Below are 72,089 nucleotides of genomic sequence, written 5' to 3'. Positions count from 1 at the left end.
TTTCCTGTGCTGTACTGTTCTTTGTTCTTTGTTCTTAGAAGTCGGAGTTTTTCAAGTGGGTGCAAGTTGCTTTCTATGTGGTGACCTTTGGCACAGGTTCCCTCTCTGACAGCAATTTCAGGCTATTTTCTCTCCCTCTCATTCTCTGCTTCCAGCAAAGTATTTGTTATATTCAAGCAAAGAGTACATTTTGTCTGACAACTGCCATCTCCTTGGTTTCCTATATCTAGTATCTGAGGCACTCAATCATCAGGCCCTCATATAAAAGTGTTAAATAAACCACTTTCTTCATTGAACACATTCTCGTGCACAGCCTTTGAAGAATTGTAGGGCATACTTTGCATTCACACCTCTATCATTGCCTCCCATGCCTGCTAGATCTATTGATCAGTCTTCAATTGCCCTTCCTTCGACCATAAGCCATAAAATGTAGGAGCAGATTTAGGCCATTCGGCCCATCGAATCTGCTCCACCATTCAATCATGGCTGATAAGTTTCTCAACCCCATTCTTCTACCTTTTCCGCGTAATCTTTGATCCCCTTACCAATCTATCTTTTACACCCTTTGATTCTTGCTGCCAATCTGCAGAGTCTTGGATTGTCCATATTGAGCTTTGTTTCCTCCTGACTGGCCCATTTGCAAACTTTGTCATGTTTTCTTTGTAAGTTAACAATCTCCCCCTCCTTTCCAGGTGAGCTTAGCAATCTTATCTTGAGATTGATATGGTTTTTGTATGTATACTGGGAGGGGGAGGGGTTATGGTATCAATGGCTGAGGTGCACCATTCACCCCCTTTTCCCACTTCCATTTGGTTCCTCTTGTGACTATCTACTGTTTATATTTCTTGGTCAGTTGCTATCTATACTCATGGTTGTTCCTTGATATCTAATGACAATAGATAGTTAAACAGGCTATGGTATGGTACTTTATTAGACTAGCTTAGGGGTTTAAAGAAAAAGGGCAGCATGGACAAGTTGGGCCAAAGGGCCTGTTTCCATGCTGTAAACCTCTGTGACTCTATGACTCTATTAAAGGCCTTTTGAAATTCAAGGTACATTGCCTAAAATGGCTCTATGGCAATTTACCATCTCTTGTGAATTTGTCAAGCAAAGCCCATCCCTCTAAAGCACTATTGGCTGCCAGTAATTAGTTTATTTTGAAACAGGTACTTTTCCATTTTGATCCTAGTCATTGACTCTATTCATTCCATGCGATCTGTTTGTGTTTCTTTTTCAGGCCCAATAGACTTGCTCAGAAACAGCAATGGCAGGTGATTTGTCTTACGCATGGAAAGCTGCATAATCACAAATGTGTTCTTTGAAAAGATGTTTATGGTACAAACATCAAGTGCTGTTGAATATTGAGGTGATTGATGGTACCTTAACAATGTTTTTAGTGAGCCTGAGGAAGAAACATCAAACAATCTCAATGGCAGGGGATAGACCTGCAAAGATTCCACACCCAAAGATCTGATGGAAGGCCCCACTTATCTGTTTGCACCATTTCACCTTGTTGTCCAATTCTCTCAGACCATCCAATCTGAGGTAGGTATCAGGCCCAAGATCCACTCACTGCCTAAACTGTAACTGAGCAACCCAAGACACATAAAGAGGAATTTAAGGAAGGTCAGGAAGATTCTCTCTTATCCCCATGTCATTGTGCTTGAACCTCTTTCAAGTTGAGGAACTGTTCTGCCTGTGGTGGGAATCTTAGAAACCCCTTTTCTCTTGCCCTTCTCAGTCAGAAATGTCACATCAGTTGTTTGTTTACTGTTGGAACCTGCTGTCCTCAACATATTCATGTAAAAGGAGACTTGCTTTGCATCAGTTGAAACATAAAATGTATTTTTTCCACAAGAAAGAAATTACAATTGGACACTCTTTCAAATTATCCTTTGTGATCAGTGTAATGAGGTAATGTAATGTTAAGGGGCGTGTTAGATATCCTCCATCAATATGGAAAACACCAATCATATTCAGGCAAGGATGATACCAGAAATGTGTGGATAAATATTTCAGGAAAGGATAAACAGACTGGGCCTCTTTTCTCCTGAAAAAGAGGGCTGAGAGGTGACCTGACAGAGATCATGAAAATTATGAAAGCTTATGACAGAAAGGATAGAGAAAGAATGTTTCCTCTTGTGAGAAAAAGCAAAACCAGAGACCATCGATACAAGATAGTCATTGACAGGGGACTGTTTTATATATATATATACATTATATATATATATATATAATGGCTGATTTCTAAAACTTTAAAAGCTGGGCAAAGACTATAAAATGATGAAAGCCATGTCTGGCTATGACTCAAACAAAAGGAGCTTTCTGACATTCAGAGAAGATCATTATCTCTGAAGAGATGCCAATGACCCCTGTGACTTCAAAGAGAATCCTACAAAGATCAGCTACCTTTCAAAACCCACAGATGTCTACCAGTCTGCTAGGACAAAGGACCTTGCAACCTCTTTTGAAATTCTTAATAGTTTATCCTATCTTGAGTTTGCTGTGGATTTATTAATAGAAAATTAGATCACACCAAAACAGAGATTTTGGAAAAATGCCAGGGAGAAGCAAATCAAAACACCTTTCAGTTTACAGACAGGAGGGGAGAGGAGGAGTCAGGGCAATTTAAAATAAAACTTTCTCTTGTCTGTAACATCACCAAGAAATCCAATAGGGAATTCAGAAGAAATTTCCTTACCCACAGAGTGGCCCAGAAGGAATGGTTGAAGCAAATGGTACAGATGCATTTAAGGGAACCTCGACAAATATATTTCAGAGAAGGGAAAGATTACAATGGTAGACTTACATGAGGAAAGGTGCTGAAAAGAGCCTTGGGCAGAGCATAAACACAATCTGTTAGGCTGAATGGCCTGTTTCTGCATGTCCTATCAATTCTCATGTAACCATACTTATTGCCTTGTGATAAGTCACAATGAATTGCTATAGTTAAAACATTGCATTGTAAATCTGATTTTCACAAAATAAGATTAATTTTAAAAATGGACTTGTTATCTGTTAGTGTAATAGAAACTGGTTGAGTTGTGATGCATTCTATTGGTGGTATAAATGGTTCATATTATCTGAAAGTGGCAGACTAACTAAAGTTAATATGATCCACCTCTGTAATTGACTAAATTGGTATTTTTACTTCCCAGTGATAATCGTTTAGCACTATTTCTGATGTGTTGCTGAAGCAATTCTGTTAAGGTTAATGCTTAAAATGCAATTTGCAAATCGACAGAACTCCCTGGGTGAGAAAATAACTCAACATGACCCAATATCTCTATCATTCTTGTTTATCTCACTCGTACATGTCCTTTCTTATTTATCCTCTCTCTCATTACTACCTGTGTGCTTCAAATGGTTCTGTCTTTTCCATGCCATCATCCTGTTATTAATTCTTCCTACTCCATCTGTTTCTTACATGCTATCTCCCAGGCCCTGGCAGAGTGTTCTCTTAACTAGCAACCGGGGGCTGAATTGGAAAGCCCTCAAAAACAACAGCCACTGGACACATAGGTGGAGGTGAGTCCTGCATCTGCAGGTAGCCAAGAGAACCTCCAAAGAAATTGTTGAAAGGCAGTGGGAGCAGATGTTGGAGCAGATGTTGGAGCACTGATTTCCCTCAGGATCGAGGGCGATTTGCTTCCACTCCAGTTAAGTGGGTTTGGAGATGGCTGATGAATCCAATGTGAAATCTATAGATCTGCCACATGTGGGGCAGGTGATGTTTGAAGAATTGGCAAATGAGTTGCAGGGAGATTTTTTTCGCTCTCCCTAACCCCTCGATTTCACCTCTGCGAGTTCCCAACAAAGTTTCTCGACGTGTTCAGTACTATTGTGCGTCAGCCTTCTCTGTTTTTGTCAGTCACAAGCCTGGATCTCCCTGTTTGACCTCTTCAGGAATCCTTTGAGGACATCTCTAAATGTCTTCCTGGGAGTCTCCTGCCAGCACCAAGTTCTGAGTAGCACAGTTGCTTTGGGAGTCTGGTGTCACGTTCCACCCAGCGGTGCTGGTTTTGTGTGATTAGCATTTTGTTACAGTGGCTTGGGAGAGGATGCTGCTGTTGGAAAACCTTTCTTGCCATCAGATTTTTACCACGTGAATTGTGGCAAAGAGAACCATAGAGCCCTTACCGTGAGAAGGAGACCATTCAACCCATCACGTCTGCATCGACTCTCTGAAAGAGCATCTTACCTAAGCCCGCACCTATCATGGCCAATGCTAACCAGCACGTAATCTTACAATCTTACCAGCATGTCTTTTGGACTGTGGGAGGAAACCGGAGCACCCGGAGGAAACCCACGCAGACACGGGGAGAATGTACAGACTCCGCACAGTCAATGACCCAAGCTGGGAATCGAACCCGGGTCCCTGGCATTGTGAAGCAGCAGTGGTAACCACTGTGCCACCATCCCGTCCCAAAGAGGATGCTGTGATGGTCACTAGCAAAGGGATGACGGGACTGTTGCTGCATGGGGAATTGGCACCAGCCATGCTGTCAGCAGATAGTCACTGTTACCTGGAGCCATCCATTAGGTTCTTGTGGTTCAATAACAGCTTCCACAGCGGCCTGCAGCAGAATGGCTGCTGCCAGGATACCGGGCACTCCCCTGTAAGATTTCCTGCTTGAGGTCACACACCAGTTGGATATTGAAGGAGTGGAATCGATTGCAGTTCCAGTATACGAGTCAACATGCAACATCTGCAAAGTGACACGTGGGGTGGGATTTTATATCTTCACATGTCCTGAAACTGTAAAATCTCGTGCAAGGTCAACAGACCTTCCCATTGTCCACCTCTCGCCCGCTTCAATTCCCGTGGCGGGCGGGGCGGTAAAATTCCAGCCATGCAGTTAATCTGCTGCTATAGGGAAGCCTGCAATTCTAACAAAGTCGCATGCTTACTCCACCTGCCGGCCTCTGGCAAGAGTAAATGAAATGTGTTTTGCGCTCATTGAATAGGGACCTTCAGCAGTCTTGTGCACACTCTGGACAGTAAGGTGCAAGATGTTGCAAACAGTTCCAGCCTGGAAGGAGATAGACACATAAATGTTCATTGCCACAGTTCCCTTCACAGACACTGGCCATGCTGTCCATGTCCTGCTCTGAGATTACTGTTATAGCTGAAGCATGGGGCTGAGTTCAACATCTAGCACATCATTCCCAATAGACTTCTGCAACTTGAAACAACTTTAGGAAGTACCAAAAACATATAGTATTATAGGAAGCCAGTAACAAGTAAATTATGATGCTATTAGGACTGGTGGAGAGAAAATAAATGAATAAAAAATAAATGCTCAGCTGCACATGGTTAAGAGCTGGAATATTCCATAATGAAATTCCTGGTAACAAGTCAGTATTGGACACTGATATATTGGACACTTTGATTAGCCTCCTCTGCACACTGCTGGCAGGCATTCACTGCTAATGCCCTTATTAGAATGGTGTCTGGCATGATTTACCCCACAACTATACATGGGCACCATGGAGCAAATAAAATATTTAACAGTGCTCAAAGTGGTCCAAAGAACAGGGACTAAGAACCCAGGTTCTCACCTGTGATTTAAATGCTGAATTAGCCATGTGTTAACTTTGGCCAGAATTACTAATTGAGGTAAATCATTTAAATGGTGAAGTATTACAGGGGGAGGACGACCTCACTGAGCCTGGAGGTCTGGAGTGCTTATACTTCAATGCAAGGAGCGTAGCAGGTAAGACAGACGAACTTGGGGCCTTAATGCGCACGAGGAATTTGGATGTGGTTGCGGTGACAGAGACTTGGTTGAAAGAGGGACAGGACTGGCAGCTGAATATTCCAAGGTACAAGTGTTTTAGGCGAGACAGAGGAGGGGCCAAAAGAGGTGGGGGAGTAGCGGTATTAGTTGGAGAGCATATTACAGCGGTGCAGAGAGAGGACAATTCAGAGGGGTCGTGTAACGAGTCACTCTGGGTGGAGCTTAGAAACAGGAAAGGCGCAGTCACTATGTTGGGGGTGTACTACAGGCCCCCCAACAGCCCAAGGGAAGTGGAAGAATGGATATGTCAGGAGATACTGGATAGGTGCAGGAAAAATAGGGTTGTTGTAGTGGGAGACTTCAATTTCCCTGGTATAGACTGGAAATCGCTGAGGGCAGGGACTCTGGATGGGGAGGAATTTGTAAAATGTGTACAGGAGGGTTCGTTGGAACAATATGTAGACAGCCCGACGAGAGAGGGGGCTATACTGGACCTGGTACTGGGGAATGAGCCCGGTCAGGTCTTCAAAGTTTTGGTAGGGGAACATGTGGCAAATAGTGACCACAATTCTGTTAGCTTTAGGATAGTGATGGAAAAGGATGAGTGGTGTCCCAAGGGTAAGGTGTTGGATTAGGGGAAGGCTAACTTTATTGGGATCAGGCAGAAATTGGCAGCTCTTGATTGGGAGAGGCTGTTTGAGGGTAAATCCACATCTGGTATTTGGCAGTCTTTTAAGGAACGGTTGTTAGGGCTACAGGACAAGCATGTGCCTGTAAAAAAGAAGGATAGGAAGGGTAGGATTAGAGAACCGTGGATAACCAGGGAAATTGAGGGACTGGTCAAAAAGAAAAGAGAGGCGTATGTTAGGTCCAAGCAGCTAAAAACGGAGGGAGCTCTGGAGGAGTACAAAGAAAGTAGGAAAGTACTCAAACGGGGAATTAGAAGAGCAAAAAGGGGTCACGAAATGTTCTTGGCAGACAGGATTAAGGAGAATCCCAAGGCATTTTATTCATACGTTAGGAACAAAAGGGTTGTTAGGGAAAAAATCGGACCTCTCAGGGACAAAAGTGGGGACTTATGCTTGGAGCCCAAAGAAGTAGGGGAGATCCTAAATGAATACTTTGCGTCGGTATTCACAAAGGAGAGGGATGTGTTGACTGGGAGTGTCTCTGAGGGGAGTGTTGAACCGTTGGAGAAAATCTCCATTACAAAGGAGGAAGTGTTAGGTTTGTTAGAGAATATAAAGACTGACAAATCCCCAGGGCCTGATGGAATCTATCCAAGGCTGCTCAGGGAGACGAGAGGTGAAATCGTTGGGCCTCTGACGCAAATCTTTGTCTCGTCACTGGACGCAGGTGAGGTCCCAGAGGATTGGAGGATAGCCAATGTGGTCCCGTTATTTAAGAAGGGTAGGAAGGATAACCCGGGTAATTATAGGCCGGTGAGCTTGACGTCCGTGGAGGGGAAGTTGTTGGAGAAGATTCTTAGAGATAGGATGTATGCGCATTTAGAAAGGAATAAACTCATTAACGATAGTCAGCATGGTTTTGTGAGAGGGAGGTCATGCCTCACTAACCTGGTGGTGTTTTTTGAAGAAGTGACCAAAATGGTTGACGAAGGAAGGGCCGTGGATGTTGTCTATATGGACTTTAGTAAAGCGTTTGACAAAGTCCCTCATGGTAGGCTAGTGAAAAAGGTTGGATCTCATGGGATAAAGGGGGAGGTGGCTAGATGGGTGGAGAACTGGCTTGGTCATAGAAGACAGAGGGTGGTAGTGGAAGGGTCTTTTTCCGGCTGGAGGCCTGTGACTAGTGGTGTTCCGCAGGGCTCTGTATTGGGACCTCTGCTGTTTGTGATTTATATAAATGATCTGGAAGAAGGAGTAACTGGGGTGATCAGTAAGTTTGCGGACGACACAAAACTGGCAGGACTTGCAGATAGTGAGGAACATTGTCAGAGGCTACAGAAGGATATAGATAGTCTGGAAATTTGGGCAAGGAAATGGCAGATGGAGTTCAATCCTGATAAATGCGAAGTGATACATTTTGGTGGGAATAATGTAGGGAGGAGCTACACGATAAATGGCAGAACCATAAAGGGTGTAGAGACGCAGAGGGACCTGGGTGTGCAAGTCCACAGATCTTTGAAGGTGACGTCACAGGTGGAGAAGGTGGTGAAGAAGGCATATGGCATGCTTGCCCTTATAGGACGGGGCATAGAGTATAAAAGTTGGGGTCTGATGTTGCAGATGTATAGAACGTTGGTTCGGCCGCATTTGGAATACTGCGTCCAGTTCTGGTCGCCACACTACCAGAAGGACGTGGAGGCTTTGGAGAGAGTACAGAGGAGGTTTACCAGGATGTTGCCTGGTATGGAGGGGCTTGGTTATGAGGAGAGATTGGGGAAACTGGGGTTGTTCTCCTTGGAAAGACGGAGGATGAGGGGAGACTTAATAGAGGTGTATAAAATTATGAAAGGCATAGATAGGGTGAACGGTGGGAAGCTTTTCCCCGGGTCGGTGGTGACGTTCACGAGGGGTCATAGGTTCAAGGTGAAGGGGGGGAGGTTTAACACAGATATCAGAAGGACATATTTTACATAGAGGGTCGTGGGGGCCTGGAATGTGTTGCCGGGCAAGGTGGTGGAGGCGGACACACTGGGAACGTTTAAGACTTATCTAGACAGCTATATGAACGGAGTGGGAATGGAGGGATACAAAAGAGTGGTCTAGTTTGGACCAGGGAGCGGCGCGGGCTAATTGTTCTTTGTTTCTCGTTTCAAGGCTTCATTCTATGATCATCTTGCTGGTGCCAGTACAGAGCGAGACTGCGGATAGTTGGGAACCTGTCTCGGGGGCAGGGAATTCAGATGGTGTTCGTAAAGCAGAAGTGGAAATGAATAGGGTTGGGAAGCATTTTCCGATCAGGGCCAGTGTGATCTCCTGGACTCGTTTCGATCGCCTCAGGGGGTCGGAGAGGAATTTCCCAGATTTCTTTTCCCCATATTGGCCCTGGGGTTTTCACTCTGGGTTTTCGCCTCTCCCTGGAGATCACATGGTCTGGAATGGGGGGGTGGGGGTGAGTTAATAGGTTGTGATGAACAAAGCATCGTAGCTGTGAGGGACAGCTCGGTGGATAGGATATTAGGATGAAGATAGGCTGGAAAATTGGGCGGGGATCCTGGATTCAGGATTCAATCCTGGACCGGGGAGCGGCGCGGGCTTGGAGGGCCGAAGGGCCTGTTCCTGTGCTGTATTGTTCTTTGTTCTATTACCAGCAATAACTGGGAAAATCCGTTTCAGATTAGGAATTCTGCAAATTCCAAATAATTAAATGGCATATGCTGATAGAGTTAGCAACCTCATTCAATATGGGGTTTTATCAGTACCTGCAGACTAAAGTCAGCATGATTGAACATATTATAATGCATAACTTAAAATGAATACGTGGAGACATCATCCACTGATATAGTAAATTGCAGCCACACAGACGCACCCTGCAATATGTCCAGCGAGCTCTTTCTGCAACATATTACATTCAAGACTAATGCTTAATACACACAGGAGACCTGAAGGTTGCAACTGGCACTAGTCAGTACGGTTACATTAACAGCAAGGGAACCTTCAAGGTAAATAGCATCACGTGTGACTAAACATGGAAGAAGTCACGATAATGAAGCCAGCAGGGAGTATGAGCAGAGTACTACAGAATTCCAGTCTGCGTTTGAACAGATAGCAGATAAGGGAGGAACAAGTGAGAAAATTAGTGCATTTCACTTCTGCAGCTGGAATATCAGGAATTTCAATTATTCGCCTGGCTGGCATAATTAATCAGTGTAATGATCTGAGGTAATATTTCTAAAGCCAATGATATTTATTAAAGTACATTTAGTGACACCATGCAGTTATTTGCAATATGTACCAATTTCCTTCATTACTATAAACTAAATCAGATAATTTCCATCTCAGATATGAAAGATTAATTCCTATCAATATTTTAAAATCAATGGTTCTTCAAATTCCAACTGGAGACCAACAGAGCCTCCAGTGCATCAACCTGGAGAATCCCTGCCCGATGGGAATATTGTGGTACTGCCCTTAAAATCAGGAAGTAACCCCTCCCCAACATGGCTCTTATCTAACTCAGAGTCTCTAACAGGCGGTGCTCTGCTGGAGGTGTGGGCCAGGGGCTCTGCCGGGGGTGGGCCAGGGGCTCTGCTGGGGGTGGGCCAGGGGCTCTGCCGGGGGTGGGCCAGGGGCTCTGCCGGGGGTGGGCCAGGGGCTCTGCTGGGGGTGGGCCAGGGGCTCTGCCGGGGGTGGGCCAGGGGCTCTGCCGGGGGTGGGCCAGGGGCTCTGCCGGGGGTGGGCCAGGGGCTCTGCCAGGGGTGGGCCAGGGGCTCTGCCAGGGGTGGGCCAGGGGCTCTGACAGGGAGTGGCCCAGGGGCTCTGCCGGGGGTGGGCCAGGGGCTCTGACAGGGGTGGGCCAGGGGCTCTGCCGGGGGTGGGCCAGGGGCTCTGACAGGGATGGGACAGGGGCTCTGACAGGGGTGAGCCTGTGGCTCTGCCAGTGGTGGGCCAGGGTCTATGACCAGGGATGGGCAAGGGACTCTGCCAGGGGTGGGCCAGGGGCTCAGACAGGGAGTGGGCCAGGGATTATGACCAGGGGTGAGCCAGGGATTCTGCCAGGGGTGGGACAGGGGCTCTGACAGGGGTGGGCCTGTGGCTCTGCCAGTGGTGGGCCAGGGTATCTGCCAGTGGTGGGCCAGGGACTATGACCAGGGGTGAGCCACGGATTCTGCCAGTGGTGGGCCCGGGTATCTGCTAGGGGTGGGCCAGGGACTATGACCAGGGGTGGGCCAGCAGCTCTGACCACCAGTGGGACAGCTGCTTAACTATTCAATGACGAGAAATTGCCATCATTTAGCAAAATTCCAACTTTTGGATGATAAAATTCTGCCAAATGAACGGAAATTCTGACCTCCATATCGCCTTGGTCACACCCTCCTCCAAAGTAAACAAAGCCAGGAGGAGAAAATCCTCAGAAAGGGCTGGAAAACTGTGGGCCGTAACGAGGTTGGGAGCAGCCTCAGGTGGAGCTGTGGCTCTCTCTGCACCCTCCATCCACCCCCCCCTTCCCCCCACCATCCCGTTAGTGAGATAGATGCTGCACCATCCGATATGAATTGATTTGTCAAATCGAGAGACGGTGAGATAAACTTGTCCACTGGACACAAATGTGTGAATGTTGATGACTTGTGACCTCCATCAAAAAAACAGTTCAGAATTCTCTGCTGCAGTAGAAGTAACTCAAGGCACAAGCATCATTGCTTTATTCAGTGAGATATTGTATTCTAATTACGTTAAAATGCAAGACATTGCAAAGAAAGAAAAAGTTCACAAGAGGCAAAATATCTTTCTTGAACAATGCACCATCAGCAGATTGAGAATCAAACGTGCAGTTATTTGTAAAAGTGCTATTCATTAACTAAAGTACTTTCAGGAAATAAGCTCAGAACAGCTCGATTAATTAGCATTCTCAAATTAATTTGACACCTTGCCTCCGCTGCCAATTCAGACTGCTATGTTCTTTGTTCAGGAATTCTTCACTGATTCAAATCTAACCAAGAGTTCTTGTGAAATCAGGTAAAACTAACATGGTGAGGGATATATTCTGACACAGCACGGCTAACCACCCAGGGGGAGCAGCGGCTCTGAGTCTTGATTGATTGCAGTGAATTACTGCTGGTTTCCAGTCACCTTGTCATGAAGGGGCCTGTGGGACCCCAAGGTGGCTCCGTGCTATTATAAAGCTGTTGGAAAGGCCAGGCTGCTGAGTGACTGATTGGGGAAGGCAGGGGGAGGGGGAGCAGGGTGGCGGGGGGGAGTACGAGGTTGGGAAGAGTGAGTGGTGGGGGTGAGTGCGGTGAGGGGGCCGTGGGGGAGGCACAGTGTGGAGGGGGCTTTGGAAGAGGGATGTGTGTGTGAGTGTATGCTATGGAGAGAGTAGCTCACTGCAATGTGTGTGGAGACTGGGGGCTGGAGAGGGACTTCACTGAGTGCTCTGTCATCAGGGGATATGGAGAATTGGGCTGAAACCTACGCGAGTGCATACATTAATAACATTTTGACAACACACTTAAAAAATTCCGATGTACATATTTGAAATCATAGAAACCCTACAGTGCAGAAGGAGGCCATTCGGCCCATCGAGTCTGCACCGACCACAATCCCACCCAGGCCCTACCCCCACATATTTACCCGCTAATCTACGCATCCCAGGACTCTAAGGGGCAATTTTTAACCTGGCTAATCAACCTAACCCACACATCTTTGGACTGTGGGAGGAAACCGGAGCACCCGGAGGAAACCCACGCAGACACGAGGAGAATGTGCAAACTCCACACAGACAGTGACCCGAGCCAGGAATCGAACCCAGGACCCTGGAGCTGTGAAGCAGCAGTGCTAACCACTGTGCTACCGTGCCGCCGCAAGTAAGGCTTAATGTATGATACATTACATGTTGATCTATAATACATGAACTTTAATTATATACTGAATACTTCTATGCTACATTATTGCTGTTTCTGTTTTAGTTGACACCTGTGACCATGTTAGTTTTCAAGAGTTTTTCAGGTATTCCTTCGTGGGATGTGAGGATCGTTTGCTCAGCCAGTATTTATTGTTTATCCTTTAAGTGCCCTGGAGAAGATGGTGGTGAGTTCACATGGGGTCACTTTGGGAAATAGTTTGCAAAGCTCTCCCTCATTCTTTTGCTTCCCTTTGCAGGTAAGTAATCGAACAAGGCTGTATTCTGTCATTAGTATGGGCTTCTTCCTGGATAACATGCACAAACTGCATTGAATGCTGAAGTGATCAGGGCACTTCAGTGCATTGATACCAATGAAATGGTCCACAGTCTTGACTGTAATAGAAGGTCGACAAGTGGAAAACTAATGTTTCTACCCACTTGTAGTCTAATAATTCCACTTGCGGTCAGGTGACTCACGGCCTCCAGGGTTGTTGCAGAAGTATTGATATTTTTTCATCAGCATGGATAAAGAGTTGAAATGTGGAAGCTAAGTTTAAGCCTAGCTGGACTCGGCAAATTGTAAACTGCAGAGCTGGAACAAACAGTTTTCATACAGCCAGACCTTGGACAATAAACTTCCCATTGAAACCAGACAGGCCTGGAACTCCCTGGCCAGGTGATAAAGGCCACATTGTTTCAGAACAAAGTGTTGTTTCCACCTCCAGTGAACCTGCTTTGTTAGAAGAATGCCACCAGCTCAGTCGGAGGCCAGAGGCTTAGTGTGGCAATGATTGGGCACAGGCCTCAGAATCTTTGAGAAGGGCACGAAGAGGGGGATGAAAGAGCCAACCTGCAGCCCCACCTCTCACTGCTTTTACACCTTCTTCAATGGCGGCAAGGTGCATAGCGGTCAGCATTGCTGACTCACAGTGCCAGGGAGCTGGGCTCAATTCCTGGCTTGGATCACTGTCTGTGTGGAGTTTGAACGTTCTCCCCGAGTCTGCGTGGGTTTCCTTCGAGTGCTCTGGTTTCATCCCACAGTCTGGAAGACGTGCTGGTTAGGTGCATTTACCCGAACAGGCGCCGTGTGGCGACTAGGGGGGAATTTCATTGCAGTGTAATGTAAGCCTTACTTGTGACGCTAATAAATAAACTTTTAAACTTTAATGGGATCTCCAAAGAGTACTTCAACTGATAGCCGAGCAGCACAGCATCACCAGCTCCTTGTACCTCATGGCGAGCATCTTCAGACTGACCAGGTCCAGAAGACAACTCCAGTGAGACAACCTGAAGACCAGAACCAGCCATAAATTAGAATGGAATGTTCAACGGTTGGAAAAACAGGAGGTTTTCTCGCTCTTTTTTGGCGAGCTGAGTCTTGGTAATTTGCGGCACTCTGTGCAATACAGAGGCCGTCAGGTTGTTCATGCCAGTGGTGGGGGAGGGGGGATGGGGGGGTGGGATGGTGGGGCGGGGGGAACCCACCAGAGGAGGCCGACAGCAGAGTGTGCAGGACATGCACCCAATCTCCCAAATTACTGGGAAATCTGTTTACTTTCCCCCACCCGGCCCCAGCCACTGCACCCCCTGATTGCTGGCGCCAAATGCCCCCCCCACTACCCCCCCCCCGCCCCCCCATCCGCCCACTGATTGTCAGGCACGATTCTGACCCAGCCTCACTATTGTACTGTCCATCTGACCTGGCCTCGTTACTCAACTGCCTACCCGTAGGTGATCTTTCTCTTTGGCCTTCTATCCTTGGCTACACACCACCTTTCCTTACATGTCCTTTTTATTCTGTCCTCCTTCCTCGGTTGCCTTTTGAACCAAGAACTTAATAATCCTGCCACTGGGGTTTATTAGAGTCATCTGTAATTCAAACTGCACTGAATGTGAGTCTGCATGCTTCGCTGGATTTGGTTCCACTAGCAGAATATCATAGGATGTATGAGAGGGTCAAGAAAGCAATGATATCACCTGTCACGAGTGGAAACAAACTACAGGCCTTCCAACCCTCGCAGACAAGTTGATAATTGAACACCTTAAAGACTCCTCCAAGAGCCAAGCAGTCAATGGAAATGATAAGCTATAACCAGAAGCTGTATTGATTTTTCATTTCCCTAGCTTGGGACTGTAATAAGTCAAAGTGTAAATGGCTGCTGATAACATTGTTGTGTTCTTTTGCAGTGTGTTCATTTTTGTACATGCCTCAAACAATTACAGCTTAATTTCCCAGTATTTTACTACAACATAATTGGTCTTCAGTATGTGTAATTATGGACTGACTGGATCTATGATATAAGACTTTAATCTGTAGACGTACTGGAACGTTTCTGCTTCAGCCCTTCGTCTTGTTTAAAGAATTATTTCAAAGCTCAGAATGGTTCGTGCTGGGAAAGGGGGAGAGACTGTATGAGCATCCCAGCAGCTACAGAACCAAGTCGGATCCAGCAACGTTAGAGGCAGAATGTGTGTATTGTGCATAGCTCGAAACATTCATACAGCCAAATCACACATCTCCAATGCTGCTTTTCATGTTAAGAACCGTGATGCATTATGATTCAAGGACAGAAATATTGTACCAAGTCATGTATCTGGTGAAATTATGTCTCTTTAAGAAGATAAAACTGACTTGTTATTAAATAAACACTCAGTGAGATCATTTAGAGTTGAACTGCTCACTGGGCTGTAGGTGAGAACTCAGAAGGAATACCTGACTTTCTTTATCTTCTTTTCAGCCAGATGTAGTTTAAGTTTAAGCTTATTTATTAGTGTCACCAAGTAGGCTTATATTAACACTGCAATGAATTACTGTGAACATCCCCTAGTCACCACACTCCAGTGTTTGGATACACAGAGAGAGAATTTAGCATAGCCAATGCACCTAACCAACATGTCTTTCGGGCTGTGGGAGGAAACCGGAGCACCTGGAGGAAACCCACGCAGACACGGGGAGAATGTGCAGACTCCGCACAGACAGTGCCCCAAGCCAGGAATTGAACCCGGGTCCCTGGCACTGTGAGGCAGCAGTGCTAACCACTGAAAATGCTCCGTCCTGCCCGCCACAGGAATCGTAGCATGTGGGGGGGGGCAGGTGTACCACACAAAGCTCCATTGCCCACTAGCCTTCCTCCAACACTTGTGCCACTGGAGATGGATGAGGGAAAAATTTGGGATTTATCAAATAAGATGGGCAGGCTTCCAGTGCCTGCACCCAGCCCTGTAGGGGAGCGCACCTTGGCATTCTGGTGTTGCAATGTGGCACTGGCTGCTGTGCCAATAGGACAGGAGTGACAGCAATGGGGACAAGAAAAGTTTCAACACAATATCTGAAGATGTGTGAGTCCTGCTCACACCAATGTGCTCAATCCCTGGCTCCCCTCTGAACTGGTTTAACAAGCCAAGGTGATGTGCCAAATCTAACACAAAGAATAAAAGGATGCAGTGGTCCAAAACAGGAGGCCCAACATCACCATCTCAGTACAACTAGGGATAGGCAATTAGTCGACTGTATTCGTTGGTCTCAATGAGGTCTCCTCTACATTGGGGAAATTGAAAGCAGGCTGGGTCACCGCTTTGCAGAACATCTTCACTCCATCCACAAACCTAACCCCAACCTTCCTGTTGCTGCCATTTTAACTCAGCATCTTATTCTCATGCCCCCATGTCCGTCCTCTTCCTGCTGCAATGCTCCAGTGATGCCCAACACAAACTGGAGAAACAACAGGGAAAATGCTCCGTCCTGCCCGCCACAGGAATCGTAGCATGTGGGGGGGGGGGGGGGGGGGGGGTGTACCACACAAAGGTCCATTGTCCTCGGGCGGGATTCTCCGGTTTTGGGGTGAACAGGGCCGGGGAATCCCACCCAACATCTTCCGGTTAGGCACGTTACAGCCTTCTGGACACAAGATTGAGTTCAGCAGCTTTAGACTGAATTTTCCTCTTTCTGTTTTACAACCTGCCCTTGTTTTTCAGTTGTGCTTCCACTTTGTCCTCCTATTAACAACATTCTGCTATCTTACCTTTATGTCAGTAACAGCACTTCGTGAATCCTAAGTGCTCCCTTTGTCTTGTGTCCTTGACACTTTTCTCAACCTCTGCTTAGCTCTGACCTATCCCTGACCTTCTATTCTGTCCCAACTCTTCCAGTATCTGCAGTTGTGTGCTTTTATTGGAGAATAATTAGTGTCAGTCTTGCTCCCATCCAGAGAATGATTAGAAAGAAAGAATGAGCCTTTGATCTTGTGCCAATGCAAGGGAGTGATGGCAACAATCAAACTCTTTCCCTCCCTCAATGGCTCTGACATGTTTGGCATTATCTTCACTCTCTTGTGTTCTTCTGTGGGATTGGTAGTATTGTGGTTCGAAGAACAGAAGAACATTCGAAACAGGAGCAGCAGTTGGCCATTCACCCCTTTGAACCTACTCCAGCATTCAATGAGATCATGGCTGATCTACTTCAGCACCATTCTCTGCACTATCCCTGTACTCTTCGATCTTTTTAATTTTAGAAATCTAACAATCTCACTCTTGAACATACTCAACGACTGAACCTCCACTTCCCTTTGTGGCCTGTCCATTATTCTGAGGCTGTGTCACCTGGTTATAGGCACCCCACCCGTACCCCCAGCCCCCACTCCAAAAGCCGGGGGATACATCTTCCTGCATCTACCCTGTCGAGCCCTGTAAGAATTTTGTATTTTTGAATGGGATCATTTAATCTTTCCGCATAGAACAATCCCTCTAACCTGCGACACTCGGCCATGGTAAATTCACATTTAGCATCAGGGGGATTAGCAGGGTACATACGTGGAGTTACAGGGAGTGTTGTTGGTGCAAGCTTGGTGGGACAAATGGCCTCTTTCTGCCCTGGAGGGATTCTATGGAGTACAAGAGCACCAAAGGACTTGTGAGAAAGAGGGGTTGTAAGAAATTATTAATGTATCACTAAAAGAGCTTGTGGTGTATTTGGATTTTCAGAAGGTTTTCAATAAGGTCCCACACGTTGATTTGATTTGATTTATTATTATTGTCACATGTATTAGTATGCAGTGAAAAGTATTGTTTCTTGTGTGCTATACAGACAAAGCATACCGTTCATAGAGAAGGAAAGGAGCGCAGAATGTAGTGTTACAGTCATAGCTAGGGTGTAGAGAAAGATCAACTTAATGCAAGGTAAGTCCATTCAAAAGACTGATGGCAGTAGGGAAGAAGCTGTTCTTGAGTTTGTTGGTTCGTGTCCTCAGACTTTTGTATCTTTTTCCTGACAGAAGAAAGTGGAAGAGAGAATGTCCGCATTGCATGGGGTGCTTAATTATGCTGGCTGCTTTTCTGAGACAGCGGGAAGTGTAGACCGTATCAATGGGTGGGAGGCTGGTTTGAGTGATGGATTGGGCTTCATTCATGATCCTTTGTAGTTTCTTGCGGTCTTGGGTAGAGCAAGAGCCATACCAAGCTGTGATACAACCAAAAAGAATGCTTTCTATGGTGCATCTGTTAAAGTTGGTGAGAGTCGTAGCTGACATGCCCAATTTCCTTAGTTTTCTGAGAAAGTAGAGGTGTTGGTGGGCTTTCTTAACCATAGCGTCAGCATGGAGGGATCTGGACAGGTTATTGGCGATCTGGACACCTAAAAGCTTGAAGCTCTCGACCATTTCTACTTCATCCTCATTGATGTAGACAGGGACATGTCGTCCACTACAGTTCCTGAAGTCAATGACAATCTCCTTCATTTTGTTGACATTGAGAGAGAGATTATTGTCATTGCACCAGTTTACCAGATTCTCTATCTCTTTCCTGTCCTCCGTCTCATCATTGTTTGAGATCCGACCCACAACTGTGGTGTCATCAGCAAACTTGAAAATCAAGTTGGAGGGGAATTTGGTCACACAGTCATAGGTGTATAAGGAATATAATAGGGGGCTAAGGTCACAGCCTTGTGGGGCACCAGTGTTGAGGATGATTGTGGAGGGCGTGTTGTTGCCTATCCTTACTGATTGTGGTCTGTGGGTTAGGATGTTCAGGATCCAGTCACAGAGGGAGGATCCGAGCCCCAGGCCATGGCGTTTGGAGATGAGTTTTGTAGGAATAATGGTGTTGAAGGCTGAGCTGTAGTCGATAAATTGGAGTCTGACATAGGTGTCTTTGTTATCTAGGTGTTCCAGGGTTGAGTGCAGGGCCAGGGAAATAGCATCTGCTGTGGACCTGTTGCGGCAGTAGGCGAATTGTAGTGGATCCAGGCAATCTGGGAGGCTGGAATTGATTCGTGCCATGACTAATCTTTCGAAGCACTTCATAATGATGGATGTCAGAGCCAGCGGATGATAGTCATTAAGGCACACTGCCTGGCATTTCTTTGCTACTGGGATGATGGTCATCTTGAAGCAGATAGAGACCTCAGATTGTTGTAAAGAGAGGTTGAAGATGTTTGTGAATACACCTGTCAGCTGATCCACGCAGGACCTGAGTATTCGTCCGGGTATCCCATCCGAGCCAGTCGCTTTCCGTGGGTTGACCTTGTGGTAAGCCACATGAGGTTAATAGAAAAATTAGAGCACGTGGGATTGGGGCTAATAAACTGACATGGATTGAGAACTGGTTAATGGCTAGAAAACAGAGAGTAGGAATAATTGAGTCATTCTTAGAATGGCAAGCTGTTACTCGTGTGTTACTCAAAGAATCAGTGCTTGGTCCCCAGCTGTTCATAATCTATATCAATGAACAGTAAAAAGTCTCACAACACCAGGTTAAAGTCCAACAGGTTTATTTGGAATCATGAGCTTTCAGAGTGATGTTCCTACATCAGGTGAGTGATGAAGGAGCAGCGCTCCAAAAGCCCGTGATTCCAAATAAACCTGTTGTACTTTAACCTGGTGTTGTGAGATTTCTTACTGTGCTTACCCCAGTCCAACGCCAGCATCCCCACATCATATATCAATGGATGTGGGGACCAGATGTAATATTTCCAAGTTTGCTGATGACACAAAGCTAGGTGGAAATGTGAGCTGTGAGGAAAATGTAAAGAGGTTTCAGACAAACTTAATGAGTGAACAAGAAAGAAGCTGGAATGTAATGTGGAAAAATGTGAACTTATTCACCTTGGTAGGAAAAATAGAAATACAGAGTATTTTTTAAATGATGAAAGATTGGGAAGTGTTGATGTCCCAAGGGACCTGGGTGTCCCTGTTCATAAGTCACTGAAAACTAACATACAGATACAACAAGCAATTTGTAAGGAAAATGGCATGTTGGACTTTATTGCAAGAGGATTTGAATATAGGAGTAAAGGTGTCTTACTGCAATTGTATGGAGCCTTGGTGAGAACACACCTGGATTATTGTGTACAGTTTTGGTCTACTTACCTAAGGAGGATACTTACCATAGAGGGAGCGCAAATAAGATTAACTGGACTGATTTCTGTGATGGTAGGATTGTCCTATGAAGAGAGATAGAGGAGTCTGAGTCTGTATTCTCTAGGGTTTAGAACAGAGATGGTCTCATTGAAACAGATCAAATTCTTACAGCACTCGATAGAGTAGACAGGACAGATGTTTTCCCTGGTCATGGGTTTGAGAACCAGGGAAGGCAGTCTCGGAATAAGAAGCAGGCCATTTAGGACTGAGATAAGGAGGAATTTCTTCACCCAGAGGATGGTAAATCTCTGGAATTCTCTACCACAGAGACCTTTTGAAGCTCAGTATATGCAAGATGGAGATTGATAGATTTCTAGATGGGAAAGACATCAAGGGATACGGGCATATTGCGGGAAAATGGCATTGAAGTAGACGATCAGCGATTATATAATTAAATGGCAGAGCAAGCTCAAGGGGCCGAATGGCCTCCTCCTGCTCCTCTTTCCTGTGATCCTATGTCCTTGGGCCTCACTCTCCCACTGTTGGCAGTGTAATCAAGAGGCAGGCCGCATCGACTATTATTGGATTGGGGATGCGGTAAGAGAAACTTCCATCAGCATTTCTGGGTTGGGAATCTGGCAGTGAACTCCATTTTCACAGCACTACCTAATTTCTGACACTTTAGTGACAGGAGAACCAGGCCTTTGACTCCTGCACAATATTTAGAATTGCTGAGTGAGCCTCTGTCAAAAATTGTATCCATAAAGCTTTAATATAGCTGCTTCTAAGCAAAATTATCATGCATGGTCAAAATTATACATTACCAAACAAAATTTTGACTTTATATTCCTTCGTGGGATGTGTGTGTCACTGGCAAGGCTGGCATTTATTACCCATCTCCAAATGCCCTTGAGAAGGTGATGATGAGCTGCCTTCTTGAACCGTTGCAGTCCATGTGATGTAGGTACAACCACAGTGCTGTTAGGAAGCGAGTTCCAGGATTTTGGCCCAGCGATAGTGAAGGAACTACAAGGCAGCAGAGCTTTGGATGAATTCAAGTTCAAGGTGGATAGAAGTTGGGAGGCCAGCTATGATGACGTGACAAAGGTACGGATGAGAATTTGAACAGCAGATGAGTTGAGGCAGGGGAGGATCCAGGTGATATTATGGAGGTAGACATAGGCGGTCTTGTGTTGGAGATGATATGGGGTGAGACGTTCAGATCAGGTCAAACAGGATGATGTGTTTGGCTCCCCCTTTACCTTAAGGAGAATTTACAAAGTCATTTCCTGTCAGGTCTGAGACAGATGGAATCAATCACAAATCTGGCTGGATTACAAGGAGGGGCCTCATCTCTTTATCTTCAGTGAGCTGCTGGTGCATTTTCAGCAGTTGTTGCTTGGAAAGGTACAAAAATCGAGTGGCTTTTGTGCAGCCCTAACAAGTCAGTTAGGTAAGTTCAAGGGGAAGGTGGTGTCAGAGATCCTGGGTACCAGCAACCTTAGGCACACTTAGTCGACTCTTGTACAAACAGTGCCAGGCACTATGTATCCAATGCAAGGCCTTTAATTACTTGTGCACAAGGAGAACTCCCCTCCTCCATCAAAATGGCAGGAGTGGTTCTCACATTACAGAAAAACAACTTAGCAGTTATAATCAATTGCAGCAAATCAGGAACAAGCAATTTGTTCACATCTTTCATTGACATACATATTTGCCAATTAGATCCTGGTTTTTCGCCCTTTCTCATTCAATGAAAAATTGACTTCTGCTCATCCTTCATTTACATAGCACATCCCCATATCTCGCCTTTGGTATTTGTTATGGAAAAATCCGGTCTTGCTCACCCTCCGGTGAAGGTCAAAAAGCAGAATGTTAAGAGGCCTATGCAAGTGAAGATTATCCTGAAAGCAGACAAACTTCCTTGAATGTCTGCAACTGATAACATTCTCATAAACCGTTACAGGGAAGGCATGATTTTTTTTTAAAATCTGAGCATTTTAGCTTCCACAGTGAGCCTACAGGAATAGGATGGATGTGGACCATTAGGAATTATGGGGTGGATTTTTTGAGGGTCAGGATGAGGATTATGTTCCTCCTGATTCATTACTTTAAGGGTATGAGGAAGAATACCATTTAACACAAATTCCAATGGGCAGAGAGAGAATACAGCACACTCCTCATTTATTGGTACCTGAATGTTGCATTGGGGGCCTATTAACATCACTTACATTGGCCAGTGAGGCGCCTGCCTACTTTTGGTGTGTACTTAACATTATGTTTGCCCTGTGGACTAACGGTGCATAAAGATTAAGGTAGGTTGGAATACTTCAATACTGGGAGCTGTTTATTGAAGATGTGCAGTCATTCACAGTCAGGTCTAAGACTGCCCAACAGGGTCCCACATTGGGCCGAGCTAATAGTCCAGGGGTCACCTGATCCATACTCTTAAAGGAGCAGTCTGCACCCCAAACCTCAACATATAATATATATAAAGCAAAACCGTGATATGATTAAGGATCCTTTCTGCAAATTACAACATGCACTTACAAACACTTTCAGGCAAGCATTGCTCCTTCAAAAGTGCATTTAGTCCTGCCAAACATTCTGGTCCACAAGAACAATCTCTGCCCATATGTTTGAAGTAATTATCAACTGCAAAGCTTCTTAAACAGTTTTAAAAGGATCAGCTGATTCTGATACCTACAATAATGGATTCAGGATAAAAGACCATCACACACAAGGATCTTTCACAAAAGCTCATTCTTTGTTGCCAAGGTTGAAGATTTAGAGTAAATGACTTTCTAACTGCTTTGATTTGTAATGTATAAACAATCCTGAGCGAGATCTGGAATATTTGCTGTATTACAGTGAAACAAATTTGTTCTCTGGCAGATTGAGTGCTGCAGCAATCAGCCAGGAATTGTATCAGGAAGTAGAGGAGATTTTACTCGGATTCTGCTGTCTCTGCCTACTCTGCCTACCAAGATTGGTGGCAGAGTGGACAGTGAAGAAAGTTATCTCCAGTTGCAGCGGGATCTTGATCAATTGGGCCAGTGGGCTGACGAATAGCAGATGGAGTTTAATTTAGACAAATGCGAGGTGATGCATTTTGGTAGATTGGACCAGGGCAGGACTTACTCAGTTAATGGTAGGTCATTGGGGAGAGTTACAGAACAAAGAGATCTAGGGGTACATGTTCATAGCTCCTTGAAAGTGGAGTCACAGGTGGACAGAGTGGTGAAGAAGGCATTCGGCAAGCTTGGTTTCATCGGTCGGAACATTGAATACAGGAGTTGGAACGTCTTGTTGAAGTTGTACAAGACATTGGTAAGGCCACACTTGGAATACTGTGTACAATTTGGGTCACCCTATTATAGAAAGGATATTATTAAACTAGAAATTGTGCAGAAAAGATTTACGAGGATGCTACTGGGACTTGATGGATTGCGTTATAAGGAGAGGCTGAATAGACTGGGACTTTTTTCTCTGGAGCGTAGGAGGCTGAGGGGTGACCTTATAGAGGTCTATAAAATAATGAGGGGCATTGACAAGGTAGATAGTCAATATCTTTTCCCAAAGGTAGGGGAGTCTAAAACTAGAGGGCATAGGTTTAAGACATGAGGGGAGAGATACAAAAGTGTCCAGAGGGGCAATTTTTCACACGGAGGGTGGTGAGTGTCTGGAACAAGCTGCCAGAGGTAGTAGTAGAGGCGGGTACAATTTTATCTTTTAAAAAGCATTTAAACAGTTACATGGGTACGATGGGTATAGAGGGATATGGGCCAAATGCGAGCAATCGGGATTAGCTTAGGGGTTTTAAAAAAAAGGTCGGCATGGACTAGTTGGGCCGAAGGGCCTGTTTCCATGCTGTAGACCTCTATGACTCAATGACTCTATGACTCTAACCAAGTAATAATAGAACACCAATAATTACCGGAAACAGGCTGGGAATTTACTCAATACATTAAGACAGAAAATGTTGGCAGTTTACACTCTATCCACCAGTTAACCATAATAGGAAAGGAACCTGACATTTATTTCCATCATTCTCAAAATACTGTTTCAGATTTCCAGCATTTGTAGATTTCCTTTTCACCCCCACTGGCAAGTTAATGTAGCAAATTTGAAAATCATCGAATCCCGACAGTGCAGAAGGAGGCCGTTTGGCCCATCAAGCCTGAACTGACAACAATCCCATCCAGGCCCTATCCCCGTAACCCCACATATTTACCCTGCTAATCCCCCTGACACTGAGGGACAATTTAGTATGGCCAATCATCCTGCCCAGCACAATTTTGGAGTGTGGGAGGAAACCAGAGCACCCGGAAGAAACCCCCATAGACAGTGAGAATGTACAAACTCCATGTGGTGAACCATAGATGGTTACCACTATGGGTACTGAACCATAGATGGTTAGCACTATGGGTACTTGTACATATGTTACTGTTGTCACTGTTGGGGTTAGGGTTGGGGTGTTCTACCTGTTGGTTTTGTTCCGTGGTACACTCCGGTTGGCTCCGCCTACCTGTAGGAGTATAAAGGTCACTGCACTGCCGAGTGACCCTTAGTCTGGGATTGTATTGTTAAGCAGTATGCTCCATTCTTGTTACTAATAAAAGCCTTTATTTCCCGGGTACGATCCAGCCTCCCGAGTGATTTAATCGCGCATCACTCCACACGGTCAAACTGAGGCTGGAATTGAACACAGGTCCCTGGCGCTGTGAGGCAGCAGTGCTAGCCAGTGCTGCCCAAAATGTAAGGAATTAGTCGCATGATGATTCAGTGTCAAACATCAAACAACAGGAACACATTTTCTCAGGTACTGAAGCTGGCCTTGTCAATGTGTCAGCGAGTGCATACTTTGGAAATTACATTGTTAAGTGAAATCACTTTATTGAAGACAGGTGATAACGATTGGCTTAACCTCCAAAAGGGTATAAACAGACATAGTTGGGGGGTGGTGGGGGGTTGTGGGGACCATAAAGAGTTTGCATCTCACCTGAGCTGTGTCTAGAATAAACTTGCTGGAGGTAAAAGACAAGCTGCTGTGTTATTCTCCAATCAATGGAATTTACGTGGCAGTGACTCTCTCCATCAAGTGCTCGTATCCTGCAGGCATGGCTGGCAGCGAATTGGCCATGTGCTCGAGTAATATGTTTAAAAATGCATAAATAAAGCAAAAAAAGGGAGTACAGCATTATTGAACTGTTTTATAGCCTTACATTACCTTGACTGGGAGAATGATGAGGAAATTGCATTCCAGATATCAACGGTGCTTCACAAATGATTACAGCCCTGTCAAGTTAGAAAAGTAACGCTGCATGGAAAATGAAGAGGTTTCCTGATGGAATGAATGTTTTATTTATTGCAAGTTCAAAGTGTTGCAGTTCGATGGATCCCTTGGTAATTTTATTCCAAGTGGGGACAGCAAGGAGCTTTCACGTACAATTGGGATTCTAGTCAGGAGGCATGGAATTTGGCCCAGCTCCAAAGCAAAATAGGGGTGAGGCTGGGGACATTGTATTGAGGAACAAAGCCATACCATTAAACACATTTCTTTCACTGACATGTTCTCACCCTGTTCCAGTAGATGACAAAAAGGAAAGAAAGACTGGCATTTATATTTGATTTGATTTATTATTGTCACATGTATTAACATACAGTGAAAAGTATTGTTTCTCGCGCGATACAGACAAAGCACAGCGTTCATAGAGTATATAGGGGAAAAGAGAAGGAGAGGCATGTAGTGTTACAGTCATAGAGCACACTTTCAAAAGCACAGAACAAGAGTAAAAGATAGAATTAGAGGGTATGCTGGGGACAGCTTACAAGAAGTCGCCTCATTCCGGTACCATCGTGAACCATTATCTATAGCATCTTTAACCACCACTGTCTGAATCAACTTGCTTTATAGCACTTTGTAGTCAGTTGTACTGTCGGAAACACAGCAATTTGTACATAGCAAACTTGTACAAACACCAATGCAATAATGGCCAAATTCAGATCATTTGTTTTTGTGATGTCGATTGAGGGATAAATATTGACCAGGGTGACAAGAATAACTAAAAGAGAAAATGCTGGAAATTCCCAGCAGGTCTGGCTGCATCTGTAAGGAGAGAAAAGGCATGAATTGCTTCGACAAAGGGTCATCTGGACTCGAAACGTCAGCTCTTTTCTCTCCTTACAGATGCTGCCAGACCTGCTGAGATTTTCCAGCATTTTTTCTTTTGATTTCAGATTCCAGCATCCGCAGTAATTTAGTAAAAGCAAATCCGCAGTAATTTGCTTTTGTCAAGAATAGCTCCCCTGTTTTTCTTCAAAAGAATGGCAGGGGATCTTTGTGGTCCACCTGGGAGGGCAGACAGGGCTCAGATTTAATACTGAATCCTCAAGACAGCACCTCTGACACTCTGTCAGTACTGCACTGCATGTCACCCTTGATTTCTTTGCTCAAGTCATGAGGTGAACTTGAACCCATGACCTTCCAACTCTGAGTGCTGCCAATTGAAGCTCAGTTGACACATAAAAGACAAGGAGCTGACTCGGACACATTTGCTGCCATCGCACTCCTTAACCTCTCGAGTGGATATGCCCTTCACAAGAAATTGAACTGAATGCATTCCTCTGAGGAACCAAGATGGAACGCTGATATTCTCCCACTTCAAGTGCAATTAGGCACCAGAGAATGAGTTCAAAATGTTCAAACATCTTCCTTCACAAAAGCTCTGGGGAGCTCATCAACATGGGCCTGTTTATTATTCAGACAGAAGGTTCAGCCTGCAGCTTCTCACCACCGAGGCAACAAAGGAACTTGTCAGCTGGGCAGCCCACCTTCACCTGGTTCAGATGCTATTTGAAGGCAAGTTTATTCAGATGCTCTGTAACTCTTTAATAGCCATGCTGCTCATTCCTAATGTTCTCCTTTTTTATTGCCCTTTCCTGAAGTTGTGTTGCCTCTCACTGGGACATAATTCTATCCCCATTGGCAGTATTTTGATGCCATGTTCAGGGGTCATTCTTTCTGAGTGAGTCTGTACAATGAGCGAGGCCATGAATTTGCCCACCCAAAACATCATCGCCCCACATAACGTCGTGACTGAGATTAGCACACAGGCTGGAAGTGTAATGTATCTTAGTACAAGTCAGCACCATGCCAACCAATGCATTTATCTTGTGGGCAATATACAAATGATTGCTCAATTCTTGTTCACCGATTATCACTACAAAACTTTGGCAAGATATCAGTCACTGAAATTCAGGTCTAATTCATTGAGTGAAGCTCTATGAGATGTATCGATATATGAAGGGGTATGTAAAATGAAAGCATTATTATAACAAGCTTGTTACACCAAGACAAAGACAAAATCCTCATGCCTGATGTTCATCTATTTTTGCTTCATATCGATTATTCTACTTGCCCCTAGAAAACCACAATTAAAATTGTGCAAAATATGTTTGTGCACAAGGCTCTGCCTATGCAAATGGAAACCAGGTTCTGCTGTATGATTAGTTAATAGATCAGTGTTCAGAAGGTCTCCTGTGAATTGAGTATATTGTATTGATTGGCTGCCACGACAGAAGAGATGGCATTTGGAAGTGAAATAAACTGGGAACTGCTCTGGGAAAGTTCCAGTCCCAATGCCGCCACTCAGAGGAGAGCAAAGTCAGCTCAGCAACCACCAGCAGGCTGTTAACACTTGCTAAGAGCTAGGAATGCAATGAGCTCAGGAGAAGGAACCTCTCATAGAATCAGAGAATCTCTACAGTGCAGAAGGAGGCCATTTTGTCCATCGAGCCTGCGCCGACAACAATCCCACCCAGGCCCTATCCCTGTGATCCCACACATTCACCCTGCTAATCCCCTGACACTAAGGGGCAATTTAGCATGGCCAATCCACCTAACCCGCACATCTTTGGTCTGTGGGAGGAAACCAGAGCATCCCAGAGGAACCCCTCGCAGACACGGGGGGAACGTGCAGACTCCACCCAAGGCTGGAATCGAACTTGTATCGAACTGCCTATCCCCGGAACTCCACATATTTACCCCGCTAATCCCCCGACACTGAGGGACTGTGAGGCAGCAGTGCTGTGAGGCAGCAGTGCTAACCACTGTGTCACCATTGTGTATGTCCCAAGAAAATTTCAGAAAAATTGCAAGGTTTTGTTATTCATGCCACGGATCAAGAGCGAGATCTTTTCTAGAGATCTAGAGCACAAAGAGATAGATAGTCTGGGTGTTTTTATTTTAATCCATTTATGTGACATGGCTGTCACTGGCAAGACCAGCATTTGTTGCCCATCCCTAGTTGCCCTCAAACTGAGTGGCTTGCTAATCCACTTCAGAGGCCGTTTAAGAACCAACCACATTGTTGTGGATCAGGAGTAACATGTAAGCCAGACCAGGTAAGGATGGCAGACTTCCTTCCCTGAAGAACATTACTGAACCAGATGGACTTTTATGACAACTGACAATGGTTTCATGGTCACGATTAGACTTTTAATTCCAGATCTTTTATTGAATTCATATTTCATTATCTGTTGTGATGGGATTTTAACCCAGGTCCCAAGAGTCTTACCCTGGAGAAACATAGAAACATAGAAAATATTCAGCCATTCAGCCCTTCAAGCCTGCTCCACCATTCATTTTGATCATGGCTGATCATCGAATTCAATTCCCTGATTCCCCCCACATCCCTTGATCCCTTTATCCCCAAGAGCTTTATCTAATTTCTTCTTGAAATCACACAATGTTTTGGCCTCTACTATTTTCTGTGGTAGTGAATTCCACGTATTCACCACCCTCCGAGTGAATAAATTTCTCCTCACCTCAGTCCTAAAAGGTTTACCCCTTATCCTCAAACTGTGACCCCTAGTTCTGAACTCCCCTACCATCGGGAACAATCTTTCTGAAAATATTACAAAGCCACTGCCTCCCCATATGGACAATATCAGAATTTGCACCATCCATCTTCACAGAATTCAAAGTTTCCCCTTAATTGGACACTCCAGTTCAATTCAGGCTAAAACAAATTGCAGCAACACCTTGCATTTATTTATAACCATGTCACGTAGCACTTCACACAATCTTGAGGAAAACAGAAACTGAGCTAAAGGAGGAGTGGTGACCAAATATATGTGCCGGAAATCTACCACCTCGTCTGCCATGGAATCGGAACAGGCGAGGGTCCGACAATGGAAATCTCCATTGACCTCGAGTGGGAATTTCCGGTCTGGCTGGAGCAAGGCCGTAAAATCCCACCAATGGTGAAAGAGACACATTTCAAGCCCAAGGTTGGGAGGTGGAGGTGAAGGTGTTGAAGGGTAAATCCCAGAGGTTGCCAATCTGCTGAAGGGGCTGACAATGGTGGGATGAAGGGATAGGGAATGCATAAGAGGTGGAGTCAAAGGTCTAGGAATTACAAAAGGGACTGGAGGAAGTTGGAGACAAAGACAAGTCATGGAGGAATTTAACACCATCTCCATTACCTAAGACACACCTCTTAGCCTCCTGAGGTAGTGCTGTAGGCGCTATAGAGGGAGTGCAGCCAAGGTTTACCAGGCTGATTCCTGGGATGGCTGGTCTGTCATATGTGGAGAGACTAAGTCGGTTAGGATTATATTCACTGGAGTTTAGAAGAGTGAGAGGGGATCTCATAGAAACTTTTAAAATTCTAACAAGGTTAGACAGAGGAGATTCAGAAAAGATGTTCCCGATGGTGGGAGAGTCGAGAATTAGGGATCATTGTTTGAGGATAAAGATTAGAACTGAGGTGAGGAGAAATTTCTTCACCCAAAGAGTGGTGAATCAATGAAATTCACTACCACAGGAAGTAGCTGAGGCCAAAACATTGTGTGATGTCAAGAAGGAATTAGATTTAGCTCTTGGGGCTAAAGAGATCAAGGGATATCGGAGGGAGGGGGAGAAGGAGGGATTGGGATATTGATTCTGATGATCAGCCATGATGAAAATGATTGGGGGAGCAGGCTCGAAGGGCCGAATGGCCTACTCCTGTTTCTAGTTTCTATATTTCTCTGTTTCTATGAAAAGTGAATTATTAACTGGTGTGGAATGGTGACTGGGGAGGGAGAGGAAACTGGGCTAACATCTTGATTTGCCAGCCCAGCCATTCCTTCAGCACTGCAGTGTTGAATATGTAGATGAGTTGTTTTGCTGAGTATTATGCAGGATGAAAGAGGGCGTTTAAATCACTCCTTTCTGTTTACTGGTGAGGGATTGCTGTTCACAATAACAGCTATTGACTGCACTGCTTGCAATTGTAATCTAATTGTGCTGCTTTGATCTGCATTCAAGTGTTATTGTGCAGCAAATCTCTAATTGGAGCAAGCAGATAATGCTGTGGTGTTGCTGTGATGATTGAGCGAGCAGTTTTTTGAACTATCAGCCAAACTCTGGGAGCTGTATAAATTATCTTTACATTAGTTTAGTGGTGCGCAGGAAGCTGCTGCTTCTTCAAAGTGCATTGGCCAACATGCTCAGAATAACCTTATAGATTTACCACTGTCTGTGCAGCAAAGATAAATCGGAAGCTAACAGCATCAGCACTTCAGTAACACAATGTAACGGGAACTATCTATCTGCCGGCATTTGTCTCACTGAGATTTGAGGATGCAGCAGCCCTGAACAAGCTGTTCAAATCTCTAGATTCTGTTCCCTTGTTCCATGCAGAGGGACGGCTTCCACAGACAAGCCCATACTCCCCATGGAGGATAGCGTCACCTTGCTGGCAAGCAAGGCCATGTATCATGGGGTGAGCATTGTCTCATTTATCACCAATGCTCTCAGTTTTGGCATTCTTCCATCTGCCAGAGATGCTGGGAATTGCAGCCTCAAACATTGGTCAGGTCGATGAGATCATCTGCCGCGCTTCTTCTGACGGCTGAACAAGCTGGTTCTGGAGAGGCAAAGTCTGCCACAAGTGCCTCATAGGAAGTTCTCCTTCACTGGTAGTGGGGGATGATCTCTGCTGATGCCCGGTTTGCAAGGCTGGCATCTGCTTTGGCAATATGTTCGTAACCCTCGTCAGACCCCACTTGGAGTACTGTGCTCAGTTCTGGTCGCCTCATTACAGGAAGGATGTGGAAAAGATTGAAAGGGTGCAGAGGAGATTAACAAGGATGTTGCCTGGATTGAGTGGCATGCCCATGGGGATAGGCTGAGGGAGCTCGGTCTTTTCACCTTGGAGAGACGTAGGATGAGAGGAGACCTAATAGAGGTATATAAGATGTTGAGAGGCATAGATCGGGTGGACTCTCAGAGGCTTTTTCCCAGGGTGGAAATGGCCGCTACGAGAGGACACAGGTTTAAGGTGCTGGGGGGTAGGTACAGGGGAAATGTTAGGGGGAAGTTTTTCACTCAGAGGGTGGTGGGCGAGTGGAATGGGCTGCCGTCAGTGGTGGTGGAGGCAAACTCAATAGGGTCTTTTAAGAGACTCCTGGATGAGTACATGGGACTTAATAGGATGGAGGGTTATAGGTAGGCCTAAAAGGTAGGGATATGTTCAGCACAACTTGTGGGGCTGAAGGGCCTGTTTTGTGCTGTTGTGTTTCTATGTTTCTAAAGAACAATAGATTCAAACCTGTAACAAGTATCACAATGTTCATTAGGTTGAGGCTAAAAACTATGATTTGAGTTTATTTAAAAATAAAATTAAACTGAGGCAATAACAAGCACATGGAATCATGGAATCCCTACAGTGCAGACGGAGGCCATTCGGCCCATCAAGCCCGCACCGACAACAATCCCACCCAGGCCCTATTCCCATAACCCCACATATTTACCCTGCTAATCGCCCTGACACTACAGACAATTTAGCATGACCAATCCACCTAACCAGCACATCTTTGGACTGTGGGAGGAAACTGGAGCACCCGGAGGAAACCCATGCAGACACAGGGAAAACGTGCAAACTCCACACAGACAGTGACCCGAGGTTGGAATCGAACCCGGGTCCCTGGCATTGTGAGGCAGCAGTGCTAACCACTGTGCCACCGTCCCGCTCTTCAGTAAAAAGATCTCTTTGACAGTTTTGACAATCCAGCCACCCAAGTCCTCTGCCACTCACCTGATTCAGGGAGAAGCAAAGAGCTTGAGAAATCTAATGACAGAAAAGTGGCGGAAGCATCGAATAACCACTTCACCTCAGATTTTCCTAAAAACTTTAAAAATTCATTTAGGGGATGAAGGCATCGCTGGCTAGGCCAGCAATTATTGCCCATCCCTAATTGCCCTTGACAAAGTGGTGGTGAACTGCCTTCTTGAACAGCTGCAGCCCATGTGGTATAGGTACACCCACAGTGCTGGTAGCATGGGAGCTCCATGATTTTGACCCAGAGACAGTGAAGGAACAGTGATATATTTCCAAGTCAGGACAGTGAGTGGCTTGCGGGGGAACTTCCAGGTGGTAGTGTTCCCAATTATCTGTTGCCCTTGTCCTTCTAGATGGGAGTGGTTGAGGGTTTGAAAGATGCTAGTGAAGATAACGATGATGCAAACCCAAAGTTCCATGGAAGAAGGAGAGTGCCATAGGTCGGCAAACAGCTAATATTGTTTCTACATAAGAAAAGGGAGATGAACAAAATCTGGGAACTCTAGAACAGTCAAATTAATATCAATGGTAGGAAAGATACTCAAACTTACAATAATAGAGGAGTATCTAGAGACAGAAAATGTAATTTTGAAAAAGTCAACATGAATTCCAAAAGGCTAAGTCATGTTTAATTATCCTGATAGATTCCTTTGAAAAGATAAGAGGAGACAGGGTAATGCAGCACATGTGATATGGTTGGATTTTCAATAAAGGTAACAAATGGAAGGCCCATGACAGGAGACAGGAGACAAATCTCAGAATGGATAGAACGATTTGGTTTTGGGAACAGATTAATAAATGTTAAAATTTTTAGATGACATCAAACTAGGAGCTATCTGTCATTTTCCATCTCTCAAGCAGCAGCTCAGAACAAGGTCTCTGTCCAGGCTTGCGTGCCTGGCTCCCATCCACACTGTTTCTACTGGAACTTTTGAACCATCACCTACATCACCTAATTCATTTTTACATACTTGCCTCATCGTGGAAATCTTCTCCACTCGAAAAGTGAATTATCCAGCATCAGTTTTCAACCTGCCAACCTCTGTGAAAGAATGTACCATTTGATTGTGATTCTGGATTCAGGCTCATATGAAACAATAATTCATTATCCTGTGGTCTCTACTCTGTAAATCTTTCTTTACCTATCCCTCCTTTATTGTACGAACGCACTAGAGGATATATAGCAACATCCTCCTGCACCACTCCCCACCACCCTCTCCCCCACTCCCCCCGACGCATTTTTAATGCATGTGCATAGACTAACCCTCTGAGTTCACCATAGCTCAGGTTTGCTCTGGAGATATTAGCTAAAATTGGATCACACCAAAAATGAGGGATTAAGAAATATGCTGCCACTTACAAAGTGGGAAATCAAAACCAAAACACCTCCTGTTTACAGACGGGTGATGCAAGGAGAAATCAGGATTATTTAAACTAAAACCCCTTTAGTCTGTAACACACTGAAGAAGAATGGTGACATTGGAGCATGTCAATTTTAAGGTGCCGATTCTGCTGCTGGCAATGATCCCCAGTAACTAGAATCCCATTCCCATTCCCATTAAGGCCAATTAGATCAGTTAAAGAGTTCATTTAAAGCTCATTGAAAGGGAAGGATGGGATATTTAAAGGGGCAGACAGCTCAACTGTTTAAAGACACTAAGGACGGAATTTTACGAGATTTTCTCTAAGTGTCGGGCAGGCATGAAACTGGGAGAGTTCCAGATCCATTTTTTGGGGGCATTTTCAGGCCCAATCGTATGCACTCTGTTTCTGAAATTTTGAACTAGTCAGTTTCTGGCCAGAAAGGCTGTGGGCAGGGCTTAACTCACCAGACAGCCTGTACACGGAGATAGGGCGGATGTGCAGATGTCAGATGCTGCACATGTGCATTAGTGGTGGCAGGAGTCTGACAGACAGAGAGAGAGCTGTCTGGCCCCTGCTACTGCAGGCAGCCTCAACTAGCTCCCCCCACCAGCAATCGCAGGGGGCCTGCAGCCTGAGATGCAGCCCCCGCTGCCCTCCTCCCACTGTCCAGACCGATCACGGTACCGCCCTCCCTCCCTCACCAATCATGGAGACCCCTCCCTTCTCTACCGATCGCGGACACCCTCCTTCCCTCAGCGATCGCGGATGCCCTCCGGCCCCCACTGATCACAAACCCCCACCCTCCCCCACTGATCGTGGACCCTCTCCCTCCCCACCAATCGTGTGCAGAGTGGCAGTAGGCCCCCCTCCCCCACAGGCCCCGCCTCCATTGGCACCACCCACCCATAGGCCCCACCCCTGGCACTGCCCCTCACAGCCCCCTCCATTGCTCCTGGCACTGTCTGGTAGGCATTGCCCAGATGCCCAGTGGGCATTGCACAGGTGCCAGGCTGGCATTGCCTAGGTGCCAGGGTGGCACTGCCAGTCTGGCACTGCCCAAAGAGCACCCCTGCCTTGCTCTCGGGCTCAATGGCCTCCGGTTCCACTGGTGAGGTCAACACGTCTGTTCTCCGTTCATGGGGAGCAGGTGTTTTCCTCGCCGGAGAGAACATCTCCCAGCGAGGCCATAAAGGCAAGCGAGCCCAAACGATTGAGCGCCGAGCTCGTTAAACACATGTTAATGAACATTATAATAAATCTGAATAAATTAACCAACCTCTCACCCATTCCCAGCAAGAGGCTGACCGTGCCAAAACTGGCTGCCGTAAAATCCCGCCAGTCGTGAAAACTGGCACCATTTGCGTGAGCTGCTTTACGCCCGATTTTACGACATTTTCCCGCCACAAAATGGGGGTAAAGCGGCGGTAAAATTCCGCCCTAAGAGTCAAATCCTCCCTCTCCACAAAGGTCTCAGCATCAAAGGTGCTCGTGTTCATTCGCCATTGAATAAAGCAAAAGTAAATATGAAACCTTGTTTGTTTAACTTGTTGAAAATTTCAGTGCCTCGATATGCTATGCTTTGTAAAGTTTGGAAATGAGGAGCTAAATGTTTGTCACAGAGACAGGAAACAGGAGCTACATTTGTTTCAGTGTCAGAAACCTGCCTTCAGTGGAACACTGATTAAAATTCAGAATTTTGTGGGGATTTGCCTTCAAGAGCAAAGACTACAGAAGATAACAGGTTGAGGGTTCTTGTTTAATTTAGTTTATTTATTAGTGTCACAAGTAGGCTTACATTGTAGTTTTTCTATGTTTCTATGGCCTAAAAGGTAGGGATGTGTTCAGCACAACTTGTGGGGCCGAAGGGCCTGTTTTGTGCTGTAGTTTTTCTATGTTTCTTCTATTAACACTGCAATGAAGTTACTGTGAATATCCCCTAATCGCCACACTCCGGTGCCTGTTTGGGTACATTGAGGGAGAATTTAGCATGGCCAATGCTAACAATGCAGTGGAAGGGTGCGTTTCTGAATGGAGGGCTGTGACAGGTGGCGTTCCTCAGGGATCAGTGCTGGGACCTTTGCTGTTTGTAATATATATAAATGATTTGGAGGAAAATGTAACTGGTTTGATTAGTAAGTTTGCAGATGATACAAAGGTTGGTGGACTTGCAGATAGCGATGAGGACCATCAGAGGATACAGCAGGATGTAGATCAGTTGGAGACTTGGGCGGAGAGATGGCAGATGGAGTTTAATCCGGACAAATGTGAGGTAATGCATTTTGGAAGGTCTAATACAGACAGGAAATATACAGTAAATGGCAGAACCCTTAAGAGTATTGATAGGCAAAGGTACACAGGTCACTAAAAGTGGCAATGCAGGTGGAGAAGGTAGTCAAGAAAGCATCGGCATGCTTGCCTTCATTGGCCGGGGTATTGAGTTTAAAAATTGGCAAGTCATGTTGCAGCTTTATAGAACCTTAGTTAGGCCGCACTTGGAATACTGGTCGTCAATTCTGGTCGTCACACTATCAGAAGGATGTGGAGGCTTTGGAGAGGGTACAGAAAAGATTAACCAGGATGTTGCCTGGTATGGAGGGCATTAGCTATGAGGAGAGGTTGGAGAAACTTGGTTTGTTCTCACTGGAACGACGGAGGTTGAGGGGTGACCTGATAGAAGTCTACAAGATTATGAGAGGCATGGACAGAGTGGATAGTCAGAAGCTTTTTCCCATGGTGGAAGAGTCAATTACTAGGGGGCACAGGTTTATGGTGTGAGGGGCAAAGTTTAAACGAGATGTACGAGGCAGATTTTTTACACAGAGTAGTGGGCGCCTGGAACTCGTTGCCGGGGAGGTAGTGGAAGTGGATACAGTAGTGACTTTTAAGGGGCGTCTTGACAAGTACATGAATAGGATGGGAATAGAGGGATATGGTCCCCAGAGGAGTAGGGGGTTTTAGTTCAGTCAGGCAGCATGGTCGGTGCAGGCTTGGAGGGCCGAAGGGCCTGTTCCTGTGCTGTAATTTTCTTTATTCTTTGTTCTTTGTTCTAACCAGCATGTCTTTCAGACTGTGGGAGGAAACCAGAGCACCTGGAGGAAACACGGATGAGAACATGCAGACTCCACACGGAGAGAACATGCAGACTCCACACAGACAGTGACCCAAGCCGGGAATCAAACCTGCGTCCCCAGCGCTGTGAGGCAACAGTGCTAACCTGTCTAGTAAATTGTGCAATATTTTACCTTATCTTTAAAAGTCCATGTGGAAATGCACTGTATTTCATTATATCTGCCCCTACAATATTCCCTGGAGGACTGAGCAAGCCTGGGCACAAACTGCCTCATGTTGATGTGCCCACATGAGACCTGCTTGAGCCAGACTGAATGATAGACATTTGGCTACAATCAATATTATCCAGTTCCAAAGGCTCCATTAGCTCCTCCTGAAAGAAGCTGAGAAGCACTTGTATGCTCCTGGGTCCTCTTACAAGCAATATTTTCAACATATTCAGGGCTGCTCAGTTACAGAGAGGTTTTGTACAAATCTGATGCCACTCTGTCATCCTAACAGATCCGATCGATTCTTTGTAACTGGTGAATTAACAGCTTTTGATCTGAATGGGGCCTTTCTCTTAATGTTACCAAAAGGTCAGTTTCAGACTGCAGTAACCTTAATCCCTACTTAATGCTGATCAGGAACCACAGTATCAGGTGCTCAGAGAGCCTGAGCTAATATACACCTCGGTATTTACCACTGCAGCTTCTCTTCCCCACCTTCTTTGTTTTTCTCTATGAGTGAGTCACTGGAAGGTGCAAATCCCCTAAGTGTGCTGTGTCTGTGAAGATAATTTTCATCAGTTAGATCAGTGCCAAATTTGCAGGCTGTGTCTGTGATTAGCAGTGGGGAAAGTGACAGCATTTTGAGATGGAAACACAAGGGATTGATTCCTGCAATCCAACTTCACTTTCGCCAGCCTCAAAGCAGCTCAGGAAAGATGCAAGAGGTCTGATATACATCTCAGATATTCCTGCCACATCGCTCCCAGGCCGCATAATTGCTCCCCCGCCCCCCAGACATTGCCTCACCTCCACAACATTAGTGACCCTCCCCCACCACCCAGTCCAATTGTGGACCCCTCCTCCCCTCCCCCTCCACTGATCTCAGGCAGAATGGCAGTGGACCCCCCCCACCCCCTCTGACCTCAGGTAGAGTGACAGCGGACCCCCCACCCACCTCCCCCCCTCACCAATCTCAAGCAGAGAGCTGTTGGATGCTAGGCACCTACCTCCTTACTAACTGGAGCGCTCAAACTTTTATGGAACATGTTTATTTTGGATGGGCGAATGCAGTGGTAAAGGGGGAAGTGCCGTTTGGGCTTGCAGCCTATTAAGTCAATTTATATGGCGGTCCCGATCGCGGCCATTTTTGGGCCTTGGTAAAGGGGGAACGGCGCGGAGGTGGACATGGATTGTGCTACTCGCCTCACACCCGACTTTACCAAGTTTTCACACCCAAAAGTGGGTGCATTGCGACGGTAAAATCGGGCTCTTTGTCTTTGTCTTCACAAAGGAGAGGGATGATGCAGACATTCTCATTAAGGAGGAGGAGTGTGAAATTTTAGGTACAATAAGCAAAGTGAGAGAGACATCTTTGAAGGTGGATAAATCAGTAGAGCCAGATGGATTATATCCCAGGCTGCTACAAGAAGCCAGGGAAAAAATAGCAATTGTTCTGAGGATCATTTCCAATCCTCATTAGGTACAGGTGAGGATTAGAGGTCAGCAAATGTTGTACAATTATTTTAAAAGGGTCCAAAGGATAGGTGAGAAAATTCTAGGACAGTCAGTCTGACTTTGGTGGTGGGTAAATTATTGGAATTAATTAGATAGGTATAGATTGGTTAGGAATAGTCAGCACGGTTGGTTAGGGAAGATCATGTCTTACTAACTTAATCAAAATTTTTGAGGAAGTAACAAGGAGGATTGATGAGGGTAGTGCAGTGGATGATGCCTACATGGATTTCAGTCAGGCATTTGACAAAATCTCACATAGCAGACTGCTCAGAAAAGTGAGATCCAATGGGATACAGGGGAAGGTGTTGAGTTGGATCCAAAATTGGCTCAATGACAGGAACCAAAAGATAATGGTCGATGGATGTTTTTGAATGGTTTCCACAGGGTTCAGTATTGAGATCCTTGCTGTTTGTTGTATATATTAATGATTTATACTTAAATGTGGGAGGCTTGATTGGGAAATTTGCAGATGACAGAAAATTGACCATGTAGTGGATAATGAAGAGGATAGCTGTCAATTCCAGAATGATATCAATGGTTTGGTTGAGTGGGCAGAGAAGTGGCAAATGGAATTCAAGCTGGAAAAGTGTGAGGTAATGTGGAATACTCAATAAACAGGAGGATATTGGGAGGGGTAGAGGAAGTGAAAGACCTTGGAGTGCATGACCCCAGGTCCCTGAAGATGGCAGGACAGGTGGATAAAGTGATCAAGAATGCATTTGGAATATTTTCCTTTATTGGGCAAGGTATAGAATAAAAAAGTAGGGATGTAATGCTGGAACTGTATACAATGCTGTTAGGGCATAGCTAGAATTGTATGTCCAATTCTGGTCACCACATTACAGGAAAGACATAATTGCTCTGGAGAGAGTACAAAGGAGATTTACAAGAATGTTGCCAGGGTGTGAAAATTGCAACTATGAGGAGAGATTGGCTAGGGAAGGGCTGTTTTCCTTAGAACAGAGGAGACTTGGGGGGGTGACCTAATTGACATGTACAAAATTATAAGGATAGACAGCGAAGAATTGTTTCCCCTAACTGAGGGGCTGATTACTAGGTGGCATAGATTTAAGGTGATTGGTAGAAGGAATAGCATGGACATGAGGAAAACGTGTTCACCCAGAGGGTGGTAGGTGTCTGGAATTCACTGCCTGATTTGATGATTGAGATTGAAACACTCAACTCATTTAGAAGGTACCTGGATCTGCATCTGAAATGCTGGAACCAGTAAGGCTACTGACCAGGTGCTGGAAAGTGGGATTAAAATGAACGGCAGATTATTTTTTCTCTTTTTTTTAGCAGGACAGACACAATGGGCTGAATGAATTCTTTTCAGTGCCATGACTTTTCTATTGTTCAATAAGTTATCAATCCCAATTGCTTTGAATGTGAAGTTAGTCTCGGATAGAAATTCCTTTTCCATACACACTGTGGTGGACTTCAGTTGTGCCTTTGTCCTACCTGGACCACCGTTGTGTGTTTGTTATGCCTGGACACATCCCCTGCCAGCTCGGCTCCTCCCCTTGTCACCTAGTATAAAGGTGGCTGTCTCCTCCCCCTTGTTCAGTTTGGGTCGATTACCTGTTGGGATGTGCTCCTGATTCTGTTATGAATAAAAGCCTACAGTTGTATTGGCACACAAGTAGTCTTTTGCCTGATTGATAGCGCATCAATTTTCTTCATAACATTTGACTGACATGGAGCAGCTTTTAAAACCCGACAAGTTAACATTGGACCCTCAAGAGGTCGGAGTCTCTGATAAATTTGACCATTGGCTGGACTGCTTTGAAGCATTCATCGACACCGCTGCGGTCGTCGACTCCGACAGCAATAAGCTCCACGTGCTCCGCGCCCGGGTAAGCGATGCAGTCTACGGTATCTTCCGGGACGCTACTACATACATGGACGCTATAGAACTCTTAAAAGGGAAGTTTTGAAAGAGCCCTAACGTGGTCTACGCCAGACATCTCCTGGCTACTCGCAAGCAGCAGCCAGGAGAATCGTGCGCCCAATTTCTGCGCGCCCTGCGGATCCTAGCTCGAGCTTGCGACTGTAAGGCTGTTACAGCAGCTCAGAACACGGAGGACCTGATCTGCGATGCCTACGTCGCGGGTGTTGACTCTACTTACATTCGGCAGCATCTGCTTGAACAGGATGGCCTGGATCTCCAGAAAACGGCCACGATGGCTGAATCGCTAGAAGCGGCCTCCCGCAATCTCGGGGCCTACCCCGCATCCCGTTTCATCGACGGTTCCACCGCGATGGCTGTTCCGGCGGGGACCAAATGCTACTTTTGCGGCCTATCCAAGCACCCTCGGCGTCGCTGCCCGGCGAAGGATGCGATCTGCTCCAGATGCGGTAAGCTAGGCCACTTTGTCAAAGTCTGCCGGGCGAAGCCGATCGCGAAGCCTCGTGGCGCCCCGTGTGTTCCGCGGGCGCAGCCATCTTTAATGCAGTCAGCGGCTGCGCACGAATCGCCATCTTTGATGCAGTCGCCGGATGCACGGGAGTCGCCATCTTTGATGCAGTCAGCGGATGCGCAGGAATCGCCATCTTTGATGCCGTCATCAAGGCGCACCGAGCGGGAAACTTTATCCGTGACGTCATCAGACGTGGACGAAGATGGATTCTTACTGGATTGCTCCATGCTAATGCTCAATATGCTTATGTAGCGTACCCTGACGGGCGGGAGGACACGGTCTCTGTCCGCGACTTGGCATCACGTCCCTCCGCCCCACTGTCCCTTGTGTTGTGCGCCCAGAGCCCACTACAGCCCTCCACCCCCCAGCCCCAGTTCCCGCTGTTCTCCATACACCACCTGGGCCACAGCTCACTTCTCTCGCCCCTGTGTACAGCTCGCTTGAGTCGCCGGTGCCGTCGCCACGCAGTACCCGACTACTGAACGGGATGACGGATGGGTCCGCCTCACACCACCTGGCGCCTCCTCTCGACGCTCAGTGCCTGGAGCCTGGGCTGACACCGCTCCCTGCTCGGACGACCCTGCGACCTGCACTACGACGCTCACGACGGCGGATCAAGCCACCAGATCGTCTGAACTTGTGACATTGTTTCCGCTTCACCCGTGTTTTTTTTAAAGGAGGGGAGAATGTGGTGGACTTCAGTTGTGCCTTTGTCCTGCCTGGACCACCGTTGTGTGTTTGTCACGCCTGGACACATCCCCTGCCAGCTCGGCTCCTCCCCTTGTCACCGAGTATAAAGGTGGCTGCCTCCTCCCCCTTGTTCAGTTTGGGTCGGTTACCTGTTGGGATGTGCTCCTGATTCTGTTATGAATAAAAGCCTACAGTTGTATTGGCACACAAGTAATCTTTTGCCTAATTGATAGTGCATCACACACCAGCTTGGGTTTTTCCTCCAGTGAAGTGACTGGGCAGACAATCACATGATGGTGAATTCAAAAGCTGGAAATCAGCCAACTGTATCTCAAAACTTCATCTACTTTGATTAGTCATAGAATCCCTACAGTGCAGAAGGAGGCCATTTGACCCATTGAGTCTGCACCGATCACAATCCCACCTAGGTTCTATCCCCACATATTTACCCCACTAATCCCTCTAACCTATGAATCCGGGACACTGAGGGGCAATTTAGCATGGCCAATGCACCTAACAGGCACATCTTCGGACTGTGGGAGGAAACCGGAGCACCTGGAAGAAACCCACGCAGACACGGGGAGGATGTGCAAACTCCACACAGTGATCCAAGCCGGGAATCGAACCTGGGTCCCTGAAGCTGTGAGACAGCAGTACTAACCACTGTGCCACCGTGTCGCAGTCAATTCTGTCATATTTCCTGTTTCTACAACACGTGTCAGTGTGGCATGAGATTATACTTCAATTAAATAATGAAGCAACTTTTAACCCCTGAGCCACACATTCTGGACTGGAAGTGAATGAATCCACCCAGTATTTATTTATTATACTTGTTGTGGGCCACTCAATCGAGGTAACACCTCTTTGTAACAAATTAGGGTGGAAACCGAACCTGTCGGAGTTAATTTACAGGAATTGACAAGTGATATTTTAGAAGGTGCATTCACCACAATAAAAGGGAATTTAATAAAGAGTGTTTATTGACTGACAATGGCAGAAGTGAGGCGTTTTTGAGCCTGAAGATTAAGTATTCACTATAGGAGCTGGGGCAAGAGTTTTTATGAGCACTTGTCTTCTGACTGTCTCCAGGGATATATATTTCCTCACTCACAGTGAGAGGTGTACAGGAGGAGGGATGGAATTCTCAATGGGTATTCCTTTATTTTCCATTAGAATGCGGGAGGAAGAAGCATTAGGAAAAGGAGAATGAGTCTACATATCCCCAAAAGACCAGGCAGATCCTATAAAATAATGTTTGTGCAATAAGTCCTCAGAGGCAGAAGTCCCTTCACCAAAATCCCTTTATTTACAAGTCTGACAACAGCATACAGAGTGCTTTCAGTTAGCAGTCTACACTAGGAGTCGCAGAGGAACTGCGTACAAAGCAAGGGGCTCCCTAATTGGCCCCTCAATTTGGCCCTTAATCAGGGAGTTCATATTCTAACAGGCCCACCTCAATTGCCTGATTAAAGTTGTTACAGTTTGATTTGTTACTCTTAGCCAAAAAGCCGATAAGCCTTCTGTGCCAGCTCCGTGTCACCATTTCCAATGCCCTCTCTGCAACTATTGTTTCAATGATAGAAAAGGCTATCTCTGATTACTTCCATCTGTCCCTCAACTCTATCCCTCAACTCCCCCCACAACTTCCTTCCAACACTTCGGCTCCTGTCAAAAAACCCCACCTATCCCAAGTTAAATTCAACAACATTCAAACTTTCAACCCTCTAACCTTTAACCTTTAGCAAACACAGGGCTAAAAGTTAGAGTTGACAGTTTGACAATATTTCTGCAACTGTTGTTCAGTCCATTCACACCCTCAGCACCACCTTTGATCCCACTGTCCTCAGTAAAATCTTTACTCTCTGGCAAGCTGATCATTCTTCCTGGAACGGCTGCCATCTTGGCTGCCAGCACAAACTGGCTTAACTATTTATTTTTCAGACCCGGCTCAACAACTCAAAGACTATTAGGCCCTGCTTGCCGCTGCCAAAACTGCTCATTTCTGGAGGATATCACCCTGAATGCAAAGGTAACTCCCAGCATTTTTTAATATCAACCAATACCTGTCTCCTTCAGTCCCTCCCCACTTCCCCTTCACCTCCAACAATGTGTTCGGAGATCATGAACTTCTTGTCACAAAGGTTGAGACTATCTGTTCAGCTGCATCTGTCTCCTCTTTCCCACTACGTTGCTTGTCCTGTCAGGCTGTCTTCAAAGTTTCCCCAGCCCTTGACCTGAACCTATTTATTTCTGCAGTTTCTGTGTGATTTTCCAGCATGTTCTCGCTGGCTGCATATCAATATCACAAATGGCGTCCCCTATGATTGGCCATTAAAAGAGATTACTATTTACTAATAAATATATTCAAAGATCAGAAATCGAATCATGACCGGGATACTAAAATTAATCTATTGAGCACTAGAAGTAAATTTTAAGTATGGATAAAGGAGTTTGAAGATAATTCCCATAGCAGATCCACCTTTGCTCTTTTATTCCCACCCTGTAACACTTGTTGTTATACCTTTCCGTTTACTCGTATCTATATAATATCCTTTATATTAATTATCTCTCTCTGTTATTTATAACTATACCTTTACATACCTTCACACTTCTCCCTTTCAGTGTCCCTACTCAATTTTACAAATATTGCCATGTGATTGGGCAAATTTCAGCTGATTTCTTGCCCAGTCAAATAGGAATAGAGCTAAAGATTAATTAACTCCAGTCCATTTTTGATATGATTTTCAATGTCCTAAAATAAGAAAGTGTTTTGAAAAGTGAAACGTGTATTTTGTTCACTTGAAGATACTATACCAAATTGTACCAGCAGAGGGAATGTGCAGGCAGAAGAGGAAAAGCTGTTTCATAACGGACGCTATTGTTTGCTTGTGCCCTTTCATATTCTGGTTCTCTCTGGCTATTTTAGTCCCAAGAACCTCACTGAGATGCAAAATACGAAGCATTCCTTCCAGGTATGAATCTTTTTGGAGCGTTTGCCAACTGATTGCAGATAAGATAGTGTCTTAAATTGCAGAATGACACACACACTCGTGTGTTTTATGTGCACACAAGCTTGGATTTAACAAGCAGGAAAGCTTTAATAGACAAGTTTTGTCACTGCGTTGCTGATGAACATGACTTTGTCAATGCCCAATCTATTAGCTTTTGATGTGCATTGCAGAGCCATATCTGTATCCCTACATTATCAAAAGTGGCTCCAATATTTCAAAGGTGAAATGACAGATTTTGCAATTAAAGATGGCAAAAGGAAAAAGGTTTTACTTTTCCATTATGGAGGACAGTAAAGAATTGGAAGAATTACATCTTACATCGGAGCAAAATGACTGAGACTCAGCTGAAAATGCAATAGCAACCTGTTCCATGCCTAAGAAATACACAATATAATTGCCTTTCACCACACTAAGCAAGAAACAACGAGACAATTGAGAATATTGCACCCGTTGCAGACACTAGCAACCAAATGTGACTTTAGTGATGTTGAACCTGTCAATCAGAAAATAAAAACACAAAAAATCAAAGACTGTCCCTCGAGCCAACTATGCGGAAGGCACTTGAGAAAGACAGAATGCTGTCAGAGCTGTTGGAGTTAGTTAGACCAGTATCGCTTTCAGAGTGCAGAGTTACTGAGGCTGCAGAAAGTGACTACTGCACGCCAAGTTCAACTCTGTGAACACTATTCATCATTCATGTGTCAGGAAACCACCTGCAAAGCAACAACAGCAGTCTCACAAAAATTGAGTTGTAATTTGTTCAAGCATTGTTTCCATTGTGGCAGTGCTTGCCCACACCAGACAGAGTGCCCTGATACTGATACACAGTGCAAAGCTTGTGGAAAGCCCAAGCTCTTTGCTCATGTTTTTCACTCGTCAGCAAAATCAACTACACCAATTCCAACAAAAGACTACCACATATGTGTACCACAGCAAGAGGTTAAGGGATGTGCAGGTTAGGTGGATTGACCATGCTAATTTGACCCTTCATGTCAGGGGATTAGCAGGGTAGATAAATGGGGTAGATAGAGATAGGGTCTGGATGGGATTGTGGTCGGTGCAGACTCAATGGGCTGAATGGCCTCCTTCTGCATTGTAGGGATTCTATGATTCTATGTATTAGCCAATGTAAAGGCGGATGACCCTGAACAGACTTTTGTGCTCTCCTTCAGACACAACAATCAGCTACATCAACCATTGGCTGCTCAGATGTAGATGCCCTCTTAGGTAAAGGAACATCTGTCAATGTCATGGCAGACTAAACATTCAAAAACTTCAGCATTGCCCCATTCTCTGTAAACCTGGGAACATGAACCTTTTCCTTTATAACAGTGACAAACCACTGAAAATTCTCCAGCCTTCTGAAAGCTAATCTCATTCAAAGACACCAGAACCAATGCTGCATTTTTCTGCCATTTTGGAGAATATGATGTGCTTATTAGTTTCCAAACAGCAATAGATCCACACATGACTGTTGTCACATACGTGGTTCCTACACATACTAACAACATTCTTGAACTGTCTGCTCACTGCTTCACCAATATTGATCACTTGAAAGGAGTTACATCCAAGTTGTATGCTGACCCCAAGGTGTCCCCAGTAGTGCATTAGCAATGGCGAATGACCTTTCATGTCAGGAAGCAGATTGAGAAGGGACTTCAGCTTCACCTTGAGGTTATTGAGAAAGTTAGGCATGAGCCTAACCCTTGGGTCTCACCCATACAAGTCATCAGGAAAGACAAGAGTGAGAAGCAGATTAGAGTCTGAATTGATTTGAAGCCACCAAACCAAAGCAATACAATGAGCAAGAGACTTGACACTGGCCATTGATGATGTCACAGAGAAAGTGAATGGTGCTTAACACTTTACCAAACATGACCTCAATGCAGGATGCCATCACATTCAGCTTGCTGAAGAATCGAGGTATCTTATAGTATTCGTCACTCAAATGTGAAAAGTGACAATGGAGGAAGAACAACACGCAAGGGACTGAACACCATCCAAAGCAAAGCAGACTGGCATCTCATCCACCAGCTTAAACATTCACTCCCACCACCACCTATGCACAATGGTAGCAGTGTGCACCATTTACAAGTTGCAGTGCAACAACTCACCAAAGCTCCTTCAACAGCACCTTCCAAACCTGCAACTTCTGCCATCTAGAAGGATAAGGGCAGCAGGTACATTGGAACACCAGCACCCTGGAAGTTCACTTCCAGGTCACTCACCATTCTGATGATATTGGTCTTCCTTCAGTGTCACTGGGTCAAAATCCTGGAACTCCCTAACAGCACTGTGGATGTACCTACAATACATGGACTGCAGCGGTTCAAGAAGGCAGCTCACCACCACCTTCTCTAGGGTAATTAGGGATGGGCAATAAATAGTGGTCTAGCCAGCAATGCCCACATGGCATGAACAAATATTATTTTTAAAAAGCTGTTTGATAAAGGAAGGCATTGTTTGTCCATGCACTTTTAAATTCTGGCTGTTTCTGACTGCTTCGGTTCCATGAACCTCACAAGGTGGGCCCCACTGGCTGTGGTCACACTGATAACTAAACATCATGGAACTTACTGGTCAATGCTGCTCACACGAAGATCAGTCTGGGCCAGGACCATCTGAAGAGTAACACACACCAGCAGAGTCTGCTATTCAATCTCCATTGGTCGCTTATGGATCTTGAGAAACCAGGCTTAAGTCTAATGCATTGAATCAGGACACTGTGGAAGACTAAGATGAAGGAGTTTGCCGATTTACTCCACCCAGGTAGACAAGTGTTGGAGCAGCAACAAGTCCTGTACAATAATCTGAGTTTCGTGTTCAGAACCTGTGCAGCAGGTGTGAACCGAGTGGCTTAGTGGTATTATTGCTGGGCTATTAATCCAGAAACTCAGCTAATGTTCTGGGGACCCATGGTTGAATCCCGCCACGGCAGATGGTGGAATTTGAATTCAATAAAAAATATCTGAATTAAGATCTACTGATGACCAAGAAACCATTGTCGATTGTTGGAAAAACCCATCTAGTTCACTAATGTCCTTTAGGGAAGGAAATCTGCCGTCCTTACCAGGTCTGGCCTACATCTGACTCCAGAGCCACAGCAATGTGGGAGTCAACTGCCCTCTGAAATGGCCTAGCAAGCCACTCAGTTCAGGGGCAAGTAGGGAAGGGCAATAAATGCTGGCCAGCCACCGATGCCTATGTCCCACAAATGAATTTTTAAAAATAATGTTGAGATAATATGCTGTCGTTCAGCTGAACTCGAGTCCGCTGCTGGGCTGGGGAGAGGGCAATGTAATCGCTCCTTCAGGGTACGTGTGGAGTTTGGATAGGACATGATTGGAAACTGCTCTGACTGAGGTCTGAGGGCAGACCGTGCAGAAACTGGAGGGAGTATGCCGTCATCCAGCAGGGAAGGTTTTGCAGAGGTTAAGGATATTAAATGTTCCATTATTGAGCTCCGCCACTCGATAAAAAATACAACAGCATATTTTACAATCCTTTATGGTTGTTTGCTAATTTGTTGCTATGGTGACTGATCAGTGATTGATTCAACATGATCATAGAGCAGATATAAATCCAGCCTTATCTCCACTGGGATTGTGCTAATCGCATCACTGTGTTTGAAAGTGACTTTTCCTCCTGCCTTTCTCAGCTGCTGCTTCACCGTATCCCAACAATCAATATCAAAAGTGTCAAAACCCATCAACTGCTCCCAGAGTTGAGGTAATCGGATATGACGTGCAACATAAAACACAGTGACTCTTTCCAATGCTTATGCATCTCAGTACAAAATACTTCAACTCAAACTCTCTCTCTGGCACAATTTTGATTTTCAAATGCCAAATAATGTGAACACACCCGCGATTGATTTGTTGCTGTTTTATTCTAGTCTTCTCCCCTGTGCTCCTGAAGATGCTGAACTCTTGTGGATAAACCCCCCTGCCCCACCCCCACCCCCCCAATTCCATTTTAACTCACAAATAAAAGCACAATACTACGGATGCTGGAAACCTGTAATTTAAAAAAAACAGTTTTCTGGATAAACTCAGCAGATCTGTCAGTATCTGTGGAGAGAGAAAAACAGAGTTAACGTTTTGAGTCCATATGACTAGAAGCTGAGTTTATCCAGCATTTTCTGTTTTTATTTCAACTTCACCCCTTCCCCATGCCACACATGGAACTCTCTGACCAACAACGAGTGTAAGCAGGTTTCTTTTTATTCATTCGTGGGACATGGGCATCGCTGGCTGGCCAATTTTTATTGCCCATCCCTAGTTGCCCTTGAACTGAGTAACTTGTGGTAACCACATTGCTGTGTCTCTGGAGTCACATGTAGGCTGGACCAGGTAAGGACAGCAAATTTCACAATAGTGAACCAGATGGGTTTTTCCAACAATCGACAATGGTTTCATAGTCATCAGTGGATTCTTAATTTCAGACATTTTTTATTGAATTCAAATTCCACCAGTTGCCGTGGTGGGATTAATGGTCTAGTGATAATACTTAATAGTCTAGTGATAATACCACTAGACCATTGCCTCCCTAGAAACTAGATAAAGGTTATATAAGGAAAGCTAACCACATTTATACCACTCAGTCAGGCTTTGGTAGCCCCAGATGAAGGCAATCCTTTTCCCATTATTTCTGTGTATTTGCAGAGAGCATGTTTTTATTCTAGACAGGCTGATATACAATAACAGTTTGAATTTTTGAATGACATGTCGCTCCTTTAATTGTTGCATCCATATTAGTGATATTTACTTCTGCGTGGCTGGCTCCCAGCTATTTAATTTTAAGCAACTTGAGGATTAGCGAAGCAAACTTGATCTGATTAGGTTCTGACTGGAAGAGACTGGTTAACGGAGACAGGCCATCTTCTGAACTTTACAGCTTTCTCCAGAGAGTAGCTGTCTGTTTATCTCATTTACTCACACAAAAACAAAAAGGATTCTGTTTCAAATGCAGCCAACAGACGTTCATTTTCAATTCACCGCATAACAGCCTGAGTAAAATTGACAAGCAATCGGGAGATTTTCTGCTTTGAAGCAAAGGTCGTACCGCTAGCACTAACCAGTTGAGGTTAGTCGCTGCAATGTAGACCATGGCTCAGGCTTGGCCATAATGCTCCCCATAGTTGAACCCTATCTGGACTCATTAATAATTATTTACAGCCAAAGAATATCATTGTTTTTAGGGAAGGAGGGAGAAACATAGAAACATAGACGATAGGAGTAGAATGAGGCCATTTGGCCCTTCAAGCCTGCTCCGCCATTCATCACGATCATGGCTGATCATCCAACTCAATAGTCTAATCAGTTTTCACCCCATAAACTTTGATCCCATTCACCTCAAATGCTATATCTCGCCGCCTCTTGCATACATTCAATGCTTTGGCATCAACTACTTGCTGCGGTAATGAATTCCACAGCCTCACCACTCTTTGGGTGAAGAAATGTCTCCTCACCTCCATCCTAAATGGTCTATCCTGAATCCTCAGACTGTGACCCCTGGTTCTGGACTCCCTCACCATCAGGAACATCCTTCCTGCATCTACCCTGTCTAGTCATGTTAGAATTTTACAAGTCTCTATGAAATCCCCCCCTCATTCGTCTGAACTCCAGTGAAAACAATCCTAACCACTTGGGGTGAATGGGATTCAATCTCTCCTCATACATCAGTCCCGCCATCTCTGGAATCAGCCTGGTAAACCTTCGCTGCACTCCCTCGAGAGCAAGAACATCCTTCGTCAGAAAAGGAGACCAAAACTGCACACAATATTCTGGGTGTGGCCTCGCCAAGGCCCTGTATAATTGCAACAGCACATCCCTGCTCCTGTACTCGAAGGTTGGGTGGAGGTGATCATACAGTTATTGAGAATCAGGGATGTCTACAGCTGCCTTCTACATATTATGACCAACAGAATCATGTTCAATTTTCAGGACTTGTAACCCAGATTCTGGAGAGATTAAATCACAGAACTGTTACAGAGCACAAGGAAGCCATTTGGCCCATCATGTCAGCACTGACTCTCCAAATGAACAATTCACCTAGTTCCATTTTCTCACCTTCTCCCTGTAACCCTGCACATTCTTCCTTTTCAAATAACGGTTTAACTCCCTTTTGAATACTTTGATTGACTCTGCCGCCACCACACTCTCAAGCAGTGTATTCCAGACCCTAACCATTTGCTACAGGAAAAAGTTTTCCCTCATGTTGTTTTTGCTTATTTTGCCAATCACTTTAAATTTGTGCCTTCTTGTTCTCGATCCTTTCACCAGTGTGAACAGTTTCTTCCTATCTGCTCTGTCCGGACCCCTCATGAATCCCTCTGGCAGATCTCCTCTCAGCTACCTCTTCTCCAAGGGAAACATTCCCCAGCTTCTCCAATCATCTCCTCATCCCTGGAACCATTCTTATGAATCTTCTCCATACTCTCTCCAATGTCTTCACATCCTTCCTAAAGTGTGGCACCCAGAACTGAATGTAATACTTCAGCTAAGACTGAGTTAATGTCTTGTACAAACTCCTTGCTCTTAACTTGTATAAGATATTAATTCAGCCTCAGCTGGAAATTGCATCCATTTCTGGACTTACTCTAGGCCCCTGTTATAAAGCCAAGGATACTGTACGCTTTATTAACCGCACTCTCAGCTGCCACCTACAATGATCTATGCACATGTAAACCCAGGTCCCTCTGCTACTGCATTCCTTTAGCTCCCCTTTAGCATTGTACACTTTATATTGTCTCTCCATGTTCCTCCAACCAAAATTAATCTCCTCACACTTCTCCACATTGAACTTCATCTGCCACCTGCCAGCCCATTCCATGAACCTGTCTCTGTCCTTTTGAAGTTCTACACTGTCCTCACAGTTCACAATGCCTCCATATCTTGTATATGAAGATATAAATTAGGAGTAGGCCACTCAACCCATCTGCAGGTGGCAGATGAAGTTCAATGTGGAGAAGTGTGAGGAGATTAATTTTGGTTGGAGGAACATGGAGAGACAATATAAAGTGTACAATGCTAAAGGGGAGCTAAAGGAATGCAGTAGCAGAGGGACCTGGCTGAACATATGCACAGATCATTGTAGATGGCAGACAGGCTGCTCTGTCATTCAATGAGATCATGGATATAATTGTAACCTCAACCACATTTCCACCTACCTGCAATAACCTTTCACCCCCTTTCTTATCAGGAATCCATCTAGCTCTGCGTTAAAAATATTCAAAGACTCTGCTTCCACAAACCTTTGAGGAAAACAGTACCAAAAATGTTCAACCCTCAGAAAAACATTCTCCTCATCCCCCTGTCCTAAATATGTGATCCTGTATTTTTAAACAATGACCTCCAGTTTTAGTTTCTCCCACAAGTGGAAACATCCTCTCCACATCCATCCTGTCAAGACCCCTCAGGATCTTACATTTTTTTTGATTAAGTCACTTCTTACTCTTCTAAATTCCAGCGGATACAAACCTAGCCTGTCCAACCTTTCCTCATAAGACAACCCACCCATTCCAGGTATTTAGTAAACTTTTTCTGAACTGCTTCCAACACATTTATATCCTTCCTTAAATAAGGAGACCAGTACTGTAGATACTCCAGATAAGGTCTCACCAATGCCCTGTATAACAAGAGCATAACCTCCCTTCTTTCATATTCAATTCCCCTCACAACAAACAATAACATTCTATTAACTTTCATAATTACTTGCTGTACCTGTATACTAATCTTTTACAATTCCTGCACTCAGCCACCCAGATCCCTCTGCATTTCAGAGTCATTTAGATAATAAGCCTCTTTCATATTCTTCCTGCCAAATTGACAATTTTTTACTTTCTCACATGATTCCCCATTTACCAGGTCTTTGCCTGCTCACTTAACTATCCATATCCTTTTGTAGACTCCTTGCAATCACTTCACAACATACTTTCCTACCCATCTTTGTGTTATCAACAAATTGAGCAACCAACCCTCGGTCCCTTCATCAAAGTCAATTATATAAATTATAAAATATTGAGGGCCCAGCAGTGATCTCTGTGTCACACTGCTCGTCACATCCTGCCAACCAGAAACTGACCCATTTATGCCTACTCTGTTTCCTGTTAGTTAGCCAAACTTCTATCCATGCCAATATGTTACCCTGACACCCTGAGTTTCTAATTTCTGCAATAATCTTTGATGTGGCACCTTATCAAATATCTTCTGGAAATCTGGGTGCTCAGTCAGTGTGACCTGGGTGCTCAGTCAGTGAGACCTGGGTGCTCAGTCAGTGTGACCTGGGTGCTCAGTCAGTGTGACCTGGGTGCTCAGTCAGTGAGACCTGGGTGCTCAGTCAGTGAGACCTGGGTGCTCAGTCAGTGTGACCTGGGTGCTCAGTCAGTGTGACCTGGGTGCTCAGTCAGTGTGACCTGGGTGCTCACTCAACGAGACATGGGGCGGGACTTTAGGGCCTCGCTCAGCCCGAAACAGTAAAATCCTGCTCAAGGTCAATGGACCTTCCCATTGTTCGATCCTCACCTGCTCCTATTGCCATGGCGGGTGGGCAGTAAAGTTCCGGCGATGGGGTTCCTTTCACTTTTGGTGCAGACAGTAATAAGGCAGGTGGGCTCCATCATACAGCTTACCTGCTTTTCCTCTTCATCGTGTGACCAGCGGTGTGCCCCAGGGATCAGTGCTGGGTCCACTGTTATTTGTCATTTATATCAATGATTTGGATGAGAATATAGGAGACATGGTTAGTAAGTTTGCAGATGACACCAAGATTGGTGGCATAGTGGACAGTGAAGAAGGTTATCTCGGACTGCAATGGAATCTTGATCAATTAGGCCAGTGGGCTGACGAATGGCAGATGGAGTTTAATTTAGATAAATGTGAGGTGATGCATTTTGGTAGATTGAACCAGTGTAAGACTTACTCAGTTAATGGTAGGGCATTGGGGAGAGTTACAGAACAAAGAGATCTATGGGTACATGTCCATAGCTCCTTGAAAGTGGAGTCACAGGTGGACAGAGTGGTGAAGAAAGCATTTAGCATGCTTAGTTTAATTTGTCAGAGCATTTAATACAGGAGTTGGGACATCTTGTTGAAGTTCATAGAACAATGATCGTAGAAACCCTACAGTACAGAAAGAGGCCATTCGGCCCATCGAGTCTGCACCAACCGCAATCTCACCCAGGCCCTACGCCCATATCCCCAAATATTTTACCCACTAATCCCTCTAACCTACGCATCTCAGGACACTAAGGGGCAATTTTAGCATGGCCAATCAACCTAACCTGCACATCTTTGGACTGTGGGAAGAAACCGGAGCACCCGGAGGAAACCCACGCAGACACAAGGAGAATGTGCAAACTCCACACAGACAGTGACCCAAGCAGGGAATCGAACCCAGGTCCCTGGAGCTATGAAGCAGCAGTGCTCACCACTGTGCCACCGAGCTGCCCAAGTTGAACAAGACATTGGTAAGGCCACACTTGGAATACTGTGTACTGTTCTGGTCACCCCATTATAGAAAGGATATTATTAAACTAGAAAGAGTGCAGAAAAGATTTACTAGGATGCTACTGGGACTTGATGGTTTGAGTTATAAAGAGAGTTTGGATAGACTGGGACCTTTTTCCCTGGAGCATAGGAGGCTTACGGGTGATCTTATAAAGGTCTATAAAATAATGAGGGGCATAGATAAGGTAGATAGACAATATATTTTCCCAATGGTAGGGTAGTCTAAAACTAGAGGGCATAGGTTTAAGGTGAGAGGGGAGAGATACAAAAGGGTCCAGTGGGGCAATTTTTTCCACACAGAGGGTGGTGAGTGTCTGGAACAAGCTGCCAGAGGTAGTAGTAGAGGCGGGTACAATTTTGTCTTTTAAAAAGCATTTAGACAGTTACATGGGTACGATTGGTGTCGAGGGATATGGGCCAAATGCGGGCAATTGGGACTAGCTTCATGGTAAAAACTGGGCGGCATGGACAGGTTGGGCAAAAGGACCTGTTTTCATGCTGTAAACGTCCGTGACTCTATGACTCTAACTGTAGACCATAGCTGGGAGTCATGTTCCATTAAACGTTAAACTCAGAACTAGCATTGCTGATGTCCAAGTTGGGAAATAGCTTCATTTGCCAGGTCGCTGAGATGGCTGATCTACCTCCTGTTTGCAGCAGTACTCCAGTGGGATTTCACTTTGATTCTGCTATAACGTGTTTTGTATTGTTCTCTTCTCCTTGTACATTATGCTTTCTTCAATGTTGTTTCGAAGCTGTCTCCTACTTTCGTTATCCCCCGGGGATAGTGCTTTGAGCTCTGCGTGACTTTCTGAAAGAATCTGTGATTGTTCCATTCCCCTTTCCCTCTCAGGTGCTGCTCCGTAGCTGGTGCATATTCTTCTTTCATCTTTCCTTGTCATTATTTTTGTCTGAGCCTCAGCATTGCAGCCTGGAGTTTCTGTTTGCTATTTTAACACTAGCAGATGCTGCAGACATTTCAATACAGGAATCTTTACCAGTGGGCTCCGGTTCCTGGAAATTTTTTTGATTAATTCATGGGATATGGATGTCGCTGGCTGGCCAGCATTTATTGCCCATACCTAGTTGCCCTTGAGAAGGTGGTGGTGAGCTACCTTCTTGAATCACTGCAGTCCATGAGCTGTGGGTTGACCCACAATGCCGTTAGAGAGGAAATTTCAGGATTTTGACCCAGCGACTGTGAAGAAACGGGAATATATTTCCAAGTCAGGGTGATGAGTGGCTTGGAGGGAAACTTGCAGGTGGTGGTGTTCCCATGCATCTGCTGCCCTTGTCCGTCTCGATGGAAGTGGTAGTGGGTTTGGGGGGGTGCTGTCTAAGGATATTTGGTGAATCACTGATGAAACGGGAATCTTCACCAGTGGGCTCTGGTTCCGGGGATTTGGACACAGTAAGGAGTCTAACAACACCAGGTTAAAGTCCAACAGGTTTATTTGGTAGCAAACGGCACTAGCTGCTCCTTCGTCAGGTGAGTGGGAGATCTGCTCATAAACAGCAACAGGGCATATAAAGACACAAACTCAATTTACAGAATAATGAATAATGATTGGAATGTGAGTCTTTACAGCTAATCAAGTCTTAAAGGTACAGACAATGTGAGTGGAGAGAGCATTAGCACAGCTTAAAGAGATGTGTATTGTCTCCAGACAGGACAGCTAGTGAGACTTTGCAAGTCCAGGCAAGTTGTGGGAGTTACAGATAGTGTGACATGAACCCAAGATCCCGGTTGAGGCCGTCCTCATGTGTGCGGAACCTGGCTATCAGTCTCTGCTCAGCCTGGACTTGCAAAGTCTCACTGGCTGTCCTGTCTGGAGACAATACACATCTCTTTAACTTGTGCTAATGCTCTCTCCACTCATATTGTATGTACCTTTAAGACTTGATTAGCTGTAAAGACTCGCATTCCAATCATTATTCTGTAAATTGAGTTTGTGTCTTTATATGTCCTGTTTGCTGTTTATGAGCAGATCTCCCACTCACCTGACAAAGGAGCAGCGCTCCGAAAGCTAGTGGCGTTTGCTACCAAATAAACCTGTTGGACTTTAACCTGGTGTTGTTAGACTCCTTACTGTCTTTACCCCAGTCCGGCATCTCCACATCCTGGGATGGAAACAGGAATCTTCACCAGTGGGCTCTGCTTCCTGGGATGGAAACAGGAATCTTCACCAGTGGGTTCTGCTTCCTGGGATGGAAACAGGAATCTTCACCAGTGGGTTCTGCTTCCTGGGATGGAAACAGGAATCTTCACCAGTGGGTTCTGGTCCCTGGGATGGAAACAGGAATCTTCACCAGTGGGTTCTGGTCTCTGGGATGGAAACAGGAATCTTCACCAGTGGGTTCTGGTCTCTGGGATGGAAACAGGAATCTTCACCAGTGGGTTCTGCTTCCTGGGATGGAAACAGGAATCTTCACCAGTGGGTTCTGCTTCCTGGGATGGAAACAGGAATCTTCACCAGTGGGTTCTGCTTCCTGGGATGGAAACAGGAATCTTCACCAGTGGGTTCTGCTTCCTGGGATGGAAACAGGAATCTTCACCAGTGGGTTCTGGTCCCTGGGATGGAAACAGGAATCTTCACCAGTGGGTTCTGGTCTCTGGGATGGAAACAGGAATCTTCACCAGTGGGTTCTGGTCTCTGGGATGGAAACAGGAATCTTCACCAGTGGGTTCTGGTCCCTGGGATGGAAACAGGAATCTTCACCAGTGGGTTCTGGTCTCTGGGATGGAAACAGGAATCTTCACCAGTGGGTTCTGGTCTCTGGGATGGAAACAGGAATCTTCACCAGTGGGTTCTGGTTCTTTGTCCACCGCTGACCAGTTGACCCAGAGAAACAACTTATCTCACAGGGCCAACCAGTGGTGTTGGCTTTCAGTTCAGGCACAGTGATGCTGAATAAACACTAAGATTGCACTGGTAAACAGATTCAAATGCTAGAGACAAGTTTATTATTGGAATAGTGTTATTAAACTTCATGTCAAAACCACAACTTTGCATACAAAGAAAATATTTTAACTTCTTCATCCACCTTTCAGCTTTCTCGTGCTTATTCTTTCTCGGGCCTACTTTAATGTTTACGATTATTTAACTCCCTTATCTCCACTCAACCCATTTTAACCTCTTTATGAAGGGCACATCTGTAGAAATTGCTTTAGGAGAGGATAGACTTGGCTGTGCAGCCCTATCCTTTCCTTCTCCCCTATGTACTCTATGTTTTGCCTGTAAAGCACAAGAAATAATGCTTTTCACTGTACACCAATACATGTGGCAATAATAAATCAAATCAAATCATAGCCAAATAGCTTTCTAACCTTCACTGTCAAATCATATATATAAACTTAAAAGGTATTTGAAAGACAGCAGAGATAACTCCTGGATCTCATGTGCCTTGGTCAAATACTCCTTTTATCAACGAACAAAAAATAAATTATTTGGTTACTCACCTCATTGCTGCTTGTGGGATCTTGCTGTGTGAAACCTGACTGCATCTGTCCGTATAAAACAGTCACTTTACTGGGAAGCAATCTGTTGCCTGCGAGGTGTTTCAAGATCTTTCTCAAGGGTATAATCACAGAATAATAAAAAGATAAGGTAAAGTCGCCATACTCCGAGATGACCACATGCTGCTCTCTTTGAGGGAAAGAATTGGCTGGTGGTGATTTTAACCTGAGCATCACCACACCTCAGATGCGGGACAAGGCTGAAGGCACTCATGAATAACCTCAGCCACAGCACTGAAGCTGGCCATTCAGCCCAATGTACACATGCTGTCTCGTCGACAGCGCGTTCCAATCAATCTCACTCATTTTCTCTTTTCCCACAGACTTGCCAATCTGTTACTTTCAAGTATTTATCGAATTTGCTTTTGAAAAAGATGAGTGAATCAGCTTCCACCATCCTTTGAGACAATGCATTCCAGACCATAATTACTCACCATGTATAATTAAAAAATCTCTCATCTCCTCGCTGATCCTTTTGCCATTTATTGTATATCTGTGTCCACTGGTTGCCAACACTTAGACTCATGGAATGATACAGCACAAAAAGAAGTCATTCAACTCATTGTGCCAGTGGCAGTCTTTTGGTAGAGATATCCATTTCATCACACTCCCCTGTTCTCGCCTCAGAGCCCTGGAATCTTCTCTCTTCACATATTTGTCCAAGTTCCTTCTGAATGTTACCATTAAATCTGCTTCAACCATTCCACCAAGCAGTACATTCCAGATATTAACAACTCATTGCTACAGAAAGTACCACAGGCAGTCTTATTTATTCTATCAAAACCCTTCATGGTTTTGAACACCTCCAGTTAATCTATCCTTGAACGTCTCTGCTCTAAGAAGAGAAAGTAGCTTCCCTCTTCTCTCCATGTAACTGAAGTACTTTATCCCTGATACTATGTAAGTAAAGCTCCTTCTGCACCCTCTTTAAAGTCTTGTTATCATTCCTAAAGTGTGCTGCCCAGATTTGAGCATAATACAGGTCTAACCTGTGATAAACAAAACTTTAGCATAACTTTCTTGCTTTTGCATTCTATTTTCTATCAATAAAGCCAAGGATCGAATATTTTTTTTAAAACAGCTTTCTCAATCGCCTTGCCGCTTGCAAAGATCTGAGTACATCCATTGACAAGTGTTTCTGTTCCCCTCTGTCAGAACAATCTTATCCTGTTCTAGGGGATTGATTTTTAATGTTCCGACACTGTTGGATGAGCAAATACATATTTAACGTGTAACATCTCTTTCCGCATGCTGAAAAGTAGAGCATCGCTGCACCCTTGAAATAAAGTAGATAAGCTATTGGTTTTCTCCAAGGGAGGATGTATTGTGCATGCCACAAAATAGTTTCTTTGTAATCTGGGAGCACTGGGATCATTGCAGGCTAATCCTAGGAGAGTGGCTCCACTATATTTAGAACCATAAAATCTTAACAGTGCAGATGGAGGTCATTCGGCCCATCAAGTCTGGATCAATTCCCCAAAAGAGCATCTTACCCAGGCCCACCACCAATATCCCCTACCCCTCTACCCCCATAGTCCCGTGCATTTAGCAATCCACCTAATCTACACATTTTTGGACTGTGGAAGGTAACTGGAGCACCCAGAGGAAATCAACAAAGACATGGGGAGAATGTGCAACTCCGCACAGTCAGCCAAGGCCGGAATTGAACCTGGTTCCCTGGTGCTCTGAGGCAGCAGTGCTAACCATTGTGCCACTGTGTTGCCCCACTCAGCATTGGGCTGCCGGCCTCTCGGGCGGGAATAGGCCCCGCCCCCTGATTTTCAGCATGAATCTCCCTGAGGCACTCTGCAGTGCTCAGAGCGTGGAAGATTCATTTTTAAAATCCCGCTAAAAAAACTAGCGGGAGTTACTCCAGTTTTTACGCAAATTTGGCACTTAGAATTTTTTTGGGAGAATCCGGGCCTGATATTTGTCATCCCAATCACCTCAGTGACATCTCATTTCTCCTCCACCCGATAACTCATGCCTCCCCCTCAGTAAGTCAAAGGTGAAACTTCCGATTCTGCAGTTTGTCCCGATGCTGCAGATTGAACAGTTTTCCCTTACACTGTGGAATCTGCTGTCTGAGACAGTCTATTTTTGTCCCTGTAATCTGTCCTTGATCTGTCTCTCTTTTGTTAATATCATTTCATAAATCCCTATGTTCACTTCTATTCCAGTGAGACACTGTTTAATTATCCATTTTACAGCTGCCAGTGTCTCTATGATGAAGCCCCGCCTAATACATCCTTCACGCCAACCTTTACATCTGCTTCCTCAACCTCCCAGAGTCCTATCCAATAATTGAAGTCAATCTGCTCCCTTTCTCCAAAGTACAGACGCTGCTGTGATTGTTCAGAATGAGAAAGGAGTCACTAGCAGGTGATTTGACGAACCAAGCCCTCACTGTTAATACCACACTCCCATCATTTAAAACTTCACTTCTGCAGTGCCCATGCACAACCGAACATCGTGAATAAAAAAATATATGCCCAAATATTCTTCAGATTAAATGATTATCTCGTCCTGCTCTTTATGATGCTGAGCTGAATAAAAGGGCAGCTCTAAGTCAAAGCTGAAGTTCTTGAACACCCTGAGCTGACTGACATCAACAGCTTGTGTGGCTTTTGCTACCAAATAAACCTGTTGGACTTTAACCTGGTGTTGTTAAACTTCTTACTGACATCAACAGGCCAGGGTATATTATGAAGTTAGACTAGATCCCAACTACTTGCTATTTTGGCACTAGTGTGAGGATAAGGGGCGGGATTTTCTGCCATGCTCGCCCCGAAACCAGACTTTTCCATGGTTCGCCCCTCGCCCGCTATTATTCCCGTGGCGGGTGGGATGGGAAAATTAGCCCCAAGCTGTTTCACTCCAGATGTGACTCTATTGACACACAAGGAAGTTATTATCAAAACAAACTGTATTTAACAACACAGTTCAACAACAACAAATGCATTAACTTAACATTTTCCAATTGAACAATACTTAAACATGAAAAGATTGTTAACTGCTAACCTATCTCTATTAGTTCCAATTCAAGCAATATTCCTCTTCTAGACTTCAGACCCCTCTTCAAAATTAGTTAGCAAACTCACAGGCGTATGTGTTTGTACTTGTTAACAGTCCGAGAGCTTTGTAACACCTTTTGAGAGAGAGAGGAAGACAGAGAAACCCGCTTGCTTCTTTCAGGACCAGACAGAAAACTGACTTTTTTTAAATAAAAAAGAAAGTCCCAAAAAAATTCTAAGTCCCCAGTTTGCAGGAAAATAGGAGTAATTCCCGCTGGTTTTTCAGTGTGAATTCCCACATTGAATCTCCGACACTCTGTGCATCATAGAGTGCCCTAGCGGGATTCCCTCTGAAAATCAGCGGTCGCCCGAGAGGCTGGCAGCATAGCACTGAGCGGACCACTGTGTTATGGAGTGGAGATCGGCGCATGCGCACTGGCCCCCTCCCCCCATTGCTGGCCTTCAGATTGCTGGGCAGCCACGCAACCACCCATCACTGGCCTTGCAGAGCCCCCCATCACTCGATCGCAAGCTCCAATGTCCCCCCTCCCCTGGCTAGCCCCGATGTCCCCCTCCCCCGGCCAGCCCTGATCTCCCAATCCTCCCAGCAGCCCTGACCCCCCCCCCCCCATCCAGGAGCCCTGACCCCCTGCCCGACAGTCCTGACCTCACCCCGCTCCCCCCCAGCAGCCATGACCCCACCCACCCAGAAAGTCAGCCCCGATTGCCACCTTCCCCCACTTTGCAGAGTGGCAGCGGGACCCCCCACCCACACTGATCGCCCCCACCATAGGCCTGCCCTAATAGGCTCCACCCCCCCTCTGCTCCCTCCCCCTTGACACTGCCCGGTGCCCGGTGGGCAGTGCCAAGGTGCCCCTTTGGCAATGTCAATTTTCTCCTTCGGCAGTGCCAAGGTGCCAGGCTGGGGGGGCCTGAATGGCCTCTGTTCCTTTCAGCGGGGTCAGCTGCCTGTTTCCTATTCGTGGCGAGCAGTTATAAACCCCATTGGAGTGAACCCATCCTGGAGGGTGGGGGAGACTTCAGTCCAGTGCTGCTAATGAAATTTAAATCCTGATTTCCATATGGTAATCAGCTCAGTGCCGATTTCCGGCATGAAGCTGGTTACGCTGGAAATCTTAGTATCGGAGACTCGCGGAGGTTGTGGTGCCCAGTGGGATGCTAGCTAAACAGTTTTCACTGATGTCTCCCAGGCCTCTGTGCTGCTCGAGCAAGGAGCTGGGAGAATTGTCCTCTATTTCTTTCCTGCAAGTTTAGCTTCTCCCAGTGGCACATGACACTGTCTCTTGTCAATCAACCTAATCAAGATCTGCCATCAGCCAAAATCTGTCATTGTTCCGCATTCTCAACATTAGAGCTGCCACCAGCCCAGACAAATCGGCTCCAAATAAAACAGAGCTGAATTTTAAACATACCCCTTACAAGGAACATGATTTAAAAAATCTTAAAGGCACAGTACCATCACACTTGTGTCTGGGAGGATGGTGAATATAAGTTAAACCTGGCTATGATCACAGATTGTAGTTGTATACCTCAACACTCAGCCTTTCGGCTCATGCATGAAAATTGGTTACATGGGGAAAATTGATGCTATTTTCCAAGTTGCTGATGCACATGGAACTGCACCAGAGCACAAACTGCTAACTAGCCAAAGGGAAGGAGATCACAAAATACCTGCAGATTTGGGGCATGGTAAGACTTTCAACCCCTTTAATCATATCCCAACCCTGACCACATTGTTCCTGATTCCCAATCCTGAGAACATTGTTCCCAATTCCCACCCTGTTCAAATTGATCCTGGATCCCAATCACAATCCCAATCCTCATTGCATCTATCCAGCTGACCGCTAGTCGATTTTCAAGTTTGCTGAGGACACCACTGTAGTGGGTCGGATCTCAAACAATTAGGAGACGGAGTCCAGGAAAGAGATAGAGAATCTGGTGAACTGGTGCAATGACAATAATCTCTCCCTCAATGTCAACAAAATGAAGAAGGTAGTCATCGACTTCAGGAAGCAGAGTGGAGGACATGCCCCTGTCTACATCAATCCGGACGAAGTGGAAATAGTTGAGAGCTTCAAGTTTCTAGGTGTCCAGATCACCAACAACCTGTGCTGATCCCTCCACGCCAACACTATAGTTAAAAAAACCTCTACTTTATCAGGAGGCTAAGGAAATTTGGCATGTCCGCTACGACTCTCACCAACTTTTACAGATGCATCATAGAAAGCATTCTTTCTGGTTGTATCACAGTAAGAAGTCTCAGAACACCAGGTTAAAACCCAACAGGTTTATTTGGTAGCACGAGCTTTCGGAGCACTGCCCCTTCAACAGGTGAGATGTCATCTATTGAAGGGGTAGCGCTCCAAAAGCTTGTGCTACCACATAAACCTGTTGGGCTTCAGTCTGGTGTTGTGAGATTTCTTACTAAGCCCAACCCAGTCCAACACCAGCATCTCCACACCATGGTTGTATCACAGCTTGGTATGGCTCCTGCTCTGTCCAAGACCGCAAAAAACTAGAAAGGGCTGTGAATGAAGCCCAGTCCATCACGCAAACCAACCTCCCATCTATTAACTATGTCTACACTTCCCACTGACCCGGAAAAGCAGCCAGCATAATCAAGGACCGCACTCACCCCAGACATATTCCCTTCCACCTTCTTCCATCAGGAAAAAGAACCAACCAACTCAAGAACATCTTCTTCCTTGCTGAAATCAGATTTTTGAATGGACCTACCATTAAGTTGATCTTTCATCTACACCCTAGCTATGACTGCAACATTACATTCTGCACCCTCTCCTTTCCTTCTGTATGTATGGTATGCTTTGTCTGTATGGCACGCAGGAAACAATACTTTTCACTGTATAATAATACATGTGACAATAATAAATCAAATCAAATATCCATCAATCAATCTAGGAAGATGGAAACCAAGGAGTGAAGAACAGGAAAAGTGTTTGTTCTGGCTGACAATAGGTGAGAGAGAGTGCAGAGATCCACTTATTCATGTCAGATCTGCCCTGCATTCTCACTGGAGTCCTAATAACTTGATAAACCCACACAAATCAAGTGTTTGGCACTGCTCACTGTCTTACACAACAAGAAAAAGCATGGCAAACACAACTGAGCAATCTCCATCTTTTTACAATAAACACTGAGTGAAAAGACAATAACATGACTTGGCCGAAGTACTTATACTCTCACAATTACTGGAACCAGCTCAGATTCTTAATCGTTTATTGGCTTGCTGCAAGCAGAAAGCTGTGTTATCCTGTTAGTGACAAGGTCCTTGTGCATAATTCTCTCTGACTGATTCTTACATTGTGTGGCTGTGTCGCCCCCTCCCTGTCTCAATAGACTTTTTTTTAATTCTTTCACGCCAGTTTACATTGTAAAGACATCTTTTATGCCACTTTCTACTTTCGATACAATCAGGGCAATTTTAATCTCTCCAAAGCAGATGGGTTTTGGACATTAGTGTCCGGTTGAACCTTCAAAATTTGCAGATGACACAAAACTTGGATGCATTGAAGCCGATGATAGTGATAGATTTTAAGAGAACATAGAGTAGCTGGAATGGGCGGATACCTGGCCGATGAAATTTCATATAAAGAGGTGTGAATTGATACAGTTTGGTAGGAAGAATGAGGAGAATCACTAAATACTAATGAATACAAATTGTAAAGAGGGTTCAGGAGTAGAGGCATCTGGGTATATATGAACAAATCAAGTCAATGAAAGTGGCAAGGCATTTGAGAAAGTGATTAATAAGGATCCTGGATTCTATAAATACAGCACAGAGCACAAAAGCAAGGAAGTCAGAATGAACCTTCAGAAAACCCCTGGTTCGGCCTCAATCAGTATTGTTATATCCAATTATGGGAGCACCTCATTTTAAGAAGGATGTGACTGCTTTAGAGAGGGTGCGGAAAGGATTTCCGTGAATGGTTCCAGGAGTTACATGGATAGATTGGAAAAGCTGGGATTGGTCTCCGGAGAGCTAGAGAAGCTGAGTTGAGATTTAATAGAGATGTTCACTAGGGGTTCAGACAGAGTCTAGCGAAACTGTCCCCTTTGGCACAAGGGTTGAGAATCAGAGGACATCGATTCAAGGCAATTGGCAAGAGAAGCAGTGTCATCATGAAGATAGTAAGAAGTTTAACAACACCAGGTTAAAGTCCAACAGGTTTATTTGGTAGCAAAAGCCACACAAGCTTTCGAAGCTCTAAGCCCCTTCTTCAGGTGAGTGGGAATTCTGTTCACAAACAGAACTTATAAAGACACAGACTCAATTTACATGAATAATGGTTGGAATGCGAATACTTACAACTAATCCAGTCTTTAAGAAACAAAACAATGGGAGTGGAGAGAGCATCAAGACAGGCTAAAAAGATGTGTATTGTCTCCAGACAAGAAAGACAGTTTCACTGGCTGTCTTGTCTGGAGACAATACACATCTTTTTAGCCTGTCTTGATGCTCTCTCCACTCCCATTGTTTTGTTTCTTAAAGACTGGATTAGTTGTAAGTATTCGCATTCCAACCATTATTCATGTAAATTGAGTCTGTGTCTTTATAAGTTCTGTTTGTGAACAGAATTCCCACTCACCTGAAGAAGGGGCTTAGAGCTTCGAAAGCTTGTGTGGCTTTTGCTACCAAATAAACCTGTTGGACTTTAACCTGGTGTTGTTAAACTTCTTACTGTGTTTACCCCAGTCCAACGCCGGCATCTCCACATCATCATGAAGATAAGCATTGTCATGCAGCGAGTGGTTAGGATCTGGAATGCACCTGAGAGTTTGCTGAAGGTGGATTCAAGCATTGTTTCAGTTGGACAAGCATCTGAAGGGAAAATATTTTCAGGACAGTGGGGAAAAGAGAGGGGATTTCATAGGACTCAGTGTGCTGCTCTTGCAGGGGGCCAGCATGGCCACAGTGGACTGAATGGCCTTTTTCAATGCTGTGACACTCCCAGATTCCATGCTCTCCAACTTTCCTTTCACAATCAAAGCCTTTGAATGTGTTCTCCTCATATTCATGACAACCTTCCCAGCAGCTCCATCTTTGAACCTCTAAAGCCAGATTTTGGGATGTGTATCTGGAGTATAGGTGAGGACAGGATCAGAATCAGCAGGAGGCAAATTACTTGACAGAATTCACAGGTTCACACACAAGGAATGACTATTTGGGGGTGATAGCCGTACCCATGGAAAACAGCTTACACTGATACAGCTTCTTCAGTCAAAGATGCTTCTCTGAGTAAGCAAAGGACACCTTGTAAGCTTGGGCGAAGATGATGACAAAGGTAAAACCATAAAGTTAGGTTTTGTGGAGAACCAGGAGATCTGAGAAGAGATTCCAGTGGCAAATGTTGTTCGATAACACTTTGTGAAGCACCTTGGGATTTTTATAATGTTAATTATGCCTTATGTCTGCAAGTTGTTGTTATTGTTGTTATTCGAAAGTTACCCATGCTGGTGGTTAATGGCTCTGCAAGGAGGGCAGAGGTGTGGCAAGGTGATTGAAGAAGAGCAGACTGATTGGTGAGTTGAAGAATTCAAATCCAATATTCTAAGGAAGAGACAATCAATGGCTGGAAAGGGCAAGAGTGATTGGCAATTGGACTTACTTTTGGACAGGAAGTGGCTAATGTAGTTTTCAATGGAAGGAGCTATATCCCAGCAAGAGTCCGCAGAGTATAAGATAAAATTAGAGGAGAATTAATTGAAGTAGAGGAAGCGGCTTCAGTGACGTCCTGGCTGCTGAGTTATCTGGCAATTTCAATCAACAAAGCATGCTTGAAATCTTTCCAGGAACCTGCTGCATGTGTCTGGGAAGCAGCTTTAAGTCTTTCTCACATGGATGACTCATGAATATGTCTGCAAATAATTTGTATATCTTCAGCAGGACACTGCTGAGCAAGGCAAGCACAGGCTGTGAGGATCACTGGTACTCAGCTGTATTGAGCAGACAGGACATGGCAGGGAGACCACATCCAATACACTGCAATATTCATCAGTAATGTAAATACTGCCCTTCTGAAGCTGTGCTCCTTTTCTGTATAAAGCCAATTATTCCTGTAGTCATCAATAAACTTTGCAACAACTTTTGTATTCTTTCTTGCAAGCCTAAATATCACCACCAAAATGCTGAGTAATACGACAAAGATGGAAAGAAATATTTGAATTTTTACGGCACCTTTCTCAACCTCTGAACTGTTAATGATGCTCTCTTTGAAGTGTTGTCACTCTTATAGCGTAAGGAATATAGAACACAGCAAGATCCCATCAGCAGCAATAAGATAACCTGAGGAAAGGTCATAGACCTGAAAATGCTAACTATGTTTCTCTCTCGACAGGCTGTGCTAGATTTGAACTGTAACATGGAGGAACTGTACGGGTATAAGGATAATTATTTCAAAACTAGTTTATTTGCACTATTTACAGGGTGGGTTCCAGTAAAGGCACATCTTGTCTCAGGGCTGCCTTCTCTTGCCTCCAGCACTCCCACATCACTGCCTGTGTCAGTGGTACATTATCATATACCTCACTGATTAGCTTATCCATTTTATTTACCCTTTAAACTGAGGGCGAGATTTTAAAGCCTTGCTCATCCGAAGCCGTAAAATCCCTCCCGAGGTCAAAGGACCTTTCCATGGTCCGCCCCTCACCTGCTTTGTTTCTCGTGGCGGGCGGGATGGTAAAATTTTGGTCTATATCCTCCCCCTCAAAATACCCTTCTCTTTAAAATCAATATAAACTGCTGATGATTTCCAGCATTTTCTGACCTTATTTCAGATTTCCAGCATCCACAGTATTTTTCTTTTGCAGTAAGATAGAGAATTTCTTCTTTCCAGTCAGATGGATTGAAGGATAAATGTTGACCAGGACACCGTGGAAGCCTCTTCTATTCTTCATCAAAGTGTTGCCATGGTTTCATTGGGCCTCCACTTGAGGGAGCAGATCACCGGCGGAATCTTCCCGAAAAAGATCCAAAGTACCATAACGGCAAGGAAACAGGAGTCCTGCAGGCCAGTCCTTTTGGTGAACTCTGCATTGCATCTTCCAGCACTCTGTCAGTGCTTTAGACTGCTGGGAGCTTTGTGCTGGTATGTGGGGAAGGCGGGGTGACGGAACTTACACATGCCGGTGAAGCTGGCTTCAGAGGATTCTAGTGCCATTCCGTAGGGCACCCCGATCTGCTGGTAAACCGGGAGACCTTCTCTCACCACCACCCCACTCCCGTCCACTCCACGGTCATTGGCAGCATTGTCACGCCCCACACCGTCACAGGTCAGTGGCATCGGGGTGCCTTGGTTCCCCTGTCTCTGCCAAGATCCCCTCCGCGACCCACCCCTCCACAACCCCCCCACACACCTCCACCTGCATAGCCCCCCCTCCATGCATAGCCCTCCATCAGAGTACATAGTCTCCTGCCCCGTGCATTGCCCCCGCCCCCCTGTCACAGGCTCCAATCCACTCAGGCCCACAACCTTCACACTGCCCCAGGCAAACTGACAGAGCCAAACTGGGCACTGCCAGGGTACCCGATGAGCACTGCCCCTCAATGCCCCCAATCACCCAGAGTTTCAATGCCCTCAATTACGCCAGCATGGCCATGGCGCCTGGTCTCCCCTGGTGGAGACCAGTAGTTCTTCTTGCTGGCATGACGTCTTGCCAGCGAGCTGGGAATCATCCAGGAAGAGGGAAGCAGACATCCCAGACTCCCTAATGGTATGGAGACCCAGGCAATCTGATGGTAATGAGCTTTGCATCCTTTCTTGGCGTGAAGCTGTTCTTGCCAGTAAAATGGGGTCAGGAAGGGAGTTGAAGTTTCTGGAGTGAAACTTGAACCTTCGACCTTCAGATCCAACAATAATTCACACGACAACAACAACTTGCATTCATAAAGCTTCTTCATGTGGATACTGTGCCTGGGCACTTCTCAGAGTTTAAGATGTTAATCCAGGGAGGGGCCGAACGAAATATTGTTCCAAAGGAAGATTTTGAGACTGTCCTTAAAGTTTAGAGAGGGGAGTGGAGAAGCAGAGGATGTAGGAAGAGAGTGATAGGGAATAGAATGGAGGTACCACTGCCAAATGTAGGATAAACAGATAACGGGGCGGGGGGGTGGTGGGGCTTCAGGAGTGTCATAGAATCCCTATAGCACAGAAAGAGGCCATCGAGTCTGTGGCGCCCACAATCCCCTATTCCCGCAACCCCACATATTTACCCTGCTAATCCCCCTGACACTACGGTCAGTTCAGTATGGACAATCAACCTAACCCGCACATCTTTGGAAAGTGGGAGGAATCAGACCAACCGGAAGAAACTCACGCAAACATGGGGAGAATGTGCAAACTCCACACATTGACAGTGACCCGAGGCTGGAATTGAATTCGGGTCCCTGGCGACAGTGCTAACCACTGTGCCACCGTGCTGCCCTCCAGATGTATGTCATATTAATTTATAAATTAAGTTCAAATTCCACCAGCTGCCTTGGTGAGATTGGAACCTGTGTCCCCACAACGATTGCCTGGGCCTTTCGATTGCTAGTCTGGTGACATTACCATAATGTTACCACCTTCCCCCGTTCGGGCTCAATCCTGAATCGTTATTGCTAGACTGTCAGAGAAATCCAGTCAGGATTCCTGTTCCTGACCATTCGAGTGAGAACCCCACTGGGAAGTGCATGTGTGTGTGAGAGGCTTTGGGGAATCAGAGGGTGAGTTACACACTGCAGGATTCTTAGCCTCTGACCTGCTCTTTAGACACAGTGTTTATATAGTTTGTCCAGTTCAGTTTCTGGTCAATTGTAAGACCCAAGTTGCTGATGATGGGGGATTCAGCAATGGTAATGCCATTGAATGTCAAGGGGTGATGGTTAGGTTCTGTCTTGTTGGAGATGGTCATTGCTTGACACTTGTATGGCACGAATGTTACTTGCCATCTGTCAGCCCAAACCTGGATGATGTTAGATTTTTTTTTAGAATCCCTACAGTGCGGAAGGGGGCATTTGGCCCATCGAGCCTGCACCGACAACATCCCACCCAGGCCTTATCTCTGTAACCCTATGCATTTACCCTGCTAGTTCCCCAACACTAATGGACAACTTAGCATGGCCAATCCACCTAACCAGCACATCTTTGAACTGTGGGTCTTGTTGCATTTGGACATGGACTGCTTCAGTATCTGAGGAGTAATAATGGGAGTCTCACCTCCTGTTAGGGAACAAAGCAACGCATCTTTATACCATTTTTGCATATTTTAACTTGCTGCTTCCATGCAGTTGAGTGGGATGGGTTCTAATGTGCCCTAGACATACATTCTTTTTTAATATCCTCTTATTAACCTGTGTGGTTCCCTGCTCTTCACTCTCCCGAATACACTGACAGTGAGGAACCCCCATACTTCACCCAAAATATCACCTACCCAAACATTTCCCAGGGAACCTCTACCTGCACCCCATCCCCACCCCACAGAGCCTCCTGAAAACATTAGGGACCTTCCCTTTATGGAACTCCCTGCCCCTAATACTAAGTGAAGGTGCCTCACTGTTGATGTGGTTGTGCTGTGGTAGTTTGTCCAGTCCTGTCTTCATTCAACATTTCACAGCAGATCACTGAATGGAAGTCAGGATCAGGAAGCCTCAGTACTTTCCTCTTGGTTAGTAAAGGGTGTTCAGTTTAACCATAGTGTCTTGACTGGGATAAACCAACCCAGCACAAACCCAGGATTAAACTGGACTTCCTGTTCTGTATCATTCACGCTGGACAATGCCCCCACCAGCTAAGGCACTGGGGATCTGCCACTCTGCATCTGATTGATGGTGAACTGGGAAACTCACAAAGCTTGGAATTTATGGGATTGGAAAGTGCGACATGGACTTGTGAATATCGTTCTGGGAAAAGGCCCAGCTGTAATTTCAGAGATTGATTAATATCACTGGATTTATAGTTCTGTTGTCATCACCAGTATATCGATAAATCAACACTGGACCTAGTTTCTGCTTTTCGATATTTAACACCAGCACATTGCAGTCAATAGTAGTCTCACTGCAGCTGAAGGGATTGACGCACGTCGCCGGTGTACATTCTCCAGCTGTTTAAAGTGGTTCCAAGTATCAACTTTGGAGGCAACAGTCAGGTATTCAAACAGATTGTCGAGAGGTTTATGAAATGTAAACCTGATATAAGGAAAAAGCGGAATGTTTTTTGTGCAGAAAAAGACCAGTGCAAGCTGGGATAAAGAGGTACTGTCAGAAGAAATCCATAAACAGTAGTCATTTTATCACAAGGGCTTATAGATTGATGTTACTTTCAGGGTGCATAGTTTTGGGGTGTGGTGAACCATCGTTGGTTCCCACTGGATAGTGCTGAGCCAGGGGCTGGCCAGTACTACAAGGATGTACATATGTTACTGTTGGGTTGTGCTATTGTTGCTGTTGGGGTTAGGGTGGGATTGTTACACCTTTGTACTGTAGTGTTGTGGCACATCCCAGTCGGGCTCCGCCTCCTGGGAGAGGTATAAGAGTCCCTGCTCTGGCCGGGACCCCTCAGTCTGGGATAGTGTATATAAGTTCTGGTAGCTTCGTTACAGTAAATAAAAGCCTTTCATTTACTGAGCTTCAAGCCTCGTGTTTGAATAGCGCATCAATTTTATTTACTGTTGTTAAACTCTCGTCGAAAAAAAAAAGAGAGAGAGTATGGAGCAAATTCTGAAGCCGGAACGCCTTACGCTAGATCTACGTGCGGTGGGCGCTTCTAACACCTTCGACCACTGGCTGAAGTGTTTCGAAGACTACCTGGCAGCCTCCGCAGCGGTCACCACAGATGATGACAGACTCCGGGTCCTCCATGCGAGGGTAAGCGACACTGTCTACCTCACGATCCGTGCGGCCACCGATTATCCTAAGGCCCTCGAGCTTCTGAAGAAGCGCTATACCAAACCACCTAATGAGAACACGCTCGTTACCTCCTAGCCACTCGACGACGGCAGTCTGGCGAAACGATGGAGGAATATGCGAACGAGCTCCTACAGCTAGCCAGGGGCTGTGACTGCAAAGCTGTGTCGGCTGAGCAGAGCATGTACGACCTCGCCCGAGATGCGTTTGTGGCCGGGGTCGGATCGTCGTACATTCGACTTAAACTGTTGGAGAAGGGTAACCTTAATCTTACCCAGGCCATCGAGTTAGCAGAGATGCTCGAGACGGCCTCCAAAAGCTTAGTATTATATCCGGAGGACCATGTGGAGACAACGTGGCAGGAGCAGTCGCAAATCCCTCCTCGCCCCTCGGCTTCGAAATGCAGTGTAATGGCGTGCTCCCATTCGGGCCAGACGATGGCAGCAGCCCCGGGCGGCCCGCGGTGCTATTTCTGTGGAGGAGCGAAGCATACTCGGCAAACGTGTCCCGCTAAAGCTGTGTTGTTCACCGCATGCGGTAAAAAAGGGCATTATTCAAAAGTGTGCCGATCTAAACCCAGGAACGGCAGTGCGGCCTGCGATTCTTCGGAGCTCGGGTCTTCGTCGTCGAAGTCGTCGCGGGGTTCGTCCACGTGCAAGACCAGGACGACGCCATTACGGTCGACGGAGTCGGAGGAGTATGACCACCAGGGGTCGCTGAGTTTGGCACCCTCACCCACGTGTGACTCATGGGGGCGGCCATGTTGGTCGACACTGACCACGAACGACCAGCAGGGGTCCTCCTCATCGACTTCAGCTGCCTGCAGTGGCGCTCATGAACCAATGGTGGCGTCGATCATCCTGGACCAGGCCAAGCCTCATAGACTTGACAAATCTATGATGAATATCCAGGTAAATGACCACGCGATTTATTGTCTGTTTGACAGCGGGAGCACTGAGAGCTTTATCCACCCAGACACTGTGAAGCGGTGTGGACTCCAGATTCAACCTGCCAAACAGACAATCTCTATGGCATCAAGGTCCCGGTCTGTTGCCGTGCTAAGGAGTTACGTGGTAACCTTGAAGGTGCAAGGCACAGCTTACGAGCGTTTCAAGCTC

This window comes from Mustelus asterias, chromosome 12 (genome assembly GCF_964213995.1).
Source record: "Mustelus asterias chromosome 12, sMusAst1.hap1.1, whole genome shotgun sequence".
NCBI lineage: Eukaryota > Metazoa > Chordata > Chondrichthyes > Carcharhiniformes > Triakidae > Mustelus > Mustelus asterias.
This window is presented reverse-complemented; position numbering follows the sequence as displayed.